The 72,089-nt window shown below is 40.3% G+C and overlaps 1 protein-coding gene and 1 long non-coding RNA gene across 2 annotated transcripts; both read left to right on the forward strand.

The window, feature by feature from the left end:
* The first annotated feature begins 20,834 nt into the window (after positions 1 to 20,834).
* FOXG1 (forkhead box G1) lies at positions 20,835 to 23,412 on the forward strand. The gene has a single exon (XM_019983267.2). The coding sequence runs from the start codon at positions 21,138 to 21,140 to the stop codon at positions 22,611 to 22,613; it is 1,476 nt and encodes a 491-aa protein (XP_019838826.2). The 5' UTR covers positions 20,835 to 21,137; the 3' UTR covers positions 22,614 to 23,412.
* A 3,178-nt stretch (positions 23,413 to 26,590) lies between these two features.
* LOC109575341 (uncharacterized) lies at positions 26,591 to 46,006 on the forward strand. Its single transcript, XR_011562776.1, has 4 exons — positions 26,591 to 26,760; positions 27,259 to 27,332; positions 39,983 to 40,152; positions 45,639 to 46,006. It is a non-coding gene; the product is annotated as an uncharacterized lncRNA (long non-coding RNA).
* Positions 46,007 to 72,089: the final 26,083 nt, after the last annotated feature.

The following is a 72,089-nucleotide window of genomic DNA, read 5'->3' on the forward strand; positions in this document are numbered from 1 at the left end:
ATGGGAGCATGGAGGCCTAGCCACTGGACCACCAGTGAAGTCCTGGTACATACAGTGTTTTTAAAAAATTTATACTATGGGACCCAGAAAAAATTCTTCCCCTAAGAAAAACATTTTAAGAGAACTATCTCTATGTGCAAAGATGTACATCTAAAGTCACTTGATGATGAAAAATTAGAACCAACCTAATTGTGAAGCAATGGTTAATAGACAATTGTTATATTTTCATTGTTAATGCATAAAATAACAAAAATAAGTTAAAAGTTAATAGTAGTTTTCAGAAATAAAAATACTGATGAGGAAATAAATATTCATGGTAAGACACTGATTTAAAAAAATGGAGAACACAAAACATATTCACAGAATGACTTAAATTATTTAAAGTGTACTATATAGTATATATTTCTGCAAAGGAAAAGGCCTGTTTCTTTTAAATTATGCAAAATATTAACTGAAGTTATCTTTAGGTTTTGTCTTAGTGGGTGATTTATATTTATTTTCTTAATACACTGGAAAATTTTCTCAGCAAGTCTGTGTTAAGCTAGTGAAAAAGTCAAAGTGTTAGTGGCTCAGTTGTGTTTGACTCTTTGCAACCCCATGGACTGTATAGCCTGCCAGGCTCCTCTGTCCATGGGATTCTCCAGGTGAGAATACTGGAATGGTTTGCCAAGCCTTCCTCCAGGGGATCTTCTCAGGGGAATTGCCAGCAGTCCAGTGGTTAGGACTCTGTGCTTTCACTGCCCAGGGACCTGGGTTCAATTCCTGGTTGGGGAACTAAGATCCCATAAACTGCACACATATTTTAGTGTGGCTAAAAATAAAGTGGGGGGGGTGTGAAATTAAAAGTAAGCAAAAGTTAAAGATATTTTATACAATAATTTATTAATAAAAAAATACACATTTCTACCTCATATAAGGACATATGAGGCTTTAGATTCTTCCTGCTGTCCTGACTCACATGCCACAGTGAAATTAAGGCATGTATTTCTAATAGAAGACAATACTGTAAGACTGCACCATAAAAACAAAACTAGAAATTTCCAGTCAGAAAAATCCTCCAAAGGAAGGATGAAGATTCTCACCCAACAACCCTGAATCAGTCCTGTATATGGAGTTTTTGCCAAAATATGGAATACTTTTTTTCTTTTAATACAAACATCTTACTTAGAAATCCTGAGATTTCTCAGAATTTCAATTAAAAATTAAAGATTTTTCAGAAGTTATTTTTTAAAACATCTGCAAACTCATGAAAATACATAATTGTTCTATTATCAGGATTTTTCTGTGGCCAAGTCTTTTTTTCTTCATGTTACTATATCATGAAGTGTATTACTATGAAGTTACTATATCATAGACGTGTCATCCCAAGAAGCTATGTTATCATTTTTCCTGAATCCATCTCAACAAAGATTAAGAAATACCATGTTTCATGTGACTCTGAGATGTTTATATTTTAACATCTCTGAGGCATGGATGCTTCTCACACTTCATGGCATGTCACATAAATTCACAGCACTTTTTCCTTCTTTACAGTCTTTTAAATAATGGTTCACTTTACAATGTGTCCAATTCAATTAAACATTCCAACCCCTCACCTCTTCCATTTGATCACCTCAAATCAATAATGCAAAACCTTGATTTTGTAAACTCCAAATTGCCAAAACCTCTAAAATTTAGAGAACATTTCCTAAGTTCAGAACTCTTCTCTCAAAAATCAACAAACCACTTAACTTGACCAACAACTGGTTCACAGTGAAAAGGATAGAGAAGACATATACAAATGTGTTGTTTCAGAGTTTGTACAAGGAACATACCCAGGCAACAGTATAAATGTGTTACACACACAACATTTCAAGTTAGCCATCAATGATATATAAAGCAATTATTGAACTGATGGCCAAGGACATTGGATATGTGTCAGCTCTGGCTAAGACTCTGAAGCTAGACAGCTGCTGCTGCTGCTAAGTAGCTTCAGTCGTGTCCAACTCTGTGCAACCCCAGAGACGGCAGCCCACCAGGCTCCCCCATCCCTGGGATTCTCCAGGCAAGAACACTGGAGTGGGTTGCCATTTCCTTCTCCAATGCATGAAAGTGAAAAGTGAAAGTGAAGTCGCTCAGTCATGTCCGACTCTTAGCAACCCCATGGACTGCAGGCTCCTACCCAGGAGCTCCTACCAGGCTCCTCCGCCCATGGGATTTTCCAGGCAAGAGTGCTGGAGTGGGTTGCCATTGCCTTCTCCAGCTAGACAGCTAAGCTCACTCAAAAATAAGGGAATGAAACTATCTAGCTTCCTACGTGACTGAGATGGTTTCAGTTCAGTTCAGTCGATCAGTCGTGACCAAGTCTTTGTGACTCCATGAACCGCAGCACACCAGGTCTCCCTGTCCATCACCAACTCCTGGAGTCCACCCAAACCCATGTCCATTGAGTTGGTGATGCTATCCAACCATCTCATCCTCTGTCGTCCCCTTCTCCTCCTGCCCCCAGTCTTTCCCAGCATCAGGGTCTTTTCAAACGAGTGAACTCTTCACATCAGGTGGCTGAAGTACTGGAGTTTCAGCTTGAGCATCAGTCCTTCCAATGAACACCCAGGACTGATCTCCTTTAGGATGGACTGGTTGGATCTCCTGGCAGTCCAAGGGACTCTCAAGAGTCTTCTCCAACACCACAGTTCAAAAGCATCAATTCTTCAGCGCTCAGCTTTCTTTATAGTCCAACTCTCACATCCATACACGACCACTGGAAAAACCATAGCCTTGACTCAACGGACCTTTGTTGACAAAGTAGTGTCTCTGCTTTTTAATATGCTATCTAGGTTGGTCCTAACTTTCCTTCCAAGGAGTAAGTGTCTTTTCATTTCATGGCTGCAATCACCATCTGCAGTGATTTTGGAGCCCAGAAAAATAAAGTCAGCCACAGTTTCCACTGTTTCCCCATCTATTTGCCATGAAGTGATGGGACCAGATGCCATGACCTAGAAGCTGCTTTTCTGACAAGTACTTTATATGTCTCTGGTGGATGGCTCAGAACCTGGGTAAAGGCAACTGCATTATTCCTGAGGAAGGACAAGCAGCTTGTTGTGACCCTCGGTCCCTGACATCACACTTGGAAGACCTCTTCAACCAATATAGAATTTTTTTGAAAGTTGTAACTGTAATTAAATATACATACTAATTTTGTTTTCCCCAAACCATCTGTGTTTAACTTGGGACAGACATTCATTTCAAATAGTCCTGGTATATTACAGAAGACCAAGTGACTATACCTGTTTACTTATGATCAGTCCTTCCACATTAGAAAGGAAAAACTTATTCCATTTTACCAGTGATATCTGTTAGACTGGGCTTCCCAAATGGCGCTAGTGGTAAAGCACCCATCTGCCAATGCAGGTAGATATAAGAGACGCAGCTTCAATCCCTGGATCAGGAAGATCCCCTGGAGAAGGGTATGGTAACCCACTCCAGAATTCTTGCCTGAAGAATCCCAAAGACAGAGGAGCCTGGCAGGCTGCCATCCATAGTGTCACACAGAGTCAGACCCAATGGAAGCGACTTAGTACACATGCAAGCCTCTGTTAGAGTGTATCTGTGAGTTAGATACAGTGTATCTGCAGTGTATCTAGAGTGTTAGAGTGTATCTAGAGTGTATCTAAGCAAAAAAACATAGGAAGAGAACTTAATAAAAAAAAAAAGGAAAAAGGAAAGACAGTAATAGACCCCATAATTAAGGCAGCAATAGCAGGGGTGACAAGGTGGCAAACATCAGACATTCTAACAGAAGAGAAAAATAATAGAATAAAAAGATGAAACATCTTAGCAGCTGAAGGATTCATACATTCATGTGCATCAATTGCTTTAATAGACCCATACTCAATTTATAATAAATTTATGAATGAAGGAATAACACATTAAATATTTGTAGCAAAAGTCCCTATCTAACTTTGGTTATGACTCTCAATCGTAATACTGATATTCTTAAAAACATGGAATCCCTGAAATGTTTTTCTGGCAGGAATTATTAGATATGGTAGTGTCATATTCCCTCAAAGGGCATTTTGCTTATTAATTCATTCAATAGTTATCTTTCTCAACTAGTAAACAAGCTCAGTAAAGGCAGAAGGTGTTTTTATAGTTTGCATCTCCTTTATCCAGCACTGTATTCTCAGCACCAATAAGAGTGTCTGGCACATAGCGTGTGTCTAATACATAACTGTTGAATAAATGGAAACTGTACATATCATTTAGGAATTTCATACAGTTCACTATATCTTTGTAGCAATAAGATAGAATTGCTTTTTACTTAAGATTAAGTACAGCACACTCAGAAATTTGTGGCCGAGTATCATTTGAAGTGTATTTCAATACATTTCAATACATTGAAGTGTATTTCAGCTTGGTAATCAAATAGAAGTTTTACACTTTCAAGTAATCCCTTCCAAATACTCCAGTACAAATACTTGAAATTAGTATAAGTCAGATACTCATGCACAGCCCATCAGCAAATTCCTTCTCAGAAAGCGAGAACATCAGGTATAAGTGGACATGAAGAGGCCTGGGTCCTATGTTTCCTGCTATAAAAACTACACGTAGTGCTGGACTTCTGTGGTTAGTAATACTCTGGTAAATCGTTTGGAAAGTTAGATGCAGTGTTAGTGGAGAAGCAGAAGGCTTGCTAGCCCTAGTGGCTGAGTGCCAGTGGAGGGCAGCAGAGAGCTACTTCAGACAAAATAACATTTAAGAGGAAGAAAACAGCTCCCAGTTGAGAGCAGGGTCCTTCGCCAGATCTACCACCTGCTACTGAAGAGGCAGCCCATTTGGAAAGCCAGCCCACAGGGTAGCCAGCAAGAATGGAATTCCCAAATACATTAATGTATGAAGCCAAGAAGGAAGGGAGATGGGCAAGAAACAAGGCCAGAACACTCAGAATAATTCAAACTGGGACTCAGCACAGATCCCAAGAGCCACTGATTAAGATAGTGATCTCTCTCCAGAGCTGCTGAATCAGAAGATGTATTACATTTGTTTTAATCCCAAAATCTAGGATCCTAAGTCATTAACAAACATGTTTTGAGTATAATCTTTTTGCATCGATTGTCCCTCCTGTAGAAAATATAAATATTATGTTTTTACATTATTTTGCTATCTTTTTACAAAGATTATCCCTCAAGAAGAAAATATAAACAATATAGATAATATAAAATTGTTAGCATTAAGAGGAGAAAATCATACATGAGTGAACAGTAGCAAGCACAGATTCTATCATGGTGCAAGGTTCCCAAGAATCCCCTAAAAGTTGAGACTTCTCAAATATATGTGGTAGGATCTTGGTAAGGCCTAAGGAACAGCAGCAGGCCAGTCAGTAACCTGGTTTCCAGTGTGAGGACCTCAACCCTGAAGACCACCTGCAGGAAGATGCAACCTAGTCGGGGCCAGAATTCATGCTGCTGCTCTGGGTCTTCCTAGAGGTACGAGATCAGGTGAGTAATTTAGTCTCTCTAGGCCAATTTCCTCACTTCTAAAGTAAAATAATACCTGTCTCTTGAATCTGAGAGGAATTCACAGAAGAAAATATGCCTTGCTAATTTTATACCCATATAGGGTATTTTTATTACCAGTCTGAGTTGTATAAAGAGCAGGAGGACATCTAGAGACATGAGAAAAGAGAAAGCAAAAAGCATCTTAAAAATAAGCCCTTGAGAGATTCAGAATTTTCTTTATGATGAACCTATTCCTTCTGTCAATCCAGGTCAGTATAGTTGTGATTCTCCTCATATATGTCTTGAGCCTCCCTGGAGCCTATATTAAATGCTGAGCATATTTGCATCTGGATAAGGAAATAGCACCCACTCCAGTATTCTTGCCTGGAAAATCCCATGGACAGAGGAGCTCGGTGGGCTACAGTCCATAGGGTCACAAGTGTTGGACATGACTTAGCGACTAAACCACCACCACCATATTTGCATCATAGGGTAATATGTGCCTCCTGTGAACAATCTTCTCCTTGAGAAATACGTGTGATGATATTTTAAGCCACACAGAAATGGGAGACATTTTACTGCCATCTCTTGAAGAAATGTATTCATAGGGCCACAGAAACGGGAAGGAAATGTAGGCTGCTTGCAGCCAGAATACTTTGGCTCTGGCTAATAATAATAATAAATAATCATTACCATGAGGATATGGGAACATGTTAGATAAACTCAAATACAGCTGCCCCAGCTTTGTGTTCAGTTGTTCCATTCCCACACTGTGATTTTTCTGGATGGACAGCAGAGGGCTGAGTGAATGCCAACGAATTGGTAAATGTTGACTGGAAAGTCTAATATTTTTGCCATTTCTAAAAATCAGACAAAGGGGGAGATGGGCAGGACATGAAGAACTAGGATTCCTCAGTTCCTTTAATTGAAATTTCTGACAAGATGCCTAACTGGAGAATTCAGAATCTATACTGAAGAGTCACAAATGACCACAGAGTTACCCACAGAGGGTCCTGGCAAATGAGGACTGGAGAGCTATTGATTTACAGTTGTTTTGAGCAATAAGGGACATGGGATGTTCGACCTCCTCATTTTGTAATTAAGGAAGCTAAGGTCAAGAAAGTGGCATGGGACTTCCCTGGAGGTACAATGTATAAGAATCCACCAGCCAATGCATGGGACATGAGTTCATTCCCTGGTCGAGGAAGATCCTGCAAGTTACAGAGCAACTAAGCCCATGTGCCACGATTACTAAGCTCATGCTCTAGAGCCTGTGCTCTGCAGCAAGAGAAGATATCACGCTGAGAAGCCCGTACACCACAACAAAGGGTAGCTCCCACTCACCACAACTAGAGAAAGCCAATGCGCAGCAACAAAGACCCAACACAACCAAAATTAATTAATTTAAAAAAAAAGAAAGAAAGAAAGTGGTGTGACTAGCTTAAGTTCTCCCTGGGGTTAATTATGTGTCTAGTTGTCTTATTAGACTAGATACTACCTGGCTAAAATATCTACTAAGTCAATCAGTGGCGAAATTACATAGTAAAAACGCAGAAAGTACTGGTCAAAGTAAAATATAATAAACAAAGTTGGATTCCTTTAAAGTTATAAAACATGGATCCATACATTCCAGCAGTCATCATCTGCTTTGCTATTAGGAATTGAAACACGCACTTCACGGAGTGCATGAACAAACTATGCCCACACACATTGCCAGCTTATAAGCTCACAGAGAATAAGATGAATTCTTTACCTCTGTCTAAAGTATGAAATGCCAAGAAAATGCTAACATAGTTACTCTGAAATGTCTTAGGCTATGCAGTCTCTCTGCCATTACTAAGACTTCACCTGTGCCCAGATAATCCTTGATACAAAAAGAGATGAAGACTATCTAGTAATGGGAATCCTATTTCTTTGAATTTAAAAATATTTCAAGCAAGGTGATATACACAGAGTATATAAATATGGTGACTTAAAGGAGGGAGTTATTTTTAGTGTGTTCCATGATATTGACTAGACAGCAATCTGAAATCATCTAAATGGTGATCCAAATGGAAGGAAATATTGGAAATTTCTAACTTTTTCCAATTTTATTAAGTATTTGTGCAGTAATACAATTGATTTTAATTTGGAATATTAGCTATAAAAGCACAATCCATAAAATTATTTTTTAGAACTAGTCTCTTGAAATTAAAAGACAGTTGCTTCTTCAAAGAAAAGCTATGACAAACCTAGACAGAGTATTAAAAAGCAGAGATGTTACTTTGCTGACAAAGCTTCATATAATCAAAGCTCTGGCTTTTCTAGTAGTCATGTACAGATGTGAGAGTTGGACCATAAAGAAGGCTAAGGCCGAAGAATTGATGCTTTTTAACTATGCTGCTAGAGAAGACTCTTGAGAGTCCCTTGTATAGCAAGGAGATCAAACCAGCCCATCCTAAAGGCAATCAGTCCTGAATATTCATTGGAAGGACTGATGCTGAAGTGGAACCTGGATACTTTGGCCACCTGATGCAAAGAGCAGACTCATTGGAAAAGACCCTGATGCTGAGAAAGATTGAGGGCAGGAGGAGAAGAGGGCAACAGAGGATGAGATGGTTGGATGGCATCACCAACTCAATAGACATGAGTTTGAGCAAATTCCAGGAGATAGTGAAGGATAGCAAAGCCTGGTGTGCTGTATAGTCCATGGGGCTGCAAAGAGTCAGACATGACTGCGCGACTGAACAACAACAGTCTCTTGACATGGAATTTAAAACATTAAAAGAATGTTCTAATCATTTTTAACTGCCGTATATGCACACTTGAGGTTGGTAAGCATCTTTTTCTCATTGCCATAATCTACACTCCGTAAGATCTCCTTGAATACAAAAGAGTACTGTTTGCCAGACAATTAAGATTTATTAGAAAACCTGAGATATCTCACTCAGAAAGCCCACTCCTCAGTAAACTTTCCACAGTTACTATTGAGCACTATGGTCACTAGATGTCGCTGCTGCTGTTTGAATAAGATTTTTTTAAACTCTTCCCCCCCAAAAAAATTCTTGGGGTTTGGGAAATTGTTTTTAACTTAACTGCTTTTGCGATTTTGATGAGTGGATGATATCTTCTATATTAATGAATGCAGATCACTTATTTTTCAGATGAAAAAAAAAACGATAAAGGTGAAGTAACTTGCTAAGGAGCCATATGAAAAGCATGGTAGAGCCAGAGCTAGAAAGCTCTGTTCTAATATCTATATTTTTTTATGTTTAGAAAAAAAAAACTAAAATATTTTAAATGGGAGCAATAAAGGTAATCATCTTTTAACCAAAACTGAAAAAAATACTTATTATATATTAATTTTATTTTTCTTTCTGTCTAATATCCTTCGCCTTGGAAACTGGATACGTGCGAATCCTGATGACACAGGACTTTCTCTGGCCAGACTTTAAGAAGTAAGAGAACCTTACAAAAGGCCATCAGCTAAGCTCAGGTGATTCCTTCCTCAGGACAGTCTCCTACAAAGAGAGGCTGGGGGAGGAAATGCCAGCAAGCCCAGGACAGTCTCCTCCATAAAGTTAGTAAAACTAGACAAGCGTTCACAACACACAAACAATCTGATACAGAGAGCATCTCCAACCCAGCTTTCCTGCCAAAACAGAAAAGAAAGCCAGCAGAGTTCTCTTCAGAAGGCAGGAGCTAAGAAGGAAGCAGAGGAGGCTGTGAGCAATCCTGAACTGCTTTCACACACTGAGGTGAGAAGAAAGAGGAAGGCAAGTTAACCAAAGAGGCAACCAAGTGCCACGGCTGAAGCTTCCAGATTCTTCGGCTCCTAAGAGAAAACCAAAAATTCACTATCCCTCGGGTGTATTGGCAGGCAGGAGATAGAGGGAGGGGAGCCCTCCCACCCTCGCACACAGTGGTTGGACCCCCTTCTCAGTCCCCACCTCAAGTAAAGAAGAGTGGGGGGAGGAATGGACGTGCCCTGAAAAGAGAAGGAGCCAGCATCGCGGCTAGCCTTGGGAAAATCTCCACAGATGAGCATTTTTGTTGCGTTAAGTGGACTGCATTAGCAGCCTAAACACGTAGGGGAAGGCTAACATCGCCTGTTAATATAATGCGGGAAAGGAATGACGGACCTGGGAGTTGAGAGTGGAAGCGCTAGTTTGATGTAAAACAAAACGAAAGATTCTGGGGACTTAAGTTCTTAGGGTTTGGGGCGTTGCCTCACACCACCGGGGAGGCATGTACTGGGCCATCCGTTTTAGGAGAGATATAGCTGTATCTATATTTCGACTATTTAGAAAATACTTTCTGCAGTATGAAAAAGAGGTCCATGGTTCTGAGGCTGTCTCTGGGATGTCTCCTTTAAACTCCGGCAGCGTCGGGGCTGAGAACTGACAAGTAGGGAGGTTCTGAGAAACTCAGCATAGAAATGGTCACCTCCACCCACCTCGAGCTGCGTCTTTTCTGTCACACTATTTGGATAGGTTGTAGAGACAGAATAAAGATAGGCATGGGGAAGGTGAGAAATTGGGGAAGGAAAGCAAAGAGGGGAGGAAGAAAGGGAAGGGAAAACTTTAGGAATGAAACCAAATTAAAGTCCAATTATTTATCAGGGTAGGGTTTTGGTTTGGAGTTTTTATTTGCCCCATACGAATTCAGCTTGTTTTTCCCTCGGCTTTCTAGCAAACTTTCAGCTTGAACAATGTTCTAGGTACATAAAGAAAAGCAAAACAAAACTTTGGACGGATGGGGCGGGTAGAAACGCATGCAGGGTCGGCGCGCGGCTGTGGACAGACAGCTCGCTGCTCGCTACCAAGCAGGGCACCCCCCTAACTTCAGTTTTCCTAGCCCCTCGCACCCTCTTAGCATCTCCTTTCCCCAAGATCTGCTTGAGAGCAGCAAGCAAGATCCGGATGTAACGGCTGGCTTTCTCTGTGCGAGGAGCCAGCCGATAGATGGGAGCCGCCAAAACAAAAATCCGAAATCGTCCCTGGTCCCTTCGGAGTCCATTCTCAAATTACTCTGCAAAATGTGGACGTTTCTCGAAACCCCAGGATTCAGTGTAAAGACCTGGGATTTCTCCTGGTTCGGCCTTCCCGGACCACATGGGTGACCCCTCCAAACATGGTTTTCTCCCAACACCTTTACCTCAGAACTTCAAACAACTCATTTAGGAAAATCAAAGGACTCTTTGGGCTCGAGGGTTTGATTAGAAAAGAACCCGGGCCGCACAACTCCGCGTTTGCGGCTGGGAGGGGCGTTATGTGGACCGGGGAGAATTCGGGGGTAAAGGCCCCGCGGTGAACAACTGGCAGACAGGGGGACCCGGGTCCGGGCTGTGTAATTTCCCTAAGAACGCCCTTCAAAAAGCACTGGAATGTGGGGTTTCGGCATCAACTGTTGCCTTTGGAGACCTGAATTCAGGCTGCTCTGGACGAACTGTGGTCAAAAGTGGATTCTCTCTCCAGACCCCGATATTCCCTGATCTGCTTCCCCGGCGCGCTCTGGCGCTTTGCTGGAAGAGGATCGCGCTGCCAGAGACTAGGCGCTTCCGTCAATTGCACAGAGCAATTATTAAGAAAATATTATGACGATGTTGTAGGGTGGAAGGGGACTGAGGGGTGGGGGAGGGGGGAGTTAGTTTGGAGAGCAATTTGCAAAGGAATATTAACTTTGATTCCCGAGGTCACCGCCGGAAAACGGGTTGGCGTTGGCTGAACTGCATAGCTCTTCCTCTAGGTGGCGGCCGTTGGTACCCAACAACAGTTAGGCGGTGCTGACTCCAAACAGGATTAAGCTTCTTGCTGGTTAAAAATAATAATAGTAATAATATAGAGGTGTGGGGCTGTTTTTCCCCCCTTTTGGATATTTATTTATTGCAGGGAAAAGTCATTGATTTTTCTAAGCAAACTGTGTTTCTCCTTCACTTGGTGGAAAATAAAAACTGTTTGAATAAATAAGTTATTTCTGAACATTTTGTTGTCAAAGTGTTAAATGTTCCCGTCATTTTTATTCAAACACTAACATGATTACAGCCAATTATATATTCACCAGTGTTCTTTATTTTAGAGTAATTGTACTTGTCACTAATAAAACAGAGGCATAATGGATCGCTACTGTTCTGGATTTTCAAGCAATTTTGTGTAATTTGATTGAATTATACATCTTATCTGCTACTTTTTTTATTTTTATATTTGGAGATCCTATTTTCTTGAAAATTGCAGCTCTATGCTTGTTTTGTTGTTTCACCAGTAACGTACACTTCGGTAACACTGATAAATAGAAAGAGTCCCTTTGAAATGTCGAAAATCAGCTGTTTCTTTTCCCACCGCCCCCCCTCCCTGAACTTCGATGCGATGCAGGGAAGACCTGAACTCTGCGCTGCCAGGCTGTCTGAGCCAGTAGGTGCGCGCTTACCCGAAAAATCCAACGCCAGGACAAACTCTCCATTCACTTCAAACAAGACGCCTCCCTGCCTCTAGTCTTTGGGGTTTTGTCTCTTTCCTGTAATGATACTGTTGGGTGTCTGGGGCTTCAAACATGCCAAGACAAGCCGACCATGGGCTCAGTCCGTGTGCAATAACTATCAAGGGAAAGAGTATATACAGCACCGTGGAAAGATAAACTGTATATATTACTCCAATTACACAACCCCCAAACGTCCTACCTACCCAACCATCCCTCAGCAATTATAACAATTATCTGTCTATTCGCCTATGTTCTTTTTAGTTTCAGATATACTTTAGAAAACCGAGATCAATAGTTTTTTGTTTTAAAGATAATTTCAATTAGACGATACAGGGTTGGGGGGAGGGTGACACATACCCAGCGTTCACATATCTGAACAAATAAAGAAATAAACGTGATAGTAGACAGGAAAGAGTAGGATTTTAAGGGGCCATGTCTGCAACTAAAAAAGCAGAGACTATGCAATGCTTTTCCCAACAAATCTCTCCAGTTCCTAGAACACAACTCAAACGCCCCTCTAGGAGCTGCAAATGCCAGTCGGAGCCAAAGACTCTGACAAGTGGCTGTGTATGACCCAATATTTATCAATAACAATAACAACAAAATCAAGTGAAACCTAGGCTGGGGATTTTGAACTGCTTCTAAAGCTGTGGCGTGGATATGCACGTGGGAGAAAAAAAAAGTCGCTGGAGATGAGTTGGCTCCATTTGTCCGCCCTGGGGAGCAATCCCGGGGCAAAATCCAGTGCTAATTGATCCCAACCAGCCACACTATCAGCTGAAATCTTTGAGAGGGACAAAGACAGAGGAGCGTGTGCTAAAGATACTCTAAGCATTTCTTCAAGTAAATCGCCGTGTGTAATCAATAGCATGTGGAGTATATATAAATAGGAAAAGAGAGCCACTTCTAATCAATGGGGAAAACAGTGTTCACGCGTGACTCCAGACTTCTTTAAAATCTAGTGTCTCCTACCCTCCGATGGCTTTGTGGTCCGGACTTCGGATTTCTAGGAAAACCTGCGGGCCGCGTTCAGTGTTCCAAGCCGGAAAGCAGATACTCAGCTCAGCTAGGGGCTTTTCGTCTACTGGGGTGTTTCCCCTAAGGCCAAAGGATAGGCTACCTAGGCGACGATCACAGCGCGGGGTGCCTCCTGCGGGCGGCCACGGGGACTTGAGTTGGGACCGCTCGGGAGGGAGCCCCGCGCCCCTCAGCTCTGTCCAAGGCAGCAGCGCTCAACGACCGCCTGCCAGCCTCAAGGCTGTTCTCCAAGGAGCCGGGCTTTCTCAGCGATCCCATTTCCCTGTGGCCTCATCTATCTTATCTAACAAGTTCACGCTCCAAGAGAAAAGAAAAGGGTGAGGGGGAAAAAAGGAAAAGATCTTCACCGTGGTGATTCATAGTTCACACGCTCGCTCGGGAGCCAAACTTGCCGACCCGGCTTTCTTCTTGAACGGGTACTTTCTCTCCTGAGTGCTTAGGACAAGCCTAGAAGGAAGATACTAAACAAGAACCTATCTAGGATTGTTTTTAAAATAAGAGTGACCCCCCCCCCCCATCACCACCACTACCTTTTTTGTAGATTCTGAACCGGAAGAGTAGAGTTGTTTTGTTTGCACATGATAACGGTCACTTGTTCCTGACGCTATCCTGCTATCTGGCTTACCCTGGCCGCTCCTCTCCTCCCTGCCTTCACCTCCTTCGAAAGGGCCAGAGAGAAATAGGGTTATAACTGCTCTCCCCATCACCCCTTCCATGTAACTGAATATTCAAGTTAACTTAAACCGGCTTTTAACTCTGAGCTGTGCTTTATACAAATAATAAGCTGAAAACCTTTAACTGGGCTCTTTTTTTTTTCCGCCTTCACTGTGGCAGATGACCTCTTAGCCCAAAAATATTGATCTGTATGCCTGCTTCCGGCATGATGTGCAAACACGAGACATCTGGGCTTAAAAGGTAACTCTAAGAGGGGAAAATACAGAAATGAAACCTAAAAGCAAGTCTTCTAGGAGGATTGCGCTCGGCAGGCACGGGCGACAAAGGAGCGCGGGGCAGGCGCGCGGGTGCGGGCGGGGAGGAGCCCGCGCAAGGCCAGGGAGCCAGTATTCCGCTTTGCTCCTCGCCGGAACCGTCGCCGTTACAGCCTCCAGGGGTTAGCGAGGGAGGGAGAAGATCGGGACTTTTTGCGAAACGTTGCTTCAACGTACCTTCCACTGCTTCGAGCTGGAGGGGGAGGGGAAGACCTACAGGAACTGCAGTTCGAGAGTGAGGAAGGCAGGTGGGTACGAGATAGACAAGAAGTAAAAACTGGCTCATGGGTTTGTCCACCTGGGTTTTTAGAAAGGAAGCGGATGTATTTGATTAGTAAATAGTGTTCTTTGTCTCACATGAGTTTTCAAATGCGAAGGGGACTTGGGGGTGGAGGGGTCTCCGCGTGCCTCCTGGCCTGCTCACCCCAGCGCAGGCAGTTTTCTCCCTCGTCATTCCTACACAAGCCATCAGTGGGTGCGAGCATTGTCTAAAACATACTCATCTATCTTCTGTTTTGTTCGGTGCTCTTCGTGTACTTTTTAACTATTTAGAGTGACTGGTTTGGAGCCGACTGTCCTAATAACTGCCACTAAGCCGCACCTTTTCATCTTTTCTCTCAACGACTGGAGTTTTGGGGGACCTTTTGGAACGGTGCTTCAGACAAGAGGAGACCCGATGCCCCACATTCTCTGATGAGTGCCGTTAGCATTCCCAAAGTAGATTATTTGGTCTCCTGTGGGAAATCAAAATGAAGCTCCAATTAATTAAAGAGAACAGCGAGGGGACAGTAAGGAGCTGGAATTCCAGGGGCTCAGCATTTTGGGGCCTGTAAGTTCTTCTTTCAGACTGATGTATGTTTATGAAGTCATTTCCCCCCCCTTCTTTCAGTGTCCCACTGATGGAAAATCCAAGGTAGCATTGTCTTGTGTGCTGACTTTGGCCAACTCTCACTTCCTCCCTTTTCAGATAGACTCAAGGGTTAAAGCTAAGGACCCAACACTAGCTTCCGTCATTCCTGCTTACCATCACCCCTTCAACTCTTTGTCTTTGCCTTTCGCATTTCCTGACCCCTCTGAAGGACGGGCTGAGCCTCTTCCTAGGGCAACTAGAAGAAAAAAAGAAACTGGCCTCTCAGGGCGCGATTGCCCAAAAGGTGTGGGACTTATTCTCCCAATTGGATCAGGTCAAAAAAATGGAACAGGCCTGTGCTCAACACTAGCAGGACTCAACTCCCTCTGCAAATTGTCCACAATCAGAGACCCCAAGCACCCTGGCAAATAACGGGAAACAAGTAAAGGGCTAGTGGGCGTTTTATATTGAAAAGATCTGTGCAGTGTTCCACTGAAAGGTTGTTCAGAGACTTTTTGAGGGTCCTTCGACGTTAGGGTGGTGATATTTCCTTATGAATTTCTCCATACTTGGCTGTCTGCAGGGTTAGCAATGGGAAGAAGCTTCTCCGGAGTGTATTTTGTTGCAGGTCCCAAGATGATTCCTTTGGATGAGTACGTGCTTGCCTTCAGAGAGCTTGGAACCTCTCTGACAGAGTCACAGAAACCTGCCTGGGGAGTCCCAGGGTCTCTATCCAGACCTCCTCTTGCTTCTCTTCAATTTTTTTAACTTTGGACTTTCTCGCTTCCGAAGTGTTTCCCTAGCTTTTACAAGTTAAGCATCTCGACGCTCAAATTCAAGGCTCTCCCATGGATTTTTTTTTCTCGAGGTTCTCAAGCAAAATTGCCGGTGCCACAATGTTATGATGGAAGGATGCTGAAATGACAGGCCTAGTAGACGCTTGTCTTAATCATCGGCTTCTTAATTTAGTTTTAGTGAGGGGAGTGTGTGTGTGTGTGTGTGTGTGTGTGTGTGTGTGTGTGTGTGTTGTACACGCGTATCTGCGCGCGCACATATGCACGCCCCTGGGGATATTCAGGGTGCGCGCGCTCTAAGAGCAGCGGCTTGACAACCTGCAGCTCCCTAATGAGTGATGAGGCAGGGCTGCTGCACAAAATAACACTTCCCTGGTGTGAAGACCTCTCACTGAGAAGTTTAGTTCACTACTGTTCTCGCAAACCTAATCGTATAACCTGTAACCAAAACCCACAGAACAAGAATACAACACGCTAAAGAGTAACTTATAATCACTAAATGTTAGCACCATTACCTGCTGTTAGGAAGGGATTACGGACGAGTTGGCTTGAGCGAGAGCAGACCTCAATAGTCACGGGATCTCTGGAAATACCTGGATGCCTCCATAAGGGTTCAGCTCACTCCCAAACGTCACCGGGCCAGAGACTCCCCTTGCATCTGCAGGAAGAGAGCTTTATCCAGAGCTTGGCGCTGGGCGCCGCTCCAAGGACACCCTATCCAGGGAGCCCAGAGCAGGGTGGATTTTAGGCAAAGATGGCTTGCCCTCCTTTAACCAGCAGGTAACAAGGGGGAAAGAAGCAAAGCACCGACCAAAGCGGGAGACAGGCCCTAAGAAAGACTCAGGGTAACCCCGCCAAATGGAAAAACCAAACGTGCTGCTCCCTGCAAGTTGGCCGTGGAGCCTTGACTATTTAATTAAAACTAGAGATGCAATAATCTAATTCATTTCCCAAGGAATTCTTCCCTTGGATCTGCTCACTCTTTACAAGGCCTGTCCTCATTTAGGGGGATGGGGGTGGGGGGCAGACAGAGGAGAAGTTTACCACTATATATGCCAGAAAATTACATTTGCTCTAACTTAGGCTTTGACGTTAACACTGTACATTTATAGATCCATGTGTATGAGAGCTCAAGATTAAGCTGATGATGATACAATATTAAAGTGATAGAGAATTTTTTTCAGATCTGAGACCACCAGATGCCTTCTGTTTTCTGAAGGTAACACAGAGACTGCATGAGGTGGAAATACAGAGTTAGGGTCTCATGTGTTGAGGAAAGAGGCCTGAGGTGGATGTGGGCAGTCCTTCAAATCCAATTTGCACCCAAATTGGCTGGTAGGATATACAAAGCTCTATCCAGGGACTTTCAACTTGAACAATACTCTGTCCAAGAACCCCCTCCCCCTCCATTTCATGTAGTAGCAGTTTTAAAAAGAAGCCATTGCTGAGACAAATGTGGGCTGCTGAGTAAACAGTGCGTGTTTTGTTGAACAAGCCCATAGATATAATATAGATGTACATACATATATCATTCTATCTCATCATAAAATCTAATTAAAATTATTAGAAGGAATTCAAGCTCACCCCCCCCCCACTGCAAATAACCTTTGTCATTAGGAACAATATATCTTTAATATGATTATATTAAACTATATTTATTCCTACCACAAATATCTTAAGACTTGCATCTATGCAACCCTTGAAATAATATAACACATTTTAAATCTGCATGCAAAACATTTTCCCAGTCAATATATGCTCCTGGCACATAAAATCAGATTAATCCGGCTCTCATTAGTAGACCCCAGTTTTTGCTATTTGAAAGTAAACAGAAGAAAAACTTATTTTCACCTGCTAAAATTTTATGCAGGATTACAAAACAATGAACACTCAGCTTCGACCTAAGAAACACCTTAAAACATTAAAAATTCATCAGTCAGTGCTAGTGTTGTATTCAAGGAATGCTCCTCCAGTTTGCTGCTGAGCTCGGATTTGAATAAAATGTCCAATGTTAACAAACAATACCCACGTTTGGCACTTTGTGTATTAAATTGATCAAACAGATTTTAGGAGGCACAATGCACAATTTGTACAGACCTGATTGAGTTAATATAATATCAGCAAATTTTACATCGAAATGATTCTGTTTCTTTTCTTTGTGTTTAAAACCAGCACAGATTACAAATTTTAATGATCTGAAAATGTTTGGTATACAAAATCATGCTTATTTCAGTATTAGCAAAAACACAAGAAATTTTTCAACACAAACACCCAGCTGTGTCTATTTTAAAAGCAGTTCAATGACAGCTTGCACTTATGAGCATGCAATCAGCTAATTTCGCTTTTTTTTTCTTCTGTGTTAATCAACACTTTCCTTCCTGCATATCAGAGTACAAATAGTATAGTTACTCCACATCAGTAAATGTTTACGTAACCTGTCCTTTCCCAAGAATCCGGTTACACCGAATCATTTCACGCTAGACCGACTACGAAAACGTACCGGGCCGTCCACCTCAGAGGGAGCCCTTGTGTGCCATTATAAGTGGTGATGAGGAGGGGGGCTTTGCGGGGGGGGCGGGGGGGGCAGTTGGAATGGGGAGGAGTAGGTGGAGGAACGGAGAGAGGGAGAGGAATAGAGGGAGTTGAGGGGTGGGGGGAGTGAGGGGGAAGGAGGGGGGAAGAGGGGAGGAGGCAGGAATGCGAGTTGAGGAAAAGTAGGAATAACAGGCTTGGGGCGGGGAGAAGGGTGGGAGGAGGAAAAGTGAGCCGAAAGAGGAAGGCCCACAGATCTCTCCAGCCGGGCCCGCAAAACCCATTAGCTCACCCAGCTCTGTGAGAAATCCGAAGCTTAGAAGTCAAGAGTTTGGGGCCCTGTCACCATCAACGGAGATCGCTAGAACCTTTGAATTTCCCCACATGTAAATAGTTTCAAGTAAGGAATTATGTAGACATAAGGGGAACCCACACACACACATACATACAGTGAATGGATAGTTGAGGTTAGTCTAATGTTCAAAGCTCCTTTATTGCCATTCCTCATAGATACATATTTTAAAATCATTAGCTGTTTGTAATTGTCTCTTATTCCTTTCAGCATTTATTCTTTCTCATAATTTCAAGGTAGGATGGGATGGGGAGAGTAGAAAAGCTGTCAACCTGAGTATTCATCAATTGCATTTTTTAATATTAGAACCGAACTTTTCACATCACAGACAGGCACCGCTTTTTTCTTCGTTTTCGTAAATAACCAAATCTGTCATAATGTGAGAGTTTATCAAAGTGAAGAAAGGTTTACGTTCTATGATTATTTACCTTACAGAGGTAAAGGTGCTTTTCATGTATGCTGCTCCTCCACCTCCCTCTTCTCTCAGCCTTCATCCTCCGTAAAATGTGGTGTGTTTCGTGCCCATGTGGGATGAAACAGCCTTTGATCAGTGTGCTCCGCACCAAATTCCAATCCCTGGGAAATGCTGGGCCTTAGCCCTGCCCCTGGCCACGGGATCCCTTTAAAGCCCTCGAATCACAATCTCCCCACTCAGTTCAACCCTCAACTGAACCTTCCAGTCCTAAAGCCCAAGAAGCTGGAATTGTGGGACGCACGTTCCCAAGGCTCCTAGGTGCCCTCCAGCAGCATTCAGGATGGGAAAGGGCTGGCTGAAGCATGAGGTTATTTCGGGATTAAGGCCCGCACAAATTAAAAACATTTGAGAAACGGAACGAAAAAGAAAAGAGGGAGTGAAAATAGGAAGGCTAAAAAAAAAAACAAAACACCGGAAAGAAATAGACGCCCACCCTTTTTTTCCCCCCCTTTCCAATGTCAACAAGCAAAATGAAAACATTTCCAGGGTGATCGCTCACGGCTACTCGCTTCCAATTCGGATTAGAAGCTGAGAAGACGCTGGAGCGACGAGGAGAAAACGGCACCGAGTCGCCCAGAGCGTGAGCGAAGGTCTGGAGCGGGAGAGAAGGGAAGGAAGAGACGCACAGACAGATCATGTGTTACCTGGTTTATTTCGAGATTGTTTGGTATTGTTTTCTCTCTGAGCACCCCTTATTTCGGAAGGCCATCATAGGCGCCCACCACTGAGCCGCCCTCGCCTGCCACCGCCGCAGCGCCGGGAGCCCCAGGCCCGGCTTCCCGGCGGCGCCCGAGCTCCGAGCTCGCCGCCGCCCGAGCCGCAGGAACCGAGTAAGTAACCCCTGTTGGGCCCCGCGCTCGCCAGCCCACTTCCTCATCTCTTCTTTTCCAAACCTCTCCCGGACCCTCCTCCCTCAAGGTTTAGGACACCACCCCCACCCCCAACCCCGAGGTGGGCCTTTCCTCCCCGACCTTCCGAAGCCTCGTAGGAGCTTTACCTACGACATGCACGGTTTTCCTACGGGCTCAGAAATGCCGGACCCGGGCCTGCAAGGCCGACCCCGCGGAGTACTGCCTCGCCTCTTCCTCCTCCATTTCCTGCCCTCTCCCTGCACTCCCACTTCTTCTCTCCGCCGCCGCCGCCGCCGCCGCCACCGCCCCCGCTTTTAAAAATAAAATTGGATACAAACTTTAATCAATAAGGACAAATATTGACGCTCAAACGAAAATGACTCAATATAGTGAGAAGGAAGCCGAAAATGGGAGAGATCTATCCTAAGAGGGAGATTTCGGTTGAGCAGACCCGCGGGGTGGCAGGGGTGAAGTGGAGGTAGTCGGGGGCGGGGGGGAGGGGGGCGCAGAGAAGGGCCGCGGCGCTGCGTGCTCCCGCCGGAGTATCCCTACGCGGCTCCGCGCGGCCGCGAGGCCCAGAGCCGGCGGAGAGGGGGAGGTGAGCGCCCGAGGGGGCGGGAGCCGGCGGGCAGGCGGGCGGGCGGGCGGGGCGGGGGTGGGTGGGCCCGGGCCCGCCGATTGGTCGATGGCGGGAGAGACGCTCCCGCACGCCGCCAGCTCTGATTGGCCCAGCGGTAGGAAAGGTTAAACCAAAAATTTTTTTACAGCCCTAGTGTGCGCCTGTAGCTCGGAAAATTAATTGTGGCTATAGCCGCCGCGATCGCTGTCTCCCCAGCCTCGCCGCGGCCGCTCCGGGACGCGCCCGCCCGCCGCCCGGCTCTCCCCCCCTTTGGGCTGCTGCTGCTGCTGCTGCTGTGACTGCTGCTGCGAGAGGAGGAGGAGGAGGAAGCAGCAGAGGGGGGGGGGGAGCGGGGGGGGGTGGGGGGGGAGACCAAGAAGTAGAGTTGGGAGCGAGGGAGCTTCACCCCCGGGGCGGTGGTGGTTTTTTTTTTTTTCTTCTTCTTTCTTTCTTTTTTTCTTTTCCTTTTTTTTTTTTTTTCTTCTAATTCCTGAGGGGTGGTTGCTGCTTTTGCTACATGACTTGCCAGCGCCGGAGCCTGCGGTCCAACTGCGCTGCTGCCGGAGCGCTCAGTGCCGCCGCCGCCGCCCGCGCCCCACTCGGCACCCACCGGTCGCCGCCGCCCGCTGCGCTGCTGCCTGGCTCCCGCGCCGCCGCCGCCGCCGCCGCCGCCACCGTCGCCGTTTCCCCCCGACGACTGGGTGATGCTGGACATGGGAGATAGGAAAGAGGTGAAAATGATCCCCAAGTCCTCGTTTAGCATCAACAGCCTGGTGCCAGAGGCGGTCCAGAACGACAACCACCACGCAAGCCACGGCCACCACAACAGCCACCACCCCCAGCATCACCATCACCACCACCACCATCATCACCACCCGCCGCCGCCCGCCCCGCAACCGCCACCGCAGCAGCAGCCTCCGCCGCCGCCGCCGCCGCCGCCCCAGGCACCGCAGCCACCCCAGGCGCGGGGCGCCCCGGCCGCCGACGACGACAAGGGCCCACAGCAGCTGCTGCTCCCGCCGCCGCCGCCGCCGCCGCCGCCCCCGGCCGCCGCCCTGGACGGGGCCAAAGCGGACGGGCTGGGTGGCAAGGGCGAGCCGGGCGGCGGCCCTGGGGAGCTGGCGCCCGTCGGGCCGGACGAGAAGGAGAAGGGCGCCGGCGCCGGGGGGGAGGAGAAGAAGGGGGCGGGCGAGGGCGGCAAGGACGGGGAGGGGGGCAAGGAGGGCGAGAAGAAGAACGGCAAGTACGAGAAGCCGCCGTTCAGCTACAACGCGCTCATCATGATGGCCATCCGGCAGAGCCCCGAGAAGCGGCTGACGCTCAACGGCATCTACGAGTTCATCATGAAGAACTTCCCCTACTACCGCGAGAACAAGCAGGGCTGGCAGAACTCCATCCGCCACAACCTGTCCCTCAACAAGTGCTTCGTGAAGGTGCCGCGTCACTACGACGACCCGGGCAAGGGCAACTACTGGATGCTGGACCCGTCGAGCGACGACGTGTTCATCGGCGGCACCACAGGCAAGCTGCGGCGCCGCTCCACCACGTCGCGGGCCAAGCTGGCCTTCAAGCGCGGGGCGCGCCTCACCTCCACCGGCCTCACCTTCATGGACCGCGCCGGCTCCCTCTACTGGCCCATGTCTCCCTTCCTGTCCCTGCACCACCCCCGCGCCAGCAGCACTTTGAGTTACAACGGCACCACGTCGGCCTACCCCAGCCATCCCATGCCCTACAGCTCCGTGTTGACTCAGAACTCGCTGGGCAACAACCACTCCTTTTCCACGGCAAACGGGCTGAGCGTGGACCGGCTGGTCAACGGGGAGATCCCCTACGCCACGCATCACCTCACGGCCGCCGCGCTCGCCGCCTCGGTGCCCTGCGGCCTGTCGGTGCCCTGCTCCGGGACCTACTCCCTCAACCCCTGTTCGGTCAACCTGCTCGCGGGCCAGACCAGTTACTTTTTCCCCCACGTCCCGCACCCGTCAATGACTTCGCAGAGCAGCACGTCCATGAGCGCCCGGGCCGCGTCTTCGTCCACGTCTCCGCAGGCCCCCTCGACCCTGCCCTGTGAGTCTTTAAGACCCTCTTTGCCAAGTTTCACCACGGGACTGTCCGGGGGACTGTCTGATTATTTCACACATCAAAATCAGGGGTCTTCTTCCAACCCTTTAATACATTAACATCCCTGGGACCAGACTGTAAGTGAACGTTTTACACACATTTGCATTGTAAATGATAATTAAAAAAATAAGTCCAGGTATTTTTTATTAAGCCCCCCCCCCCATTTCTGTACGTTTGTTCAGTCTTTAGGGTTGTTTATTATTCTAACAAGGTGTGGAGTGTCAGCGAGGTGCAATGTGGGGAGAATACATTGTAGAATATAAGGTTTGGAAGTCAAAATTATAGTAGAATGTGTATCTAAATAGTGACTGCTTTGCCATTTTCATTCAAACCTGACAAGTCTATCCTTAAGAGCCGCCAGATTTCCATGTGTGCAGTATTATAAATTATCATGGATCTTTATGGTGGATGCAGACCTTGAGAACAACCTAAATTATGGGGAGAGTTTTAAAATGTTAAACTGTAATTTGTATTTAAGAAGCATTCGTAGTAGAGGTGCCCAAGAAATTATTTTGGCCATTTATTGTTTTGTCCTTTTCTTTAAAAAGCTGTTTTTTTTTTTAATTTTGTTTACTTTTAGACCAAAGATTGGGTTCTAGAAAATGCACTTGGTATACTAAGTATTTAAAAAAAAAAAGGAAAGTTGTTTCAGTTGGCAGCACTGCCCATTCAAATGAATCGGAAGGGGACAAAATTAATGATTGCCTTCAGTTTGTGTTGTGTATATTTTGATGTATGTGGTCACTAACAGGTCACTTTTATTTTTTCTAAATGTAGTGAAATGTTAATACCTATTGTACTTATAGGTAAACCTTGCAAATATGTAACCTGTGTTGCGCAGATGCCGCATAAATTTGAGTGATTGTTAATGTTGTCTTAAAATTTCTTGATTGTGATACTGTGGTCATATGCCCGTGTTTGTCACTTACAAAAATGTTTACTATGAACACACAGAAATAAAAAAATAGGCTAAATTCATATATATCTTGATACTTTTGTCTCTTTTATTAAGTAGAACTAATTTTTAAAAGATCATTAAAGTTCTAGGGAATTCAAAGGCTTTTTCAGCCAACTGAAATTTAAACTGCTCCTTTCATTTGAACTGAGACTTTTCAAATGAAAATGATATTTCTTCCATTGTGGAGTCAAATTTTACAAGGAGCAGGCTATTTAATAAATGCTAGCTTTAAACAAAATATAGGCTTTTCAGCTGATATCTTTAAGTTTCTGTAGATATACAGCAAAAAGAGATTATTTAATTTTATGTGCATAGCTATTTACCTTGTGTTTATTTTCAAATCAGTTGATAGAATGCTTTTTATATATTTTGTTTGAGGTATCTTGTTTATAGCACTTGGCAAATTATAAATAAATATATGTATATGGTTAGATAGAAGTGAATATAATGCACACATATGTAATATATATAGACACACAGAGCCCTTCAGTTCAGGTACAATTTGCGCTATGAATGCTGCAAATATTTTTGTTTAAATATTTGTATTTATACTTTCTAAGTCAGCATTTATTTTTGTGGCTGTTTACCCACAATGAAAGAGTTCTAATAAAGATGTGCTGAAGTTGCAATATAGATTTTGCTGAAGTGATCACCTGTTGTAATGACTTGCAGATCAATGTTTATATTTTATTTTTAAATTATAACAATTTAAAGCTCCAGATGTTCAGAAGAAGTAAAATGCCTCTCTCTCCTTTTCTTTCATTTTTACATTATAGAGGTATTTCTTGATTCCCTTTTAAATATGTCTGTGTAGTTTTATCTAGAAATTTGTCCTCTTGCTTAGTCATAATTTTGTTTTAACTTGCAGTATACATATGCATGCACATATATGCATATAGATATAAATCTGAAGCGAAAACATTTTCTTGAGTTGTTTCAGCAGTCCATCCAATTGCTGTGACTCCAGAAAATAATTAGTAAACGTAACTAAAAGGTTTAGTAACTAATTGGATCCTGTGGTGAGTCTGTGGAGGACAAGTTGTTCATTTGTTACAATTGTATAGTCTGAAATGTGTTCTGCAGTAATGCAATAAGCTGGATACTTCTTACAAAGGACCCAATGAAAAATAATCTGTCCCCAAGATGTTATCGGCAAACACTTAGAGAGTCTGTCAGGAAAAAAAACAAAACAAAACAAAACCTAGGCGAGAAGCAGGCTGACTGAAACAGATTTGAAATACAACTATAGAATAGTTAATATTGGAATATGGGAATGGGTGGCCTGTGGAATGGAGAGATAGAGGAAGAGATAGCTAGAGAGAAGAAAGGGAAAGAGGATCTTGAACCTTAAAAAAAAAAAGTCTGCTACCAAAAAGAAAGAATGAATGAGAGAGAGGAGAGAGAGATCTAAGAAAGACAGAATAAGGCCAGGAAAAAATTAAAAGAGCTGGAACCAAATATGCACAAATGGGGAAAGAACTAAAATAGACCAAGACAGCTAGTTTAATTATCTCCTTTAAGCAGACTGGACAAGATTCTATTTTCTTAGTATGAGAGCAGTTTCACCAGAGGTCCAAGTTTCTTGAAATTTAACAGTGCTTTAGGATGAAGGATGAAAGAAAATTCCACAAATAAATTGTTTTAGAAGCCAAATGTATGACTGATAATAAAAATAGTTATAGCGTCCAAGTGAATGAAGTTGGGCAAAGGAAATTCCTATTACACATTTGTGATCCAAAACAGCTCAAAGACAAGCATGTGTTTAGACTGGAAAAGGTGATGATGTATTGTTTGCTTTCACCATGGGTTTTATTTGTAGAATAAGAATGTACTGGGACTGAAGAAATATAGTCTTTTGCCTATCAAAAGCTACAAAGACAGTTGGACTCACATTGAGGTAAAGGGACATATATATACAAGACAGATTTCCCCCATAAGTATTTTTTTTTTGGCCATATTAAATAACTATTATTTCTGATTGTTTATTTGCATGATCAAGAAATAGAATTCCAGTGGCAAATTTAATGTTCCGAAATCAAAAGTAAGATCGACTTCTTTGAATTGATTAGCAACTAAGGACTGGAGTAGAAAAGTTCTACTTCTATACGTGTCCAAGTTACATATACAACGGATATGATTAGAAGTAAGAATAGTTTGTTTAATATGCATACTAGATACTAAGGGGGATATACAGAAAGAAAGAACTTTGTGAAGGCCTCCTGAAGCCCAGTGTGAACATTTCATTTATCTCAATGAGTCCTATCGTCCCTCAAACTATCATCTTCAAAAACATACAGAAATCTAGCATGGCATTTAATAGATTTTTTTGCAACAAATTGGTTGTAACATTGTGTTGATATTTGTTATCTTCAACCTTTGCCAGTTAAAATTAACTTATGCTGGAAAAACATTTTGAAACTTTTTGAAGCTTTTCTTCTTTTATACTTATAACTGGTTTTAATGAGATGAAGGTTGCTCTTTTTGAGATTTTGGAACTGAAAGTGCTTAGTGATCATAACATTTGACATCTCAAATTGCAATTTCTTTCCAGGTATATTTTGTCTGCTACAAGTTAATACAAATTATTAATATATAAAACATTGAGAAAGTGACTTACTTAAGCTAGAGCAGTGAAAAGATTCTTCCAAATGTTTCTTCAACTTGTTTCAAAATTGGAAATTACCAGAATATGAAGCCTGGAACTAACAAGATATAATACAAATATCTATGCTTATGGAAGATTTCATGTGGTTTCTATGACTCGCATCAAATTGAGGGTAGAGAGATAAATAAGAAAATGAGACTTGTAGTGTTTGAGTTAATTATGTATATTTAAATTGGTGGTTATTTCACCCAAGTAGGTGGAGAAATCCAAAATATTTAGAGCTCTAAATATATAAATATGGTTTTTAAAAGTCTGTTTTCTACAACATCGTTGAAGAACTTGCATGCAATGAAGTAATTTTGCTTTTGAGAAATTAATTTTATGAATAGCTAAATTGGCTGGTTGTGTTTGGGACTCAATGCCTGTTTGAGAAATAGGCTAACAAAGGGTGAAGGTGAAGACCATTAGAGGTTTTAGAAAGGGGCTGAGACGGGTTGCTGGGGTTGTGTAACTGTGCCTAGAGGGCGGGGTTCCTGTACATTCCTACTTCACCAGATAACCTGCCCCCAACACTACTCCAGCTTCTGCCAGACAGATGGGACTCTCCAGCATGAAAATCTGCGCAACCATTCCAACAAGTAGGGTAGGTGAAACTGAAATTAAAATTCCCCCTTCTTCCCCCGCCCCTACTTGAGGCCAGATCCTGGAGATACAGAAAGAATAGGGGGTCATCTAGATTCTCCTTTTCGCGTCTGCATTCTCCCTAAGAGCTTCCAACCTGTAAGAGTTCAAAGGCGCTATCTTTAACAGTACTTCATTCTTGATTTCCTTTTGCGCGCTTTTTTTTTTTTTTAAAAGCTTTCTTTTCCCATCCCAATCATTCTCCCTTCTCTACCATCCCTCCAGAGTCTCCCCTCCCCCCTTCTCCCCCCCCTCCCCCAACCACCAGCAGTTAAAATAATCCACCTCTTGGTTTTCGGCCCCCAAACCGACCTTTTCTCCACTCCAGCGGTCAGTTCACTGGGACCTTTTCCTAAGGATGTAGGCCAAGGTGGCTCATGGGAATATATGATGTAGTGTTATATTTTGAGTCTCTTTTCTGCCTTCCAATTTCTATCTTTTTTTCCCCCCTCCATCCAAGACTGTGCCTGATGTTGCCCGAAGGATGCCGAAGAAAAAGACTTCAGGACTGGAAGCGCTCTTACCCCAAGATCGGTAAGTGAAAGTGCTTTACCGGGATGTGGGTGGCCGGGTAGCTGTGCCCGACCGGCTGATTTTGACCAAGGCTCAAACTGAGACTTTGAGGTCCAGGACTAAAGTACTCTTAAAAAAAAAAAACCACCTTTTTTTTTTTTCTTAGAGGGCGCGCTATCAGAAGTAGCTGAAAGAATGCATGATTTTTTTCCCTCTCGGCGGCAGAGAGTCACGGTGGATCCCTAAGTAAAAAGGGTGTAGACATGGAAAAAAAGGATGGTGAGGAAAGGAGAAGAATTTATATGGAGCCAGGGTAATGCGAGACTGAACTAGGTTCTAAAGGGCAAAGTAATTCATTTCGTGGAAAAGGATTTTTGAGTCTTAAGCTGCAAGAAGTCACTAAGGAGACTTAAGGTTCAAACCTGTATAAATGTATTCGCTCCCCCTATTTGAGACAAAGGTTCTTGTTCGAGAGCCAAGGGCTTGCTTCGTTTTAAAGTTTTCTTTTTCCTTTTCTTTCTTTCTTTTTATTTCTTGGTGGGATGTCCCTTCTCCCCCTATTTTCACACCAACATTGCCCACCTCCCCCAGAGCTGGCCCTCCGCTCCCAGCTCCTTGGCCTGGGTCGGGCGAGGGTCCCTGCCGGCTTTAGCGGCGTTGCTCCAGGTAGAGTCGCGGGTGGGAGGCTCTCTTTCCCTTATTCGAAGGAATAAGGAAATGAGCACCGTTCTGGGCTTGACTTCGTCCCTGCTGGGAATATCTCAGTTCCCGGCTTTGGGATCTCAGGCTAATAATTGATTCTTAATGCACACTTTGGAGACGGCGGTGTAAGCTCGAGAGCCAGGGTATCCCGAGAGTGGCTGCGGGCGCGCGAGACAGGTTGAGTCGGCCCGAAGCGAGTTTGGAGCCCTCGCCGAGGTTTCCCGTCGCCTTTCTGGCGCCTCGGGGACTTCAGCACGATGGCGGGACTTGAGGTCCTTGTGGCAGGGACCCGGCAGCGTGGTTTTCTCGGATTTTGGAATTGTGTAGAAACGTGATTTTGGCGGCCGGGTCGCGGCGGCGCTGGCGGCGCGGTGGACAGGCGCTCCCGGGACGCTGCGGCAGAGATGCCAGCAGAGGGGAAGCCGGGCGCTGCGCAGGGAGCAGCAAGGTGAGGGCGCTCTTGCCCAGGACAAAGCGGAGCTTGGAATTTGATAGCTCGACACCGGCTGATGCCAGATAAATTGACTCCAGAAGCTTGGTCGGCGCGCTTCCCCACCTTTTCCCTTTCTTCTTATTCTTCCGTGTTCTCCACCCGCCCGCTTCCCCTCCAAAGTTGTTTCTTTTTGTTTACCTAGTGCGGTTTCCGATCTTAGCACTTGCTAGTTGATAGAACTGTTTTCTCTGTAGTAGAAACCTTTTCTCCTTTCCACTCTCTACTCTTCCATTTCGCTTTCTACCCTGTGTTTCTTTTCTGCCCAAACCTGTGGTCCGAAGTGAAGTGTTCTTACAGGAAAAGAGGTACCCTTTGGGGTAGGAATTCCCTCAACACTTTTAAAGGTGTCCCTGGGCCAGGGAAAGGGAGACAGGGGGTTAGGTGGGCAGAGCATCCTGCCTGTGCGAGGGGGATTCTCAGCAGCGATCTTGAGCTTTGAAAAGAAAGAACCATGAAGACTGGAGCTCAACATTTCCGACTGTCCCCTCCCCGTCTTCCATAAGACTCAATTTCTATGACTCAACCCCATCCTCACCTTGCCCTCTATCAAAACTTGAGGTAGACAGAAATTCCAGAATTGTTGAGATCAGGAAAAGACATTTAAAATAGCCAGTAACTCTCAAAATTATGCTTGTGTGAGAGAGAGGAGATAGGATGTCCCATGTCATTTTCATGGTGTGTTGCCCGAGGCATATAAATCTCAGCCCTCCTCTTCGGCCCTGCGGAAAAGCTGCAAGGGAGGAAAGCACATTGCACACTGCAAGATTTAGGGATTATTATCCGAATGAGAGAGATTGTTCAACTGCCAGACATGTGCGGGATATTCAGTTTCGATTTAGGTTGAATTGTTCTACACAGCACTCCTCAAATTGGGGCCATCTTCCTCGGTTTTATTCCCCTTTTCTTCTCCTCATATTGTCTAATCCTTTTAATCAGAATGTATTTAAGGTGCAAACCTATCTAGCTCCGGGTCTGGAAGGCAAGGCGTTGTTGATTCTGTTGACTGAGCAGGAAAACTAAAAACTGTAGTGGGTTTAGAGATAAACTGAGTTATCTCTCAGTTCTTTCATTTTCTCATTGCTCTGAAATTTAATGACCTGATCATTGTTGTTTGAAGTTAAATTATCTGTTAAATTAGCTCTAAACAATAACTGGTGATATTTTCCTTTTGGGTTCAGTTGCCCTTGCATCCTGTTTCCTGGATGGAAAGGAGAGGAGTCAAAGAGAACGTTTGGTCACATAATTATATAAAGATAATAAAAGTGGATATTTATGTGCTAGTGATATCATACAAGGAAAAAAATCACTTTCAAAGAAGCTGAATTTCATAAATAAGAAAAAATTTGAGGCCTGTGCTTCAGAAGGACCACACTAATTCAGGGATGAATGTAAATAAGCATCTTTGTTGATTAAGAAAAAAATGTGAACACCATATTTTCATTACAGAACCTAAATACTCAAACTCATCATACACCGGTACTTGCTAATTTAAATTAATTCTGCCCTCCAGGGATAAATATTCTCAAAAAGGAAATTTAACTTTAAGCAAAATCTGAAATGTTTCAGATGTGAATTTCTAGAAATCCAAAGTATATTTATTTCTTTGAGTCAGACACTTGTTTGTTTTGCAATCACTTTATGAAACAATTTTGGAATAACGCAGATGCTCTTCCCCCCTTCCTTGTTTCAGACTGCTTGCATATGCAGGCATAGGCATAAAAATTCCCAGGGTATGTTGAGGAAATAACATTTTTACTCTTTTAACAAAAGGCCCAAAGAACCTATAAAGCCAAAGGTACCATAGTAGTTTAAAAAAATCTTTAAAACTAATGAGCACTTTGTGTGTCTTTTACCCTTTAAAACGTGCTGAATGAATAATTAGAGGCTATAATGAAGGTTGAAAATTCAGAACATGAATAAGGTGGCAATTTTATTATTTAATACTTTTATAATTTTTATAATTAATGATGTAATTTTAAATTTGGCAAAGCTTTGTTAGAAAAAATAGAGTACTCCTCCCACCCCATCAAATATACTCTAGAAGGAATAAGGTAGAATCAGGTAGAAGTGAGAACAGGGCTTGTTTATTTATTTATTTCCAATAGTAGTAATTGTAGTAGTAGTAGTAGCAGCAGTGGAGCTGAAAAATATACTTTTAATTATACATTGGGAGCTCTGATTGCAGCTGGAAGACTAAAATCGATCATTCCTGCATCGATGGTGTGGTCTATTACTGCATTGATTTGTGTTTATTTATGCAGACTTTCAGTTATTTACTTACATATTTCAGCATCTGCCTCTTGATTATTATCACAGGTTGGTTTTAATGAAAGAGCTTATATAGGAAACACATTTGACAGATCAATTTTAAGTAAACTTGGTAGTGAATTATGGCAATCCAAAGATTTTATGAAATTACTTATTCATACTTACTTTTTAGCAATTAGGAATCTGTCTCTGATTAAAATCTCACACTACTCAAAAGCTTCCATTCTTCTCTTCAAACATTGTGCTTCTGTTTTTATAAAACAGGAAAACAGATGATTATATGATGTTAGGTGTGATAGAATGAAACTGATGAATGAGGTTTTTTTGTTTTTGTTTTTTTCCTTTGACATGACTAGGTTACCCTCATGACAATAAAGTGACCATTGGGTTTACTAATGGTATTGAAAATCAAGGAGCAATGGATTTTGAATATGGAAGTGGCAATGTTTTAAAACATCTATTACCTCTATGCCAGGGGTATGCTGAAACAGGATATTCTCAGGTTCTTCAGTACATATTAAATGCATATATTCTATTATTTAGTGTATGTCTACAATTATACCTTATGAAGATTGGCATTTCTCTTGAACTAAAAGCTCACATGTGAATGTTATCCATCAAAGTTGATTTGAATAGGACAACTAAAAACCAAGGGGTGTGACTTTCATATGTAAAATGCAGTACTCTAGAAGGAATAAAAGTAGAATCAGGTAGAAGGGACAGCAGGCCTTGTTTTCTTTATGGGAGATTGAGATTCACGTGCTTCTCTTGTCATTACAAAATGTTGAAAGATGACTTGGAAATGGGGGGGAAGAGTGGCCAAATTCATCGAGGGCAATTTGCTTCTGACTTTACAGATCTTTTATTGCAGTCTGGAGGATCAATTTTTCCTTACTAATAATTTGGAATTCATCTACCAAATACGGTTAATAGTTCTCTTCGTTTCTCACGCTTCCCCTTTCTCTGGTATCCGCGAAGAATATAGAGAAAAATTAATCGAATTCTTTCTTAAGAAGGAAAGGGCCTTGAGACATGGAATTAACTCTCCTCACCCTGGTGAGTTTTCCTGAAACTGCTTATCCTCAGCATCGGTGTTCTGAGAGGTGGAGCCTCGCAGTCAGACGGCTGCAGGCAGAAGGTGGGCGAGCCCTGGGACCTTAAGCTTTGTGGAAGGTTGAAAGGAGGAGCAGAGGGAGAGCTTTGAGGTTTGTTTATTTTGTCTATTTTTATTTTTCTGTCCCGTGCCAAGCCCTTGAAGTTAACCCAGAGATATGGCCCTTTAGGACCAAGCACTCAGCATTCTTTCGAGACTGAGATTCCAGAGCATCAGATGAACCGGACTTAGAGCTAAGGCGTCACCCCCCCCCCGCCCCCGCCCCTCGACTTCCTACGCACGCACCAGCTCGTCCTCACGTGCGTCGGGGTAGTGGACAGTGTTGACTTGAATTGCTCTGGCTCGCTCCAAGCCTTTCCTGTGAATGAACCCGAAAACACTCGACAGGTCGTGAATAATCGTTTTAATGAGTGTGCAAAGCGTGCGACGGGGTGCACCGAGCTGTCGGGTTAAACAAACAACTTGTACCCTGACCAAATCCGATTGTTAAAGTGCAAAGTGATGTCAGTACCATTTCCATTGCCCTTCAGAAAACCACAGATCTGACACGCGGGAGTCCAATTTTCCCCATTAAAGAAAAATAACAATATTTTCCAACCGTGTATGTGATCTTCTTTAATATTAACCTGAGCCAAACAAAACCTCATTTGGGAATCAGAGAAGTAGTCGTGTCACTGCCTCAAAAACAAATCAAAAAGGAGAAAACAAGGAAGAAATCAGAACAAATCTAAAAAACCTAACAGATTTCTTTTTGATAGCTCACACATCATTGCTGATCAATATTGTAAAAATCTTACACACACACACTGCAGCTCAGTATTGGCAAAAATCAAGTTAACTGCATCTAAAACAACTGGGATCGATCATTTGGTCCTGTATTAAAATAGAACTACCAACCTGTAAAGACTTTTTTCTATTGAAAATCTAATGGAAATATTTGCTGTTATACATTAGCCTGTGAAGGAATGAAGGGATAAGTAGTCCTCACATTTATGCTTTCAAGGAAAACAGTTTGGAGAAAAGTAATGTTAAAGGAACCCTGATGGGCCACTACCATCTAAAACAATAACAAAAAGCACAGTGAGCTCCACAAATCACACTCTCCCCTCTTTCTGCACAACTGTACTGGGGAAATATTTTTGTTTCTTTCATGTCTAGTAAAAAGATCTACTTATTTAGAATTAGTCACATGTGCTTCTTTACTTGATCATTCTTTTACCTTCTTTCACAATTCCAAACATCAACTGCCACATGACTATTAAGAAAATAAAACCTCAAAAGATTATTTTAAAAAATTATTTTTATGTATCTTCTCTAAAAATTTTGTGCAGAAATGTGTAAAGTGTTACCCTTGCCAGCACCTCATATACATCCACAAATCAAACAAAATGACCCAGATGCTTGGAAATCAGTGTATCAATTCCAAATAACTAGCTCCTTCAACTCAGTAACAATATAGGGAGATTAAGGTTTATATTTTCATTGGATTAAGTATTACAGATTACACGTTTTTCTTCTAAGACTGAAAACATATCATGTCCTGCAGTCTGAAGTTTATTCATCCTCTTATAATTGTAGTCAGCTTGTAGGAATAAAATGTTAGGGATATTGTACATTTGAATATAGGAGCTCAGCAGCATTTGCTCAGTTAACTGCTATTGCATAGGTGGTTATCTATGTATCTGTCTTTCTGACCATCTATTTCACATACAAATATGTCCATATACAACCAACTGTAATTAGGTGGATTAACCCATCTGAAACATATAACTGAGGTATCTGACGGAATAAGCAGTCTCATGTGGAAGCCGTTGTTATGGTTGCTAGTTTTTATACATCTCTGTCAATTTAGCACCAACTGGATAAATGGAAGGTACTGAAATTCAGTTTCCATCATCAAAACTTGGAAAAGACAACCAGTAGGTTAGGACAGTGTTTTTGTTGATTTTGACTGCTATCTGGTGAATGTCTGTATCAGAATATCAATTCAGAATAGCCTTTAATTACTAGGAAATTTGACAAAAATGACTGTCAAAAATTAGGGGCTTGCATTTTTATTGTTTTAAGTATTTTTGGACACACAACAGACTGTGCAGTTATTACCTAAACAGATTTCTTCTCTGTAGGCTGACTGAGTTGAGGAATTTTAGGAGTCACTGAAAGAGCCGAATCCATTTCTGTTTTAGATTCACAAACAGCAAAGCTAGAGGGTGCGTCTGTTTTTGTGTGTATATATGTAGTTAAAGAACTGCACTATCAAAACATTAATTATATTTGAAAGATAGCAGAGAGCTTGTTGTGCAGAGAATTGCATTATTGAATTTATATTCCATGGAATGTGTCTGTGGAGAGGGCTGAAATTGTATACCTGTCTTATATGATGCACCCTCTTCAGTGAGATGTGTAATAAGAGCAAAGAGATGAAGGAGGCAAACTTAGAGAGGAGAGATCTTAGGTATTTGGATGGTCCTAAGCAGAAGGAATTCACGTGCAAATGCAAATGACTGAAGAACAAACCTGGGGTCTTTGTTCTCTGTCAACAAAAACAAATGTATTTTTTCCCCTTTATCAAACAGATCACAGTGATCTTAGCTGAATTTGGAGCACGTTGTGGGGAGAGAGAGAGACTAAGTGACTAAGAATATTCCAATTACCATAGTTCTGATCCCCAAGTCCTGTTTATTTCACAGCTGCCAAATTTTATATCCAAAATTTAGATTCTCTTCCTCCCAAATCCTACATTGGTATGAATCATCACTGATCATTTTTAGTTTTTGGCTTAATTACTAGTTTTCAGCTTTAAATTACCAATAAACTAATTAATCTGACTAATCTTTCTAAACTTCTGTTGAGTAGTATAATAGCAGCAACAACAACAAAAATAACAACTGCAGCAATAATGACAAAAATAAAATGTTAATAATAATAATACAAACAATAATAGCATAAACAATTTTAAAATATTTTTTCTGGCCAACAGGATGAAGACGGAATCTATTTCAGTCTGAAATTTGTGTTTCATGGCTGCAGTTGGACATTCCTCTGATTTCTTTTATCACTGGTTAGATGGATGATCCGTTCCTGCCCAACTTGTGTTCTAATAGACTCCCCTGGTCTAACATGGTGGATCTTTTTAGTGTCACTGAGTACTTTTGTGTCCCCTCTTCACTGCTATGGGCATGTCCCCCTTGGACACTATTCCCAAATAAATCAACCCAGGACCGGCCTGGAAGCAGAGACAGGTGAAGGGATTCTTGAGTAGAAGGACCTGGTACCTTCTGGATGGAGCTCTTCTGGTGAATGGTCAAGTTGTCATATTTGGGACTCACATTCACAAAGCTAAGAAGTTTGAGAAGGGCATAGGAACTAAGGTTCCATGAATCAAAAGAGAATTCTGGCCCTAGGGAACTCAGGTCATCGGGTGAGACACAAAAATAAAAAATTAGGGCCTCCAGGATGAGCTCTGATTTCTTTAGAAATGGAGGGATGCAAAGAGGACAGTAAAGTGGAGGGAGTAGAAGTAGCGGAAGGAAGGAGACCAGGTGGAAGATGTTAGTACCTGGTGATAATCTAGCTGGTAAAGTTGACCCATCTGTTTAGGAGGAGGGAGAGGTGCTTTTATCAGTTGTAAACCTGTCAAGGTTTATTGTTCCAGGTACAAGAACAGCCACCAGTTCCTGAGATGAGGCTGGAAGGAATCTGCCACTGAGTTTGTATCTGCAGGCATCTAACTCTCCTCTCAGCCCAAAGTTCTCCCCATGTCCTGAGCCCCCTATGCACCCCACCCCCAAGAAAAAGGAAATGAAAGAAAATAAAAAGGGGATAGCGAGAGAATTAAGACTCAGTGTTTGTCAGGCAGATGTTGGGGTCAAAGCACGTTGTTTGGGTAACTGCTTTCATTTTGGAGGGGAACGAAAGCTGGTTAGAAGAGGATGGGCCGTTGTGGGAGAGGAGAGCAAAAAATAAGAGAAATTCCTTGGCAGCCCAGCGGAAGGAATTTGGGTAGGACAAAATGGAAAAGAACTGTAGCAACAGAAGGACAGTTTAAAAGGAAAGAAGGGTGATCGTAAGATGTGTTTGCATTGTTCTGTTTTTCTGCAAATTAGTGTAGCCTTGAAAGCAGGAGAAAAGATCTTCATGCCTTGTTAAAACACAATTACAAAAAGAAAGGCATATTATCAATAGCCAGTTTTGTCTTCAAGAAAAGTCTTTTCTTTAGATATTATCATATACACGCAATCCATAACTAAACCAAATGGCAGTTGAAGGAAGGGAGGGGAAAAAAGGAACCAACTCCCCTGCTGGTCTTACGTAGAGTGCATCTATCTCCTCACCTTTCACAGCAGGGAGGGTGAAGGATCTTTTTTCATTTCCATCTAGTCTTTTCACTTAAAAAAGTATGAAAATATTACAGTTCATGAGACTGTTTCTCACGAAAGAGCAGAGAATGAGGAGCTTTCATTTCTAGGGATAAATTTACTGAGGTGATGCTCAGTTTGCTACAGGAGAAAGACAACTTTGGTTGCAACTGTATATTGCTCTGCTTTTCAGTGGCACCCCCCCAGACCTTCTCTGTGCACTAATAATAACTAATAACTACTAAGTTCACTTCACTCTTCTGGAAGTACAACTCTGCAATTTGAAATCAAACTGGAGCTTTCCATATAAAATCCAACTCTAATTAAAACATTTTATGGAAAATATTCTCAGTTATTGTGATTGTTTTTATTCATTTGAATTCTTCCTTGATTAAAAGACAGCTATCATTTGTTTCAGTCAGAAAATTAAAAGAAACCAACAACGTCAGTAAAAGTAGCCCTCAATCCTGTTATGTACATTCCCAAAATATGGCTTTTAAGAATTTATTTTCAAACAATTTGGTTTTAATTGTACATATCTGAGAACCTGAGTCATTGGAGACATGCCTAACTAAAATAAACTAAATTAATACATTTATAATGGGAATATTTGACAGTAAAGAAACAATAAAAGCAGACATTTCAAAAAGTAGTAAAAGTTATGCAGACATTCACCTGCACTGTTTATGCACCCATTTAACAAAATGAGTAGGCTTATATAACCCAGTATCTTAAAAACATCATTAGCCAACAAATATAAATACGTATGCACATATTCCATACATACTATGCTGAATATAGTTTAAACATGTACACTTTAGAAACTAAGAACTAAACATATTAGTATTTCTAACTTTTAACCACCAATAATTGGTGTTTGTGATTTGTAAACACTGAAGGAAAGCCAGAACCATGACATTCTGCTTGGACTGTACTGTGAAGCAAATATAGGCTTCTTTCTGTTCAGGGTATGCAGGAGTGAGGAACTTAGCAGTGAGTGGAGTTAAGATCTCTTTATGTTTTCAGTAAATGAAGATGTAGTCATTTCATTCTTTAAACATTCATATTCTACTATTAAATAAAAGAAATATATACAGTTTCAAAGACAAGAGAGGTAAGCCCAAGTAAAACTATTATATCACAGAAAAGGAGTGGTTTCAAATGATGCTAACATTTTTTCCAACAAAGAATTTTTCAAGGCAGATACAGGTAGATCTGTTGCACAAGTGACACAATAAATATTTTTAAAATGGGCTGTGGGGGGTGTTTAATGACACTCTGAATATTTATGAGTAATACTCCTTTGAAGAAGGTTGTGTGACTATCACACTCCATAAAAATGGAGGATGGGGTGAAGTTTTGAGGGTAGAAATGTCCAAGCATCCTAACTATTACTAATGGTGGGTGGGTGTGACCTGTGTACAAAAGGAAAGGATTCCATGCCAAGAGAGTAGCTGCAAAGGTCTATTGGTCCCATCCTGTTTATTTTCTTTTGCGTACACATTTCAAAAACAGATCCTTTCCACTAGGCTCTCATTTTGCAGTTATGGTTTCACCGACAGTAGCGGGCTTGTATTAAAGTGCAATCCAATGCATCAGTCCAGTTTTGAAAAGAAGACAATGGACGTGAAAAATAAAGTGACAGTCTTATCAATGAAATCCTCATTGGCAGTTGGAGGACAGGGAAGGAGGTGGCTTCAAAACAGGGTAGTGGGAGGAGAGCAATACTCTAGGTGAGTTTTTTGGGAAGATGCTAAGTAAAATGCTGTTCAGAAATTGGGATTAATCGAGCAGTTTAAATACAAATCTGCCGGAAATCGTGCTCTGAGAGAATGAAAATGAAGAAATTTATGCATATTCTAATTTTCCCTCTTTGGCTGCTATTTTGGAGGAAGAGACTTCTTTTGCTGATGGTGGGACTTTTTTGTTCTGCACAGGAAATGTGTAAATGAACAAAAATGTGTGTGTGTGTTTTTCCCTTTCCATCTCTCTCCTCCATCCCTCCTCCCCCTGCTTTCAACAATCAGAAGTGGTTAGGGTCCTACAGACCCCAGGGTTTCTCTCCATTCCCAAGATGAGAGGGAGCAGGCAGTGCAGGAAGGGGAGTTAGGGCTCCTATTGGTCACTAACATTTGTAAATTAACCTAGAGTTTCCATCCCATCTTTGGACATTCAGAGAGAGTAGAGTGCGGAAGTGTCATACATTTAATGTGATGAAAAATCATCTCGAAAGCTATTTGCTCTCACAACTGAATTCTCAGTTTACGCCTAGGGTGGGGGTGGGGGTGTCTTAAAAGTGATGAGCGACGTTGCGGGATCCACTGACCATCACTACTGAGTCCAAACACTTTTCCTTTTGTGCCTTTGGGAACACACAGGGCCGGTGCATTTTAATCATATTAAGACCAGTAAGAAACTCTCCAGCTCTCCTATTTTGATGTACGTCGCCCAGTACTGAGAACGAGTGAAGTGGAGTGCACAGGTCCTTTTGTGTTCTGTGAAATATGTCAGGGACTGCCGAGACGGTCCAATGAAGTGTGTGGGATGAAGGTAGGGGCGGGGGCGACTCGTTCCGGGGGGAGAGGGCGCTCCGACGAGGGAAGAGAGAGTTTGAGAGGGTGGAAGAGAGAGGCGCTCCCTGTCCTCTCGCTCCGCATATGCAGGCCAGGCCGAGAGCTTCAATTAATTCGGGATCGGAGAAGACAGAGACAAGACTCCGAGTTTCTACTGTTTCTAGATGCCCGGATAAAAACCCTGGAGCCAACTTTCATTCTTAACAATTTAGTTTCAAAAAGGCTCCTCGGTGCCCCCTCTGCCTCCTCCGCCGGTCGCAAAGCACTGCGCGAGCCCGGGGCGTCCGCCGAGGCCGGAGTCGGTACTCTCTGCCCGGTCCTCCAGCGGCTCAGCCGTCTCGGCCGCGGCCTTGGAAAAGGCGGCCAGAACAAAGCCCACGCTACGAGCCCCCGCCTCAGATACATTTTCAGCGGCCGCGTCGGAGCCTCAGACCCCCAGAGGGCCAGCTTTCCAGCACCCGGCCCGCCGTGACCCTGCCCCGTCGCCCACTCGTCTTTCTCCCTCAGGAAGAGAGCACCGAGCGGCCGACCTAGAGCAGGATTTCACCCCAACCCCGCCCGCGAGACTGGGGTCCCGGGCGTCCGTTCTCCTCCGCGTACCGGTGTGGGGGAGGAGGAGGAGGGATCGCAGATTTGCCCAGGAGAAGATGGGAGATGAGCGCGGATCCTCGCTGCAGACCTCCCGTCAAGGTTACCGCCACCTCTAGGAACCTCTTCGGAAAAGCTCCAAAATGCCTATTTTGCAGAAAGCCTGCTATGGTGCGATGGGGCCTGGTGCTCAGAGAACTCTCAAGAGGCCTCGATGTCTTGGTGCTTGAGTCAAGCCCTGCCCAGGCCCATTTCTCCCGCGCATCCCAGGTCCTGCACTTCCGGTCCCCCCGGCGGGCGAGGAGGGGTACCCTGACTCTCCCCTCCCCAGCACTTCCGGCCCGTGGGCTTCTGCGGTCCCGCCCAGTCACCCTGCTGAAGAATATTTTTGAGAGCTGTTTTATATAACTTTTCTGTGGCCGGTGGGAACTTTACCTGTTCCATTCATTTCTTTTTGACTTTAATTTCTACGCCTCCTTAAACTTGGGAGGGTGGGCGGGCGGAGTAGAGGAGGGCCAGAGGTTTAAAGAAAAAGCTCATTGAAGAAAAATCTTTCTCTTTTTTTGTCTTTTCAGGTCACCTTTCCCCTTTCCGAATTCCCCGCACCAGTTCACACCAGCAACTGAGATTTAGGCCTGTTTTCCTGAAGGGCCTCAGCCAGTCCCTGCACTTAGTAGGCATGCAATAAACCTTGAAAGCCCAAATGAATGATGCTGCTTCCCTAGGCACATGGTACTTAGGGGTGGTAGGTATTCTCAGGAATCAGCTGACGTTTATTTCCATTATTTTATTGAATTCAGTTGAAAGGTTGATAATTTTTTTTGTATGGGCATTTTGATGTTTTTTAGGGACTCCTCAAAACAGTGGGGGGAAATCTCTTATTAGAGTTATTCAAAGTGTCTTCTTGAACTTTTTCATATGCATGAGGTAAAATGCTGTGATTTTTTAGAATTTGGGGGTTTATCAGCCCTTTTGTGACTTTTCCTTTACATTTTGCGTTCTTTTTAAAGTTTTACCTTCTGTGGTAAGAGGTCAAGGCCTTATGAAGTTAATCTCTTGTAGACAATTTGAGACAAAAACTAAGATTTCTCTTTTGCTTTCCTGCTATGTTACCGTTTAATCCTTGTCAAACTTGATCACTTCTGCATCATTCTACTGTGTCTTCTGCATCATTCAACTGTTCTCATTCTTTATGATAGCATTTGTTTTTAAATGCTGTAAGAACTTTATGTAACCAGGAGAGAAATTTTCATAGTTGTGATTCAGACAGTCAACACATGTTAAATGCATATTTTCCCGAGCACCAGTTGTGTAACCTATAGATTAGTCCTTAGGGCATTTACTGTCCCACTTTCATTGACTGTAAAATAGTGAAAATATATAACCAAAAAGCTAATAACCATGAAAGTAATTTGAAAGGTTATAATTGCTAATCAAATTTAAAGTGTATTTATTAGCATCATTATTCAGAGGCATCAGAGGGATACAAATAAGACCTGTTCTTATCCTCTGGGAACTTACAGTCTAGTTGGGCATAAATAATGTGAATATAAATTAATAGAAACAGCTACTAAGCAATGTTCAGTGTCTGGCATATTGAAAACATTCAGTAAACAATTGCCTCACAAATTAATTTGCAGTCGTGTCATTCTTTTAACCGAAATATGATACTGATAAGAAATACAGGAAGGATTAATTAGGAAAACTTTCATGGAGAAAATGAATCTGTCCTTTATGTACCACATAGGAAGATTGAAAATGCAAGCTGTTTGTGTTCAAGGGGGTAAGGGTGGCGTAAATGGAGAATGAGAAAGATATTTGATGAGATGGAGTTTTGGTGGTAATTTGTAGGAAACCTTGCAGATCATGCAGAGGAGTTTGTATTTGATAGTAGAGGTGATGGTGACCTGTGGTGGCCCTGTAAGCAGAGGATGGCATGATTAAAATTGAGATTTATGTTTAAAATGATTCTAGCCAGCAACTGAGCATAGTGAAAATTGAGGGAGAAAGAGTATGAAAAAAGATTCTGGTTGCAGTTCTAGAATGGTATATTTATATAGAGTGACTGTAGACAGAGTCATCATTAGGCCCTTTCTTCTCAGTTTTTATACAGTGGAAATTACATCGAAATAATAAAATCAGTAAGGAGTCTTGAATAGGATAAGAGCCACAGACCACTGGAATATGTGTTACTACTTTTTTCTTCATTGTTTGTGTGATAGGGGATGTTAGATGTTGACTGATGGTTACTAATCTCAGGATATCTTCATCACCAGTTACAGCTCAAGAAACCTTTCTCATTTCGCATATTTACCCATGATCCAGTTTCAGTGGTTGTCAACTGGGTGTGATTTTGACACACCTCCACCAACCCATGTGGGCACTTTTGGCAATGTCTGGAGACATTTTTAGTTGTAACAACTGTGGGACACTATTGGCATTTAGTAAGTAGAAGCCAGGGATAGATATTACTAAATATCTTACAATTCAGAGGAGAGACCCCTGATAACAATGAATTACCTACTCTCCAAAAGCAATTGTACTGAGGTTGAGAAACCTTCAGTGGGAATGAAGCATGAACTCTTAACTCTGGAAAGCTACCCAAGCAGTCCCAGAACCTAACTTCTATTATAGTATCAACTTTGATGGAAGAAATGTTTTGTTTAGTGAGTCAAATGTACCTCTGAAAATGGCAGTGTCTCTTCTTAGCCCTGAGGTCTTAGAAATAGGAAAATCAGAAGGGTACCTGCTTAGATTTTCTACTTTTTATAAAATGGAGTTAGAAATATTCCTTGAGGATTTGTCATCTCCATGTTATTTATTAAATTAATAAAATGTGCCTTTGGAGTTGCTTAGCAACTTAATGGAAAGCTTGCTTTTTAGAAGTTCATTTGTTTGTTTAAAACTAGGGTAGGTTGCATATTATTAGCTACATTACATAAATCAACAAAGAAATGTACACTGAAAATGGAATAAAATGTTTCAACACATTTTCTGCTCTCCGTGTCTAGCAATTAAAACATTCTAATTGTCTGGTAGAATTGCATCAAATATTCGACAAACATTATTTACGTATGAAATTTCAACATAATATTGAGAATGTAAGAGAACCAAAGGGGAAAAATTCGGCAGATTTTTCATAAAGTATGTGTTTATCTTAACCTTTCTTCTTCAAATATCTTATCTACTAAGTACTTTTATCAGGCACTAATTATACTCTTTCTGAAAAGTATTTCTCCAACACCCTTCAGTGCCTGCACCCTTTAATCATATCTCATTACATCTACCTAATCCATATCTTTTTCACATTGCCAGGGCTCATTAACAGTTTTAAAAGCTAATCTTAATCTTGGACACTGTTATTCCTTGTAATCGAGATGAAAATAATGCCAATAATATTTTATTTCTAAAATGTAGTGGATCATTAAAAATTTGTTCTGAAGTCATTTCTTCTTTAAATATTAATGAGAAATTAACTTTCAAACATGCATTAAACTAGCAGGAACAGTGAGATGTGTCTGAAAACCCTGAAGCACCTTTTCGAAGGAGAAGTTATTTTTATAAGCTGTTTTAACAGTGGATCATCAGTCACTTTGAAGGGAAGTGATCCTTGATTAACAGTTGGCTGATACTGTGCTTCCACAGATGTGTGGCAGTAATACAGGTGCTCCCTATGAAACAGGACAGGTAGTTCACAGTATCTGAGCTTTCTTTTTCTGACTGAAAAATGTTAAAGCATAAAGCCTTCATCTTTGTGTATTACCCCATTAAATTGTTGTAGACAAGACAAACCAAATGTCCCACTCAAATAATGAACAGTAAGCACCATGTTTCCCATGACTTTAAAGAAAACATTGTAAGTGTGGCCAGTACTTTATTCCTTTTGATTTTCCATTTTCCGAAAAGAAAATGGATCAAATGTTCTATTACATGACCAAAGTAGAGCCTCATGATGATGACTTTTTAGGACTTGAAAGTGAAATCCTGCCTCTCAGAATATAACTACTTAGGACTAACATGTTACTTGGATGGAAGATTCCTCCACTACTATAACTGAGATTGTTCCTTTTTTTCTTTTTTTTTTAATTTTATTTTTTAACTTTACAATATTGTATTGGTTTTGCTATATATCAACATGAATCCACCACAGGTATACATGTGTTCCCCATCCTGAACCCTCCTCCCTCCTCCCTCCCCGTACCATCCCTCTGGGTCATCCCAGTGCACCAGCCCCAAGCATCCAGTATCGTGCATGGAACCTGGACTGGTGACTCGTTTCACATATGATATTATATATGTTTCAATGCCATTCTCCCAAATCATCCCACCCTCTCCCTCTCCCACAGAGTCCAAAAGACTGTTCTATACATCAGTGTCTCTTTTGCTGTCTTGTATACAGGGTTATTGTTACCATCTTTCTAAATTCCATATATATGCGTTAGTATACTGTATTGGTGTTTTTCTTTCTGGCTTACTTCACTCTGTATAATAGGCTCCACGTTCATCCACCTCATTAGAACTGATTCAAATGTATTCTTTTTAGTGGCTGAGTAATACTCCATTGTGTATATGTACCACAGCTTTCTTATCCATTCATCTGCTGATTGTTTCTTGAAAGTAATCTCTAAGTCTTAGGACAAGTTTAATGGTTTGTTATTTATTTATGCAGGTACTATCTAGCTATAGTGCTTTTAAAAAACCACAAGACAAAAGTCATTTGTCCAAAAAAAACAATTTTTGGACTAGTACCTCAAGTTCTGATTCGGTGGTAGTGAAGATGTAATAAAACTTTAATTCTGCTCTGATTTTTTCCCCATTCATTAATTTTACCAGATAGTACAGTTGTTGTTGTTGTTAAGTCATTAAGTCATGTAGCCCTCCAGGCTGCTCTGTCCCTGGGATTTCCCAGGCAAGAATACTGGAGTTTGTTGCCATTCCCCTCTCCAGGGGATCTTCCTGACCCAGGGATTGAACCTTCATCTACTGCATTGGCAGGCAGATTCTTTACCACTGAACCACCTGGGAAGCTCATATAGTACAGTAGTTATCTTTTATTTCAGTTGTTTAATTAGATATTTCTTTAGTTTTTTTTTCCTTTGGAATATATTATTTTCCTTAAAGAATTCTGTGGTTCTGATTTCTCTCCATTTATATGGTTCAGCTTATTATTACCTATGCTGCTGCTGCTGCTAAGTCGCTTCAGTCGTGTCCGACTCTGTGTGACCCCATAGACGGCAGTCCACCAGGCTCCCCCGTCCCTGGGATTCTCCAGGCAAGAACACTGGAGTGGGTTTCCATTTCCTTCTCCAATGCATGAAAGCAAAAAGTGAAAGTGAAGTCGCTCAGTCCTGTCCGACTCTTAGCGATCCCATGGACTGCAGCCTATGAGGCTCCTCGGTCCATGGGATTCTCCAGGCAAGACTACTGGAGTGGGGTGCTATTGCCTTCTCCATTTAGGAAACTGTTATTAAGCAGAACCAAGTGATAGCTAGTTAGTTTCTTTTGCTGTGTCTTATCTTTTGCAGTGGTTAAAAATTGAACTAAGATAATTAGATTTTTAGAATCTGTAGCATAATGTTTTTAAAATTACTCTTTTGACATTTTTTTCTTTTAAATTATTTTAATTTCCTTACTCATCAGTTTTGAGGAGGGTAACTTTGCACATGTTCAGTTAAACACAACATGTTTTCCTGTGTTCTTTTTTGCTTTACTGAAATAGCTCGAATATTCAGATCTTATCAAATTTTTACAGTGACACCATAGACGATGCTTGCTTTCATAGAATTTCCCTCCCTTCATTATGAATTAGTTCTACTAATAAAAATACAATTTAGTATGTAATATACTATAACATCATAATTAAAAATTGCAAATATAGTATTAATATATAGTTTAAAATTGTTTGGGGGCTTCTCTGGGGGCTCAGTGGTGAAGAGTCTACCTTCCAATGCAGGAGACGCAGGTTCGATCCCTGGGTCGGGAAGATCCCCTGGAGAAGGAAATGACAAGCCACTCCAGTATTCTTGCCTACAGAATCCCATGGACAGAGGAGCCTGGCGGGCTGCAGTCCATGGCATTGCAAAAGAGTTAGACAAGACATAGTGACTAAACAACAACTGTGTTTGTTTTTGTAAATTAATTTTTATCTTTGTCTATTTCTCTTATTAAGAAGTTTTACCTTTTTTGTACTGATTATCTATTTTCTTGTCCTTTTCATGTTGTTATTTTCAGAGATTTCTCACATAGGTCAGTTCGATGAAGCTTGATGGCAACAGTTGTTCACTTTGAATCAAAGAATAACTCTTAATTGGTGTGCTGTCATCAACCAGAAGTTTCCAAGTATGTGTCCTCCAATTCAAAGAGAAGAAGCTGGATGCAAGCAAACATACTCATGGTGACTCTCTGCACATGATGCATCTCCAGAGAAAGTTGCTTCAACATTCTTTTTTGTTTTCGGAACACTTCTTACAATATACCCCAACTACTGCATAGCATCCTAAGTTCATCCAGATTTGTCCCAGGTCTGAATTCTTGGTCTTCCTGCCACCCTCTAATTCCACAGATAAAGAAGAAATAATAATAAAGGAATAAAAATCGTTTGTTTCTGTCTGACTGAATCATTCCAGTCTTGAAGCCCCCTGGTGGGTTAATTAGCCCTATTATTATATTTACTATCTCCCACACACGTGTGTGGAAAAGTGCTCCTCTTGGCACTTTTCTAGGTGGATAAGAGAACATTACAACATATGGCACTGGACTTTGCTCTTGAAATAGATGGTACTTTGGCAGCCTAAAGCTTGAAGGAGCTTAGTTTTTCATTGATAAGGGTGGAAGTGGCCTAGGATCATCTATCCCTGATGTATGCCAGCTGTGATTTCAAATATTCTTAGTGTGGGCTTTGGTACCATTAGGAAGAGAAACATAGTATCTCTTGTAGGAAGAATTTGGAGAGATTTACCCCAGCAATCAAGATGGTTAAGATGATTAACTAAATTCTGTGGATATACTGCTTCTACCCTAACTGAAAGAAAAAGAGAACAGCTGCTAACTCATTTCTCACAAATAGGCATGATTTTTCAGTGAGTATTATCTTATCCTGGAATTAATTCTTTGGGTTCTTGCCATTGTGTTTTGTCCTTATAGATTAGAATGACAGAGGTATTAGCAAGAAATTTGAAATTGACACTAGATAAGATCAGCTTTTGATTGTTAAATTTCAAGATCAGCACAAATCATCTGGAGAATGTGCAAAGCTGTCTTAAAATAAATTCCTGTGCAGCAGGGTTTGACATAAATTGAAGGTATTGGCATGTCTACAGAAAAAATTTTAGCCATGAAAGCAGATAGAAGTCAGAAGCAATGAAGGGAAAGTGTGTCCACATATGGTTCAGAGATGAGGGAGTGGATTCAATTCCATTGGACTTAAGTCCCAATGAAAGCCCATTCCTGTTGTAAATGTATATCAGGCTCTTTAAACTTGATGCTGTTAAACATTCTACCCACAAAAATATCTTCATTCTGAATCTATATTTTCCAAATAATATTTGGATTATTATTTGGCTTCTGAAGAATTTTTGTTCTTAGAATATATACTAATCATATGAACTTCAAATACTTCACTTAAAATAGTAGTTACTTTTAGGTGAGTAATTATATCCCAGGCTTTCAATGAAGTTCTTTTCATTTAAGTTATTCATCATAAATGAATTATGGATAATCTTATTTCTGATTCAAAACATTACTATTTTGATGATTATTGTATATCTACCTTTGATAGATGAATACATTTTTGGCATGTTGATAAAATTAGAGTATAACGTTTCTACTAGGAGGGACAGATACAGAATTATGTTTGTAAAGGTCAACCCTTTCTGTCAGTCTTTCCTGTGACCTACAAAATGAACATACAACTGCACGATTCTACGTGTAAAAAGGCTAGTAGTTGAAGTGAATTACAATTGCTCAAACAATATTTGGTTGGGACCAAATATTACCACCAATGTAATATTATACATATTCAGTTCAGTTCAGTTCAGTTGCTCAGTCGTGTCCAACTCTTTGCGACCCCATGAATCCCAGCATGCCAGGCCTCCCTGTCCATCACCAACTCCCGGAGTTCATTCAAACTCATGTGCATCGAGTTGGTGATGCCATCCAGCCTTCTCATCCTCTGTCGTCCCCTTCTCCTCCTGCCCCCAATCCCTCCCAGCATCAGAGTCTTTTCCAATGAGTCAACTCTTCACATGAAGTGGCCAAAGTACTGGAGTTTCAGCTTTAGCATCATTCCTTCCAAAGAAATCCCAGGGCTGATCTCCTTCAGAATGGACTGGTTGGATCTCCTTGCAGTCCAAGGGACTCTCAAGAGTCTTCTCCAACACCACAGTTCAAAAGCATCAATTCTTCGGTGCTCAGCCTTCTTCACAGTCCAACTCTCACATCCATACATGACCACAGGAAAAACCATAGCCTTGACTAGACAAACCTTTGTTGGCAAAGTAATGTCTCTGCTTTTGAATATGCTATCTAGGTTGGTCATAACTTTTCTTCCAAGAAGTAAGCATCTTTTAATTTCATGGCTGTAGTCACCATCTGCAATGATTTTGGAGCCCCCAAAAATAAAGTCTGACACTGTTTCCACTGTTTCCCCATCTATTTCCCATGAAGTAATGGGACCAGATGCCATGAGCTTCGTTAATATGAGTCAAAAACTTTCTGAGTTCTTTCTCACTAGCTATAAAATTATCTTAACTTTTATAGACATCAGTTTCCTCTGTAAAATGAGGAAATTTTACATTGTAAATGTGTTGTCAAAACTTCCTCATATAGTGACTTGGAACTTAAATGAGATAATTCATATAAAGTGCTTAGCACTCGTTCTGAAGTATGGTATGAAATGAAATGAATGGTAGCTAATGCTTTAAGCTTTTGTTACTAAGATAAATTATTATTATCATAATAAGATGATATAAGTTCAGCATATGACTGGGGAGGCAAGACTGACAGGGACCAATTGCAGAATACTTGAAATCATATAGTTTCTAAGAACTATCCCTACTCTTAACACTTAGATCCAGTACAATTACTGCTTTTGCTTTCCTCTGAAGTACCAAATTTTATTTTGATATCCTTCTTTATTACTCATAATATCTGAGAAATAGATAAAAATGAATGAGTAATCTAGCCTTTCTCAAGTCTCAGTGGCTTAATGCCAGCAAGATCTATTACTCTTTTATGTCATATTCCTGTGTGGGTCAGGTAGAGAGTGAGAGTGGGTCTTTGTTCCATCCAGCTCCATTCAGTCATTCAGGGGCCCAAGAATTGCTCTGCCATCTACTAGAACCCTGGAGTCCTCCTCTGGGTACTCTGCATTGGGTAGGAAGGGAAGAAATCTTGTTGACAATTCCAAAAGGTAATGCGTATTCTATTGGCCTGAAATCAGTCATGTGAGGCCCAATCTAATTGCAGTGAAGGTTTGAGAATATAGTTATGTTTAGAAGGAATAATAAATGGGTTTGCTGAATACATTGCAGTATCTCTTCCTTACCAACAAAACTGTTTTATGATTCTGCCCTATTTTTTCATCAATTAGTTGAAAATGGTAGAAACTCTTGCTTACAAAATTTACTTGCACATAATTTTATAGAGCTTTGTATCCCCTGTTAGAAATCCTTTATCAACAGGGATCGACGTCTAGGAAGACTTTCTACTACTTTTTGATAAATTTTGTTGTATAGATATTCTCTGGATAACTTTTTTTGGAGCATTTATCCTACTTTATTTTTACTTAAAGCTTGTATATGTGGGGAAAAAAAGCTTGTATATGTAAAAGAGATTATATCCTCAAATGAACATTTCCCTTGCTTTTATCATCTTGTGTCATTATCCTGATGTTCTTTTATTACAGTTGTTATTGAGAGCATACTTTCAGATTTAGCATGGAGATTAACTGTAAAATAAGTAAATAGTGAATTGTTTTGTTAGAATGAAGTATAAAAGTCAATGCTTTTAAGTTTTTTTTGTTAACTGCTATTTCTAAGTAACTACAGTACTCAAAAAGTGGCAAATTGACAACCTTAGATTTAAGAATTTTTCCAATGAAGAAAAGCTGTGGCAGTCAACTGTGCACAGTGCAAACTTCGCTCTGATTCTTCCAAATATGACTTTTTCTATAGTTCCATTTACTGCTGAGAGGATTCCTTATATGAAAACCCATTTAGCACATGGATTCCAAAAAGACACTCTCCAAAGGACAGCCTTGTAATGTTTCATGATGGTTTTCATCATGGTTAAAGACATAGATTAAAACTTCCTGCTTATTTTACACTTTATCCAACAAGGTGCAAATGTTAGCAACTAGCATTTAACACTCACATTGTAGTAATACCAATAATCTGCTAGAGATTGGCTATGTATATTAATGGGTTTATTTCCAATAAGAGTACTTTTAATTATATTGATACTGTTTTGGAAGGTATAAATAATTTAATCATTTTCTCATAATTGATATGCATATATTAAGTTGGTCTTATATTTTGTTATTTTTATTAGAAATCAAACTATTCCTTTTATTCATATTTAACCAAAGGATATGTTTGTGATACTCATCAAGGCACGTTCTTAAATGACTGTTTTAGTAATTAAATGAAGTTAAAGACTGAAATTCTTTAGGTGATTATATATTCATGCACATATTTCTGTTCTAAGTGGTTATAACATTAATAATTCTTTCATGAAATATTTGTTGTTTTCCAACTGCTTTTTTAGTGCATTCTACAATTTTTCATATAATTACCTGTTTGCAAATTGAAAGAAGTCATAGAGTTCAAAATAACATCATAATTTTTGTTTCCATGTTAGCCTAACCAGCTTTAGGCTTTATTAAATAAATAAATGTTGAAAAATGAATATTCATAAATACATTAGTTCTTAATTGGAAATGCATAGTATTTAATTGAACAATTCTGTGAGAGGAAATGTTTGCAAATATACATTAAAAAGTAGGAAAAAAGCATTTTTATTATTTTATTAAGTAGAAATAAATTGTGTGTAGTCACATAAAGCCATGATTAAATATTTTAAGTGTTATGCATTCTAAGCTCAGTTGTCTTGCATTATCTATCTTTGCATATAACATTTCATTGATTATATTGTTTGTATTATACAATTCATTTTCTTTATAATTGAGAATCATAATTGATGAAGATAGGGAAGCATTTACTGAGAAAAGAACTTGAGTTATTTTAACCTTTACACAAGCATCCTAAAGCTTTAATTTCTCTTACTCTACTGAATGTGAGCCTCTCAGAGAATTTCTAAGTTTTCAGTCTACTTGGACATACAAGTTATTGAATATTAATATCAGAAATTATTACTTTGAGTTCCACATATTCTGTATGAGATTTCATATAATGTATTAAGTATTAAAAAGGTTTAAGTGCTCTAGACTTCAAACTATTTTGTTCCTTTTGTTTCACAAATTGATATTACAAATTCTGCTTTTGTATCACTAAACTTTTATATTATAGAATGTAGATATTTTAAGATTTTATTTATTTGACAGAAATAACTTCAGCCCTATAGTAGTTAAGCAGAAATTGTTTAGCATTTTCAGTTGTAACATAAATGCTAATTATAATTCATTGGCAAACCATTAAAGATTTTATGTAAGTTGACTTCAAGACATTTTCTCCCAAAACAGTTGTTACATTTCCCTGTGTTTCCTGCATGGTGGATTTTGAATTTAGCATCTGACATGTTTTCTCAATGACTGGTTTAAAATGAAAACATGTAGGTACTCGAGGGAATGTGTTAAAAGCAAAAATTCTATGATCCTTGAAAGGTAAATGACAGCACTGAGACTGTCACATCTGCATCGAAATGTTTCATCTGTTTATCTATCTAAACAAACACAAATAAGATAATTATGATCCTGACAATGCATGTTTTAAAAAACAATTTATGGCTTTAAATAGGTCAGAACCCAATGGTTTTTTATTTTTCTTTGTTTTTACGAATGAGTAAAAATGGACTGACCTTCAGCATCAAGTGCCTGTGAATGATTACAGCAAATCTATTTAATATTTTGAAATTTGAAGGTAAAAGTAATTCTTGGGTTTCAGAAAAGTATAGATATTATATATTAAATATGTATTTACATACACACAGAAACACACATGCATATGCATATATGTTATCATGTACATGATAGTATGCCTAACTATTCAGCTGAATTTACCTCACTATGTTTTCACTCTTTATTAGAACAGAGAGCTAGTATATTTCAGAATTGCTAACCTGTTGCTGTGAAAAAGCAATCCTATAGAAAAGTAAAATGAATCCCTTGGAAAAATCACAACTGTTTTTATTTAAGATGAGTTTTTAGCATCACAGTAAACTATCAATTGACTTTAAATTTAGCTTTTTATGTAGATTAGTAGGTTACAGAAGAAATTTTAATGTAAACTAATATCTTCTAAATCATGTTAGTTTTAACTTTTAAAGAAAATTCTTTTGATATTCTGGAGAGGGACTTAAAATACTTTGTTTACATTCCAACTACATCTTGATTTTAAATTAGTATAATCATATATCCTTGCTGATTTAAAAACGGTTTCTTTAAATTCTAGTCACAGAGCTTGCTATTAAATTAATCTAATCATACTCTCTTGTTCACATATTCTCTTTACTACATACTCTTGTTAGTAGTTGTTTAATTAAACATGCCATTTGTTTACAATGTAGAGTTTCAGAAATGCTAGTTCTAAAGGTAGGATAAGAATTTATATCAAACTTTTCAATCTGACAAGTAAATTACATTTCTTCCACCATAAAGAGGTAAGCAGAAAACTGTAGCAAGCAAGGAAAAGACATATTCTTATTATTCAGAGATATGATATGCAACAGCCTACAAAATATGACCTTTTCCACTTTCAAGATTAAGACAAAATCTCTATAACCACTACAATAGAGATTTGTCTTAATTTTTGGTATTTTAAATATTTTATTAAAATTGTCACTTCTTTCATTAGTCAACCCAGGGGGCAAAAAGAAAGCAGGATGAGTTTTGATATAAAAATCTGTTTAAAATGAAATCTGTTATTGTACACATATGAAAGGAACAAGTCTCAGTAAATGCTATACTCGGGAGTCAAATATACAAAATATCTCCTGTTTGCCAAAGCAGAATCAAGAGGACTGTGTACCTTTTTTATAGTTTATATTTTGTTAAGGAGCCTTTGTTTTAATTTCTCATCTACACATAGATTTTGTTATTATAGCAATTACATTATTTTTACTTCAGTAAAGGTATTCCAGGAGAAGGGGACGACAGAGGATGAGATGGGTGGATGGCATCACTGACTCTACGGATGTGAGCTTGAGTGAACTCCGGGAGTTGGTGATGGACAGGGAGGCCTGGTGTGCTGCGATTCATGGGGTCGCAAAGAGTCGGACACGACTGAGCAACTGAACTGAACTGAACTTTTTGGTTAAACTTATGAAGTGGAAAAATATAAAAAAACATATATGTAAAGTAAAAATTTTTTATAATGCTCAATTTGCAAGGAAGTTTGTATAACCTTTTAGAGTCCTATGGCACCAGAAGACAGGTTTTATATTTTGGTTATTTTTGATATAACTAAAGTGTAATACTTACTTTTAAGCAAATATTTCTAGTTTTGATTTTCTAAACTAAATCAGAACTAAAACCTGATTTCAGAACTAAAACTTTACATAGGACGCTAACTAACAGTTATGCCTCAACTTGTAGTTTGTCAGAAGAATGAAAATTAATGGTACTATGTCACAAAACATAATCTGACTTTCTGTTATTTACTCAAAGTTGAGCTATGGTGAGCTGGTTAAATGTTTTCAAAATTACTGAAATAATACCCCTTTAACCTATGAATTACACTGATAAACATTGATTTCCTCAGTTTCTAATTGATACTTTTTGCATACCTCTGTTATGTTTTAAAAACTATGATAGGAATATTGATATTAGCTAATGATAATAGAGTGATTATTTTGTACAACATTTTATATATGTTTACTATTTCAATGAATTTGGTGGCCTTACACATACAAACATACACACACAAACACACATGCACACTTTGTTATGCTCATAACATACTTACCTTTTATTGAGTAGATTAAAATTATATATGAAAAAGAAATTAGGAACCAGTCTTTTGTAAGTAAGTTAATGAAAAGGGATGTTAAAGTGTGGTAAAGCTAATTTGATAATTATTGTATTTTGGCAGTTGTATTTTTTTTCTGTCCTTAGTGAGCCACAAAGAAAGAAGATGGGTATGATTTTTACAGGGGTGAAATAGGTTGTCTGTCAGTTGGCTTTAGGCGACAGTCTGTCTGCAAGCCGTAAGATGATCTGCAGAGCGCCAGAGGAAAGCAGGCAGGATTCCTGGCTTGCAAGAATAGATATTGATCTACCTTAGCCACCTAAACAATGCCTCACCTGTTTGCCTTGTCCATACCTTATTTTACGCAGTCTAATGCTTGTTTTGTTTGACTTTTCTTTTATTTCTCTGGATCTGAGCTTTGATACACTTTGGGGAGTACATAAACACAGTGTTGTACTTGAACATCACCATACTTCTGAGTCCTCTGGTGGTTTAGGACCACCCCTCCCTCTTGAATAGCTCTGTTATTGAAAATTATGAGCCAGAGCTAAATTACTAGGCCTCATACAGAAGTGGTTGATCCAGCAGCCTAGTGTCTAATAACACTGAATGTGAGATGCTGCTAATTACTGCCCTATGGACCTCGTGTAAAATTTCTTAAATTTCAACTTGTAAAAGGCTTTATTATTATTAATTCTTTTTCTTCCCAGCAGATAGTTGAAAGACAAGTTACGATAGTATTTAGAATTCTATCCACTTATTTTGGAGCACAACTATTTTACTATGTATTGCCTCAAGCTCTAATGAAATACAAAACTACATTCAGCTTCCCAGTAAACTATAATATAAATATTTTACCAGCACTTATTATTAGTTTGCCATTTCCTGCTGACAGCTATTCCAACTTTGCCAGCAGGCACTGGGTCTCACAATTGTATTATGTTTTGAACAAATAGCGACAAACAAAAATTCTTGCAAAATAAATGAACAAGATTTCCTAGGGAAAAGAAAAAAACCTTTTCCAATGTTAAATGAATATTTCTTTCAAACTCTGACACATAATATTATTTAATTTGCATATTGCACATTTCACTTTTACTAGAAAACAATTAAGTTAATGAAGAACTAAATAATGTGCACTCAGGGATAATTTAACATTACTGGTTTTTTGATTTTAAGTGTTTTGTTTTTTTTAAAACTTTTTGCTGTTCTGGAGAAAACCACATTCTGTATAACACTACATATGTTGGTAGTGAAGGACTCTGGTTTTCAAATGATGCTATTTAAATACTAGCAGAGGGGCTTCCCTGATGGCTCAGTGATGAAGAATTTGCCTGCTGAAGCAGGAGACACAGGTTCCATCCCTGATCCAGGAATATCCCACATGCCATGGAGGAACTAAGCCAATGCACCAAAATTACTGAGCCTGTGCTTTAGAGCCCATGAACTGCAAGTATTGAGTCCATGTGCCTCAACTACTGAAGCCTGTGTGTGCTACAGGTTGTGCTCCGCAGCAAGAGAAGCCACCACAATGAGAAGCCCGAACACCACAACTAGAGAGCTGTCCTGCTCGCCACACTTAGAGAAAACCCCAAGAAGCAACAAGGACCCGGTACAGCCAAAAAAAAAAAAAAGAGATAGCAGACAACAAAAGCACATTGTCTGCAACCACAAAATGAAAAGGATCACATAAAACTTTGTGATTTTTCTGTCCTGCCAACGAATACTGTAAAACTTAGAACTGATGCAATCTAGAAATGCTAAAACTGTGTCTTGACTTTAAGCTAGTATGATATTCTAAAGACCTTCTATCAGTGATAACCACTCACTAGCAAACACATCCACTCCTTTGCCCCACTCTTAAGCACCACTTTTGTTAAATCAAACCCTTAATCTACTCAACGTTTACCCACTTACAATTGAATGCAGTCAGAGAAAAAATACCTAAAACAGGTGACTAATCTTACCTTAAATTTAGAGTCATTTGGGAAGGTCTAGTGGTTAGGACTCCATGCTTTCACTGCCGAGGACCTGGGTTCAGTCCCTAGTCAGGGAACTAAGATCCTGCAAGACACAGGCCAAAAAAAAAAAGGATCACTTTTCACCAGCACGTCCTTCATGTGGTCTAAAAATCATATTGCATTTTCCTAGTTCATTAATATAACGTATTCTACATCTTCTTGCCTCAAATTTCCAACACTTTTTCCTCATCCTCATCCCAAGCTGTTGACTGTGATTTCTACTCCATTAAAAATATTGAAGCAAACAGAAGAGACTTTTCCCAGACTCTGCATCTCTTGACCTAACTTTCTGTGTGCAAATTTACTTGACCTTTATTTATCACACTAGAAAAAGCTAGTGCTCAACTGGTGCACTAGATTCTTTCCCTTTCTCACTGATTCTATGATGTGGGACTAACCATTCTCCCTTCTCTTTACTGTACAGAACATATTTCCATTGATTCTGGATGGTTCACAACAGCACATACACAAGCTGCTATGTGTTGTATTTCTAAAAAGACTCACTTTTGACTCTACTTCCCCTCCTGGCTCATTCCGTTTACTACATTCCCTTTTTTTCTCATTCCTCTGAAAACAAAACTTGAAAAAGAAGTTTCTATATAAAGTTTCCAACTTCTACTCCCATTCTTTAATCCATTCTAAACAGATTTTTAGCAACAGAACTCCACTGAAATTGCTTTTATCAAGGTCAACCACGAACTCCACGTTGCTAAATCCAATGGTCGATTCTCAGACCTCTTCGTACTTGAACTCTTGAAATCTCATTAACATTTGACCAAATTGATCACAGTCTCCTACTTAAACCACTTTCTTTATTTGGTTTCCAGAACAACAAACTCACAGCATGGTTCTATTTATGTTTGTTTTGCTTTCCTACCTCTGGATGTTTCATCTTACGTTTGTTATCTCTGCCCACTTTCCCTGACTTCTGAATGTTGCAGTGTCCCTAGACTCAGTACTCACATCAATTCTCTTTTCTATCCAAAATAATTGCTCTGTTGAACACATCCACTTTCAAGACTTTAACTGTCATTGATATACAAGTGTATGTTTAATAATAATATAAAGTATGTGCATCCATGCTAAGTTGCTTCAATTGTGTCCAACTCTTTGTGAACTTATGCACTGTAGCCCTCCAGTCCCTTTGCCGAGGGCGTTCTCTTACATCTTTTATGACTCCCGCATTGGCAGGCAGATTCCTTACTATTAGCACCACCTGCTGCTGCTGCTAAAATATACTTATATGTAAAATATATAATGTATAGCCAATTGTACTCGTGCTAAGTCGCTTCAGTCGTGTCCAACACTTTGCAACACTTTGCAATCCCATGGCTCCTCTGACCATGGGATTCTCCAGGCAAGAATACTGGAGTGGGTTGCCATGCTGTCTTCTAGAGGATTTTCCCAGCCCAGGGACTGAACCTGGGTCTCCTGCATCTGCTGCATTGCAGGTGGATTATTTACCCACTGAGACACTGGGAAGCTCCATATAATCAATCAGATCAAATCATATCAGTCACTCAGTTGTGTCCGACTCTTTGCGACTCCATGAATCGAAGCATACCAGGCCTCCCTGTCTATCACCAACTCCCGGAGTTCACTCAGACTCATGTCCATTGAGTCAGTGATGCCATCCATATAATCAATAAACATATATAATTAATTATATAAATACAAATGATCAGTTCAAATTTCTTTTGTAAATTACATTATTTATTCACAGGATATCTCCGCTTGAACAGCAAAGAAACATCTTAAGTTCACTGTGTCCAAAAGTAACCTTCTGGTATTCTCTCACAACCTAAAGCAACTCCTTTCTTCCAATTGCACAAAACAGAATTCCTTAGAATAGTCTTTGGCCATTAACTTTTATTTCACATATAGTATCGAAGCTGTCAGTAATCTATGTTAGTGCTATTTTCAAAATGTTTCCCAAATTCACCCATTTCTTGCTTACCCTCATTGCCATAGCTCAGGTCTAAGCCACTTCGCATATCTCATTTGGGTTATCACAAAAGCCTCTGCTTTCTGCCTTTGTCTCTCTTTAGTTTTTACTAAACCAGGAGCAAAGTGAAAAAGTGAAAGTCGCTCAGTCATGTCTGACTCTTTGGGACCCCCATGGACTATACAGTTCATGGAATTCTCCAGGCCAGAATATTGGAGTGGGTGGCCTTTCCCTTCTCCAGGGGATCTTCCCAACCCAAGGATTGAACCAGGTTTCCACATTGTGGGCAGATTTTTTACCAGCTGAGCCACAAGAGAAGCCCAAGAATACTGGAATGGGTAGCCTATGCCTTCTCCAGGGGATCTTCCCAATCCAGGAATCTGGAGTCTCCTGCATTGCAGGCAGCTTCTTTACCAACTGAGCGATCAGGGAAGGCCTAAGCAGTAACAAGGAAATGTTCAAATCTAACTCATGCAATCTAATTTTTATACTCAGCCTTCTACCGTTCTCTTATTCCATTGTTGTTGTTTTGTAGCTAAGTTGTGTTCACGTCTTTTGTGACCCCATGAACTGTAGCCCGACAGGCTCCTTTGTTTATGGGATTTTCCCAGGCAAGAATACTGGAGTGGGTTGCCATTGCCTTCTCCAGGGGATCTTCTCGACTCAGGGATCAACCCATATCTCCTACCTTGGCAGAAATGTTCTTTATCACTGAGCCACCAGGGAAGCCTTTCTCATTTTAGTCAGGCTAAAAGCCAAAATTCTTACAAGGAGATAAAAGGTCCTACATTACCTGTGTTCTTCCTTACCCTTGTGACTTCACAGCCATTCCTCTCTTCTTCCATCATTCTGTTTAGCCATACTAGTCTCCCAACAGTGCCTCACTTATACCAAAACTGCTCCTGCCACAAGACCTTTGCATTTCCTGTCCCTCTGCTGGGAAATCTTCCCTTCCCTAGCGACACACATGTATTTGGAACATATAAAGAACTCCTGCTGCTGCTGCTAAGTCACTTCAGTTGTGTCTGACTCTGTGCAACCCCATAGACAGCAGCCCACCAGGCTCCCCCGTCCCTGGGATTCTCCAGGCAAGAACACTGGAGTGGGTTGTCATTTCCTTCTCCAATGCATGAAACTGAAAAGTGAAAGTGAAGTCACTCAGTCGTGTCTGACTCTTAGTGACCCCATAGACTGCAGCCCACCAGGCTCCTCCATCTGTGGGGTTTTCCAGGCAAGAGTACTGGAGTGGGGTGCCACTGCCTTCTCCTAAAGAACTCCTACAACTCACCAAAAAAATCTAACCCAGTTTTATAATTGACAAAAGTTTTGAGTAGATGTCTCTCTAAAGAAGATATTAAATTGGCACTTATCACATGAAAAGATGCCCAACATTGCTAGTCATTAGGGAAATGTACATCAAAACCACAATGACATAGCACTTCACGCCCATGAGGATGGCTAAAACAAAAAGGATGGACAAGTGTTGACCAGAATGTGGAGAAATTGAAACTCTCATGCACTGCTGATGAGATTGCAAAATGGTAAAACTATTTTGTAAAATGGTGTGGCAATTTATTGAAATGTTAAACATAGAGTTACCAGATGACCTAGCAATTTGGTAGGTATGTGCCCCAAAGAAATAAAAAAACATATGTTCATTCAAAAACTTTTATGTGTATGTGCTCAGTTATGTCTGCCTCTTTGCAATCCCATGGACCAGAGCCCACCAGCCTCCTCTGTCCATGGAATCTTCCAGGCAAGAATACTAGAGCGGGTTGCCATTTCCTACTCCAGGGGATCTTCCCAACCCAAGGATCGAGCCTATGTCTCTTGTGTCTCCTGTATTGGCAGGTTGATTGTTTACCACCTCGCCACCTCGGAAGCCTCCCAAAACTTGTAAGCAAATATTCACATCAACATTAGTTATAATAGCTAACAGGTGGAAACAACCCAAATTTTCATCTGCAGATGGGTGATAACCAAAATGTACTATATCCTTACGACGTAATATTAGTTGCAATGAAAAAAAAAACAAAACAAAGTCCTGATATAAGCTAAAATATGGATGGATATTGAAAGCATTAAGCTAAATCAAAGAATTCGGTCACAGAAGATCACATATTATATAGCTCCATTTATAAAACTGTCTAAGCTAGGTAAATCTATAGAGATACTAAGTAGATTATTGACTGCCAGGGGTTGGGGAAGAAAGGAATAGGGAATGACTGGTAATGGGTATAGGTTTCATATAGATTTAGATAGTACAGATGATTGCACAAGCCTGTTGCTGCTGCTGCTGCTAAGTCGCTTCAGTCGTGTCCGACTCTGTGTGACCCCATGAACGGCAGCCCACCAGGCTCCCCCGCCCCTGGGATTCTCCAGGCAAGAACATTGGAGTGGGTTGCCATTTCCTTCTCCAAGCCTGTAGAATATACTAAAACCACTGAAGTGTCTACTTTGGAAGACTGAGTATCATGATATGTGAGTCATATATCGATACAATTGTTAAAAATATTCTGTTGTTACATGTTTTTTACAATGTAAATTTTGTTCATGGTTTAGGTGTTCTTTTCCTTTAATTACATTAACTTTCTTGTACAACTTTTTCTTGAAGTTTGATTCATAATTACATAGCTTTACATTTGTTTTTTATATCATTTTTTCAGAGCCAATTTTGTACCAAAACTGTAAAACTGTTTCCATATATTCAAACACATCAGGCAACATATTAACTTCTTCTCCTTTTATGTTTGTGGGTATTTCTGTTCTGATTTAGCCTGCACAACCAGAAGTTTAGGCCTACTGCATAGTTACTTTTCATCACCTTGAAAATTCCCTTTGTTTCTTTCCTGAGTTTGATTTCCTGTTTGGTGAATTGCTGGACTATAGCGCTGCTTACTTTTTTGAATTGGTGGAGTGCATCTTTTAATAGCTTCCTGAGAAAGGCTAAATACAAGGTAAATTATTTTACATATCACCTAAAAAGTCAAACTACTGCACAATTGCACTCATCTCACACGCTAATAAAGTAATGCTCAAAATTCTCCAAGCCAGGCTTCAGCAGTACGTGAACCGTGAACATCGAGATGTTCAAGCTGGTTTTAGAAAAGGCAGAGGAATCAGAGATCAAATTGCCAACATCCGCTGGATCCTCAAAAAAGTAAGAGAGTTCCAGAAAAACATCTATTTCTGCTTTATTGACTATGCCAAAGCCTTTGACTGTGTGGATCAAAATAAACTATGGAAAATTCTGAAAGAGATGGGCATACCAGACCACCTGATCTGCCTCTTGAGAAACCTGTATGCAACTCAGGAAGCAACAGTTAGAACTGGACATGGAACAACAGACTGGTTCCAAATAGGAAAAGGAGTACGTCAAGGCTGTATATTGTCACCCTGCTTATTTAACTTATATGCAGAGTACATCATGAGAAACGCTGGACTGGAAGAAGCACAAGCTGGAATCAAGATTGCCAGAAGAAATATCAATAACCTCAGATATGCAGATGACACCACCCTTATGGCAGAAAGTGAAGAGGAACTCAAAAGCCTCTTGATGAAAGTGAAAGTGTAGAGTGAAAAAGTTGGCTTAAAGCTCAACATTCAGAAAATGAAGATCATGGCATCTGGTCCCATCACTTCATGGGAAATAGATGGGGAAACAGTGGAAACAGTGTCAGACTTTATTTTTTGGGGCTCCAAAATCACTGCAGATGGTGACTGCAGCCATGAAATTAAAAGACACTCCTTGGAAGGAAAGTTATGTCCAACCTAGATAGCATATTGAAAAGCAGAGACATTATTTTGCCAACAAAGGTCCGTCTAGTCAAGGCTATGGTTTTTCCAGTGGTCATGTATGGATGTGAGAGTTGGACTGTGAAGAAAGGTGAACGCCGAAGAATTGATGCTTTTGAACTGTGGTGTTGGAGAAGACTCTTGAGAGTCCCTTGGACTGCAAGGAGATCCAACCAGTCCATTCTGAAGGAGATCAGCCCTGGGATTTCTTTGAAAGGAATGATGCCAAAGCTGAGACTCCAGTACTTTGGCCACCTCATGCGAAGAGTTGACTCATTGGAATAGACTCTAATGCTGGGGAGGATTGGGGGCAGGAGGAGAAGGGGACGACAGAGGATGAGATGGCTGGATGGCATCACTGAGTTGATGGACGTGAGCCTGAGTGAACTCCGGGAGTTGGTGATGGACAGGGAGGCCTGGCGTGCTGTGATTCATGGGGTCTCAAATAGCTAGACACAACTGAGCGACTGAACTGAACTGAAAAAGTCTATATTCTGTTTTCACACTTGATTGATAGTCTGATTGGAAATAATTTTCTCTTGGAATTTTAAAGTTATTTCTCTATCGTTTTCCACTTCCCATTGAGTGATGCTACTGAGTTGTTGAATCTTGCTTGTAATTTTGACTGTTTGTTTCTTTACTAGTTTAGCTTTCAAAATGTAATTAATGCTCCTAATTTGTCTAAGGAAAGTCTACTCATTCAACATGAAGTGGGACATTTCTAAAGTGATGAGGAACATAGGATAATTTAGAATTCAATTTACTAATTTAGACAATGTGTGGATTGGGGGCAGGAGGAAAAGGGGATGACAGAGGATGAGATGCCTGGATGGCATCACCAACTCGATGGACGTGAGTTTGAGTGAACTCCGGGAGTTGGTGATGGACAGGGAGGCCTGGCGAGCTGCGATTCATGGGGTTGCAAGGAGTCGAACACAACTGAGTGACTGAACTGAACTGAACTGAACTGAATCCTCAATGAATTCATCTAATAAGACGAATCTAACTTTTAAAATTTTTGCTATTAAAAACTTTTAAATGTTTAAAATTTTGGTTTACTGGAATTTCTTTTTATGCACAAAGATGACATTTTAATTCTATTTAGAACTGTGGTTATATGGATCATCTGCTAAAATGAAACCCTCTTCTGTAAAACTTTTTTTCTTTAAAATTGTGACAAAGTCATTCTATGAAGAGACAAGCTTTCAGTTGCCAAAATAGTAATCAAGAAACAGGAGACTAGAGAAAATACTAAAAAGAGAAGATAACTTTTGAACTCACAACCCATTTATTTGTATTTACCAGATGATCACTTCACCTACTTCAACACTTTGATCATGAAATAAAGGATTGAGGAAATTAACTGTATTAATTCAGTAAAAAAAAATTGTCAGTTTGATTTAAACTGTCTCCAGGGACTTTCTGAGGGCAGAAGGAGAAGAGGGCGTCAGAGGATGAGATGGCTGGATGGCATCACCAAGGCAATGGTCTTGGGCAAACTTTGTGAGATGTTGAGGGACACAGAGGACTGGCGTGCTGCAGTCCACGGGGTTGCCAAGAGTCGGACACGACTGGGTGACTGAACAACAACAACTAAAACAACATTCCAGGGACTTTCAATCAGGTGAGAGTGTGGTAGGTGGAAAAATATTCTCTATCCCTGCTCTGGAAATAATCAGAATATCAGTAATGGGAGTTGGGAATATTGTGTTAAGTGAGGAAGGGGAGAAGAGACATGCTTGAGTTTTGCAAACGCTTCTTCAGGGAACACAGATAGGTTTCCATCCTGGTTTAACCGGTGTAGGCTTGTATTTTCACTTGAGTCAGTTATTGAGTCTCTCCGTTGCCTTTTCTCTATCTAGCATTGCTACTCTTCTCTCCTCTCCATTTTTGGAAGGGTAACTGTGATAAAGTGAGACATTTTCTAGTGAAAAGGATACAGTTTTAATACGTTTAAAACATTTCAAAAGGCAATACAATTAGCTAAGCACTTATGTTTTATTAGCAATAGCAAGCAAAATTAATAAGTAAATTCAACTAAAAATGATTATGTGTCAGAGTATATAGTTTTTACATTGACATTTCACATAATCTGACTTTGCTTAGAAGAGAAATCACTCGGCTGTTAAAATCACTTTTAAAGAGCTGTCAAAATTGGAAAACCTGCTGTCAAAAATATGATGAGAAAAGTTTAAAAATGGTAAAGTATGTTGATTTAGACAAAAAATATTACCTTCAGAGAGGAAAACTTGAATATTTATTATTATCTTCAAAAGGGATAATTTCTCCCCCTGAAATTGGACATCATTGTTTTAAAATTTGTATTCTGACACATGTGTTTTCACTTTAATATCAACATGAATGAAACCATTTATATTTGCACCACAGTGAGAATATCTCTAAGTCCTAGAAAATGCTAAAATATTGATGTCATTTATACTCCTTGTAACTATTAATTTCATTTTATTTTTAATTGAAGAGGAATTTTAACATTTTCAGCATCTCTAACTTCATATATGCTTATCAAAAATATATTTTAACTAATAGAGAAATGGAAATCTATGTTTTCTGAAAAGTTTAGTAAGATTTTTATATTTTTATTCTGTCTTTGAAAATTGTAAAATAAATAATATTATCTGCCACGTGTCAGATACTTTGTTATATACCTAAGTTAAGGGTCATGGAGAGTTGAATTCCAAAATGGTTTAATTTTGAGACTTCACACTAATCTTCACTTAAACATTGATCCTTCTGTCTCTATCATAATGTAATTCAAATACACAAATATTTGAGGGCATTCAAATTGAGGATGGATAGATTGGCAAAAATAATGCCTCTTTTAAACTCTTTCCATTTTACAATGAGCAAAATCTGTCAATAATTTAAATCATGAAAATTTCAATTTCTCTTTGAAATAAAGAGTCACTAGGATTCTCTAGAATATTCTAAGCATTTGATTATTGAGTCTTAATAAAAATGAATAAGAATTTGTATCTAGGTGAATAAAATATGTAAATATGAAATAAAATACATGACTTTTCTCCTAGTTATTTCCAGTTTCCATTTATATATACATATATAATATGTAAATTAAAGTTGGTTATGCTGAATAACTATAGTGTTTTGCCAATTATTGTGTGATCTTGGGTGTTTGCCTCTTTTTCCATACATAAAATACAAGTAATTGTATTTTCTGACATATTCACAAAAATTTTATGAGAATTAGTATACAAATGATTATAAAAAGCTTTGTAAATTTAAACAGTCCTGTTTTATTTTATAAAGAAGAAAAACAAAGTAAAGACATAGCTATAATGGAATGGATTACTGAGCTAGAATTGTAGAAGAAAAAAATTTTCCCTACAGAAAGAGTAACAGTATAATCACCCATGTTGAGCAAAGAATATAATTTTTATGGTATCTGCTATTTTACTGCTTATGTGAAATAATTTAGGGATAGCTATTAGATTTCCTAATATTTATATAAGCTTATATTTAAATACTAGATTTAATCAACAAAGATTTTTAAGCACATCACAAAATATATGCATCCTAACACATGCAAACTTAAAACAATTAAGGTATTTACAAACATTGCCACAAATGAGATAAATGTTATTTCATGGGATTAACTTGAAATGCCAGCATACCCCTAGTGATTCAGATGGTAAAGAATCGGCCTGCAAGGCAGGAGACCCAGATTTGGTCTCTGATCCCTGGATCAGGAAGATCCCCTGGAGAAGGGCATGACATGGAGAAGGCCATTCCAGTACTCTTGCCTGAAGAATCCCACGGACAGAAGAGCCTAGCAGGGTACAGTCCATAGTATGACACAGAGTTCTACATGACTGAAGTGACTTAGCATGCACACCAGCACAATTTTAGGACTATCAACTGGTGGCTCAGTGGTAGAGAATATGCCTGTCAATGCAAGATACTCAGGTTTGCTCCCTGGGTGGGGAAGTTCCCCTGGAGAAGGAAATGGCAACCCACTCCAGTATTCTTGCCTGGGAAATCCCATTGTCAGAGGAGCCTGGGGGCTATAGATCCATGGGGTCGCAGAAGAGTAGGACTCAACTTAGCTACTAAAACAACAACTGTAAAGAAAACTAAGTGTTAAACACATCTAAACTTGAATACGTAAATGTTATTGTTTTCAGACATACTCTTATTACTCACCTGCATAAGAAATTACAAATTTAGAATCTAACTGGTAATCCAAAATAGAGTATATGTACATTGGAGAAAAGTTTGTGTTGCTATGGGAACTTTGGCTTTTGTTTACATTATGTTGCAAACTACATTATGTGCCTTGGTTCACCTTAATGACTACCTTCGTATATTGCTAATTATACTATTTTCCCTCATTCACTCTGATGATTAACTCCTTAAGGTTAATATTGCTCATCTTTATTGAGTTAGTTTATATTTTTCTTGAATACAGAAATATGAACTTACATTTACCTTCATTTATGAAAATTGCATTATGCATGTCACCATCACCTGTTCATTATATTAAATAAAAGAAGTTTTACCTTTTATAAAATTTGCAAAATTACACTTATGAAAATCATAAGCTTGACCTTATTTGCCTAAAAGAGTAACATATTCCAAACTGCAGAAAATAAAACTTGTAAACATTTTTTGTTTTGGACATAAAATATGTCATTTTATTATTCAAAATTTCTTGCAGCATTGTAGAATTGTAGAAGAGGAAATCTAAGCTATTAAAAAATGTCTGTATTTTCAGTATATACGTAAAGACATGATGAAATATTCATTATGTGTATGCAGAATCCCCTTTGAGTTATTAAGACTCTGTAGAGCTAAGTGAATGAGCTAAATTATAAATATGTCTATAGAATAAATGTGTGCCTGTGTGCTCAGTCGCTTCAGTCATATCTGACTCTTTGAGACCCTGTGGACTGCAATCTGCCAGGCTCCTCTGTCCTTGGGATTTCCCAGGGAAGAATAGTGGAGTGGGTTCCCATGCCCTACCTTAGGAGATCTTCCCCACCCAGGACTGAACTCGTGTCTCTTGCCTCTCCTGCATTGGCAGGCAGCTTCTTTACCACTAGTGCCACCTGGGAAGCCCCATAGAACATACATTGAATCTCAAAGCTTTAGTTACCTTTCCACATTTTTTTCAAATAAAAACCTTGAAAAATCAGAAAAATTTCAGAATGAAAACTATGTATTGCTTATTTTAATTAGGATTAACTTGTATTAACATGCTTATTCCGAATGGTCACTGGGTTCCTACTATGTGCTGAATATGTGCTGGGCATGGGTATTCAAACTCTCATGTCAGAGTTGATGATGCCATCCAACCATCTCATCCTCTGACATCCCCTTCTCCTCCTGGCTTCAATCTTTCCCAGCATTAGGGTCTTTTCAAATGAGTCAGTTCTTCACATCAGGTGGCCAAAATATTGGAGTTTCAGCTTCAGCATAAGTCCTTCCAATCAATATTCAGGACTGATTTCCTTTAGGATGGATTGGTTGGATCTCCTCGCTGTCCAAGTGACTCTCAAGAGTCTCCTCCAACACCACAGTTCAAAAGCATCAATTCTTTGGCATTCAGCGTTCTTTGTGGTCCAGTTCTTATATCCACACACAACTACTGGAAAAACCATAGCTTTGACTAAATGGACCTTTGTTGGCAAAGTAATGTCTCTGCTTTTGAATATGCTATCTAGGTTGGTCATAACTTTCCTTCCAAGGAGCAAGCATCCTTTAATTTCATGGCTGCAGTCACCATCTGCAGTGATTTTGGAGCCCAGAAAAATAAAGTCTCTCATTGTTTCATTGTTTCCCTAAATATTTGCCATGAAGTGATGGGACTGAATGCCATTATCTTCATTTTCTGAATGTAGAGTTTAAGCCAACTTTTTCACTCTCCTCTTTCATTTTCATCAAGAGGCTCTTTAGTTCTTATTCACTTTCTTCCATAAGGGTGTTGTCATCTGCATATCTGAGGTTATTGATATTTCTCCCGGCAATCTTAGTTCCAGCTTGTGCTTTATCCAGCCCAGTATTTCACATAAAGTACTCTGCATATAAGTTAAGTAAGCAGGGTGACAATATACAGCCTTTATGTACTCGTTTCCCAATTTGGGACCAGTCTCTTTTTCCATGTCTGGTTCTAACTGTTGCTTCTTGACCAGCATACAGATTTCTCAGGAGGCAGTTTAGGTGGTCTGGTTTTCCCATCTCTCAAAGAATTTTCCACAGTTTATTGTGATCCACACAGTCAAAGGCTTTGGCATAGTCAATAAAGCAGAAACATACATTTTTCTGGAACTCTCTTGCTTTTTCTATGATCCAGTGGATGTTGGCAATTTGATCTCTGGTTCCTCTGCATTTTCTAAATCCAGCTTGAACATCTGGAATTTCACAGTTCACATACAAGTGAAGCCTGGCTTGGAGAATTTTCAGCATTACTTTGCTAGTGAGATGAGTGCAAATGTGTGGTAGTTCGAACCTTCTTTGTCATTAGCCTGTGTTTGAGATTAGAATGAAAACTGATCTTTTCTAGTCCTGTGGCAACTGCTGAGTTTTCCAAATTTGCTGGCATACTGATTGCAGCACTTTCACAGCATTATCTTTTAGGATTTGAAATAGATCAAGTGGAATTCAATCACCTTCATCAGCTTTGTACCTAGTCATGCTTCCTAACACCCATTTACTTCACATTCCAGGATGTCTGGCTCAAGGTGAGTAATCACATCATTGTGGTTATCTGGGTCAGGAAGATCTTTTTTGTATAGTTCTGTGTATTCTTGCCACCTGTTCTTAATATCTTCTGCTTCTGTTAGGTCCATACCATTTCTGTCCTTTATTGTGCCCATCTTTGCATGAAATTTTCCCTTGGTATCTTTAATTTTCTTGAAGAGTTCTCTATTCTTTCCCATTCTGTTGCTTTCCTCTATTTCTTTGCACTGATCACTGAGGCAGGCTTTCTTATCTCTCCTTGTTATTCTTTGGAACTCTGCATTCAAATCGGTGTACCTTTCCTTTTTTCCTCTGCCTTTCACTTCTGTTCTTTTCATAGCTGTTTGTAAGGCCTCCTCAGACAACCATTTTGCCATTTTGCATTTCTTTTTCTTGGGCATGATCTTGATCACTGCCTCCTGTACAATGTCACAAACCTCCATCCCTAGTTCTTCAGGCACTCTGTCTATCAGATCTAATCTTTTGAATCTGTTTGTCACTGCCACTGTATAATTGTAAGGGATTTGATTTAGGTCATACCTGAATGGTCTAGTGGTTTTCCCTACTTTCTTCAATTTAAGTCTGAATTTTGCAATTTGAAGTTCATGATCTGAACCACAATCAGCTCCTGGTCTTGTTTTTGCTCACTGCCTAGAGTTTCTCCATCTTTGGCTGCAAAGAATATAATTAATCTGATTTTGGTATTGACCATTTGGTGATGTCCATGTGTAGAGTCTTCTCTTGTGTTGTTGGTAGAGGGTGTTTGCTATGACCATTGTGTTCTCTTGGCAAAACTCTGTTAGCCTTTGCCCTGATTCATTTTGTACTCCAAGGCCAAACTTTCCGGTTACTCCAGGTATCTCTTGATTTCCTACTTTTGCATTCCAGTTCCCTATAATGAAAAGGACACCTTTTTTGAGTGTTAGTTCTAGAAGTTCTTCATAGAACCATTCAATTTCAGCTTCTTCAGCATTACTGGTTGGAGCATAGACTTGGATTATTGTGATATTGAATGGTTTGTTTTGGAAACAAACAGAGATCATTCTGTCGATTTTGAGATTGCACCCAAGTACTGCATTTCAGATTCTTTTGTTGACTATGATGGCTACTCCATTTCTCCTAAAGAATTCTTGCCCACAGTAGTAGATATAATGGTCATCTGAATTAAATTCGCCCATTCCAGTCCATTTTAGTACACTGATTCCTAAAATATGAATGTTCACTCTTGCCATCTCCTGTTTGACCATTTCCAATTTACCTTGATTCATGGACCTAACATTCTAGGTTCCTATGCAATATTATTCCTTACAGCATCAGACTTTACTTTTATCACCAGTCATATACACACCTGGGTGTTTTTTTTTTTTGTTTTGTTTGGCTCCATCTCTTCATTCTATCTGGAGTTATTTCTCCACTCTTCTCCAGTAACATATTGGGCACCTACCAACCTGGGGAGTTCATCTTTCAGTGTCATATCATGTTTTCCACTAAGGCATATATTTTTAGACATAATGTTATTGCACATTTAGTAGGCTATCATCAGTCAGTTCAGTCACTCAGTCGTGTCTGACTCTTTGCGACCCCATGAACCACAGCACGCCAGGCCTCCCTGTCCATCACCAACTCCTGGAGTCCAGCCAAACCCATCTCTATTGAGTCAGTGATGCCATCCAACCATCTCATCCTCTGTTGTCCCCTTCTCCTCCTGCCTTCAAACTTTCCCAGCATCAGGGTCTTTTCAAATGAGTCAGCTCTTCGCATCAGGTGGCCAAAGTATTGGAGTTTCAGCTTCAGCATCAGTCCTTCCAATGAATATTCAGGACTGATCTCCTTTAGGATGGATTGGTTGGATCTCCTTGCAGTCCAAGACTCTCAAGAGTCTTCTCCAACACCACAGTTCAAAAGCATTGATTCTTATGTTCTCAGCTTTCTTTACAGTCCAACTCTCACATCCATACATGACTACTGGAAAAACCATAGCCTTGACTAGACGGACCTTTGTTGACAAAGTAATGTCTCTGCTTTTTAATATGCTGTCTAGGTTGGTCATAACTTTCCTTCCAAGGAGTAAGCGTCTTTTAATTTCATGGCTGCTATCACCATCTGCAGTGATTTTGGAGCCCAGAAAAATAAAGCCAGCCACTGTTTTCACTGTTTCCCCATCTATTTCCCATGAAGTGATGGGACCAGATGCCATGATCTTCGTTTTCTGAATGTTGAGCTTTAAGCCAACTTTTTCATTCTCCTCCTTCACTTTCATCAAGAAACCCTTTAGTTCTTCTTCACTTTCTGCCATAAGGGTGGTGTCATCTGCATATCTGAGGTTATTGATATTTCTCCCGGCAATCTTGATTCCAGCTTGTACTTCCTCCAGCCCAGCGTTTCTCATGATGTATTCTGCATATAAGTTAAATAAGCAGGGTGATAATATACAGCCTTGATGTACTCCTTTTCCTATTTGGAACCAGTCTGTTGTTCCATGTATAGTGTAGTATAAACATAACTTTTATGTGCATTGGGAACTCCAAAATTCATGTAACTTGCTATATTATGATATTTGCTTTAATGCAGTGTCCTGGAACTGAACTTTCAGTAGCTCCAAGGTATGTCTCTCTCTCTCTCTCCCTCTATGTATATATATGTACATGTATACACACACACATATATGCAAAGGTGAACATACATTCACATGTTTTCTTTTTGAATTGATTTTTTGGGGGTATAGTTACTTTACAGTGTTGTTTCAGTTTCTGCAGTGCAGCAAAGTGAATCAGCTACATACACTTATATCCCTTCTTTTTTGGATTTCATTCCAATTTAAGTCACCACAGAGAACTGAGTAGTATAACCTGCTGTATATACAGTAGTATAACCTGCTGTATAGTGGGTTCTCATTAGTTATCTATTTTATATATAATAATGTATGTAAATTAATCCCAATGTCCTTATTTATCCTATCACCCTTCCCCCCTTGGTGTCCTTGCTATTGCTGCCTACATCTGTGTCTCTGTTTCTACTTTGCAAATAAGTTCATCTGTATCATTTTTCTAGATTCCACATGAGTGATATTATATCTGTTTTTTCTCTTTTCTTACTTCACTCTATATGACAGTCTCTATGTCCAACCATGTCTCTGCAAAAGGCATTATTTCATTGCTCTTTATGGCTGAGTAATATTCTGTTGTGTGTATATACTGCATCTACTTTATCCAATCATTTGTCAATGGGAATTAAGTTTATTCCATGTCTTGGTTATAGTACATAGTGCTGCAATGAAAATTGTGGGAGGTGGGGTGCATGTATCTTTTTAAATTATGATTTTCTCTGGATATTTGCCAATGAGTGGGATTGCTGGATCATATGGTACTTCTATTTTTAGTTTTTTAAGGACCTCCATACTGTCCTCTATAGTGGCTGTATCAATTTACTTTCCTACCAACAGTGTAAGAAGATTTTATTTTCTCTACACCCTCTCCAGCGTTTAATGTATGCAGAACACATATTTTTTAAATTGTGTTACCTGAGAAATCCTAAAAGCAATGCAAGAAGTTGTTGCTGTTGTTCAGTGGCCAAGTTGTGTCTGACTCTGTGATCCCATGGATTGCAACATCCCAGTTTCCTCTGTCCTCCACTGTCTCCGGGAGTTTGCTCAAATTCATACATTGAGTCAGTGATGTACCCAACCATCTCATCCTCTGCTGCACCCTTCTTATTTTGCCTTTAATCTTTTCTAGCATCGAAGTCTTTTCCAATGAGTTGGCTCTTCTCATCAAGTGGCCAAAGTACTGCAGCTTCAGGTTCAGGATCAGTCCTTCCAAAGAATATTCAGGACTGATTTCCTTTAGGATTGACTGGTTTGATCTCCCTGCACTCCAAGGGACTCTCAAGAGTCTTCTTCAACACCATAATTTGAAAGCATCCATTCTTTGCTACTCAGCCTTTATGGTCCAACTCTCACATCCATACATGACTACTGGAAAAATCATAGTTTTGACAATACAGACCTTAGTTGGCAAAGTGATGTTTTTGCTTTTTTAATATGCTGTCTGGGTTTGTCATAGCTTTC

Source organism: Bos indicus, chromosome 21 (assembly GCF_029378745.1).
Source record: "Bos indicus isolate NIAB-ARS_2022 breed Sahiwal x Tharparkar chromosome 21, NIAB-ARS_B.indTharparkar_mat_pri_1.0, whole genome shotgun sequence".
NCBI lineage: Eukaryota > Metazoa > Chordata > Mammalia > Artiodactyla > Bovidae > Bos > Bos indicus.

Excerpts from the sequence above, each read along its gene's own strand:
- FOXG1 (XM_019983267.2), top strand. The coding sequence starts at position 21,138 with ATGCTGGACATGGGAGATAGGAAAGAGGTGAAAATGATCCCCAAGTCC.